Genomic DNA, 72,089 nt, shown 5'->3' on the forward strand with positions numbered 1-72,089 from the left:
TGAAGAGTATGACCATTATAGCACTGCTTGCAATAGCAAAATTTGGGAGCAATCTTCATTGTCCAACAGTAAGTGACAGATTAAATAAATCCTCACAAAGGGATATCAGGCAGCCATTAAAATAACACTGTAAAGTAAATTTATTGACATTTAATTATATGTTAAGTAGAAAACTTTGGCTACAAAACAAGTCCGCAGAATGATCTAGTTTTTATTTTACAAACCTGTCTCCGTATCCCTCTATGTTCCCCATTCCATGCCGCGCCTCAGGCTAATTTTTTCAATAAAAACAATCTGGAAAGATACATGATAGAAAGGGTCTGATAGCACTGATTCATCTTGGTATAAGGAATTCTGAGTATTTCAAAGCTAATTTCTTTGCATTTATGTGTATTTTCTGATTTTTCTGTAAAGAATATTAATTTCTTTTCAATTTAAAGAAGGATGTTACAGAAAAAGAGAAATCAATTTAGGAAAGGAGTCAGTGAGGGATACCCGAGTACATCACTGAGGTCAACATCATGCAAGACTATCACCATAGTTTCCCACAAAATATTCTTTGGTGCCACTGTCAGAATTTAGAGCCAGTTAGATTGAATATTATTCTGACTCAGCATGACATTTCTTTTTGCTCTTAGGCTAATGCTTACAAGCTTGAAACAATGCACTCTATTCAATACATTTCATCAAATATTTATTGAGTGCCTACTATGTGCCAAATACTAAGAATACAAGATTAGCAAGACATAGTTTTGTTGTAATCTAAGTCAACCCCTCATAGTATGTGTACCACTTTGAAAATCTGAGATGATTGTTCTGAGATTCTACAGGGGGAAGAATCATAGAAAACAATGTCCAAAAAAGTTCATACTAAAATAACCTATTTATATTTTCACTGTTTTAACTCTTGCAATATTTTAAACACAATGTAGAATTATGCTGCATCATTATTTAAAAAATACCCACATATTTGTGGCTCTTCACTGTGATACTACCTCTATTCTCTGCTTGAATCAATAACATTTCAACGCTTATTACTGCTTTGAGAAGAAATTATTCCAATCTGTTCAGTCTTTGAGCCAAATCTCTCAGTCTGACTTTGAGATCCTCACTAAAAACTCTAGTCCCCTCATGAGGCAAAACTCTTTCTAGAGTATGTTTCAAAGCAAAGTTATGTAACCAACAATTAAACAATTAACAAACTGAAATAGTTTAAAGTTGGGCTTAGTAACTTTACACATTTACTTATTACATTATATATTACAACTATTGTTTATGAATTAAAATTTTGACCTCAGTTAAATAATTTCAGTTTCTTCATCTTTGTTGTCCCATTAATTATTATTGCTATATCCAGAAGGTTTTATTTATTTATTTCTTTGCCCAATTCTCTTGGCATGGAGTTTATTTGAATCAGAATGTAAAGAAGCCTGGAGATCATCTTGTACCAATATTTTGTTTTGTGGAAGAGAATATTTAAGTCAGACATAAAGTAACTTGTAGGAGTGTAAGTTGTTTTGCATAATGTCTTTTGAAATGTAGATACCTGAAAGCTGGTAGCTATTGTTCTTAGAACTTTGTAATTCAGATTACCAGTCTAGTGTTCTTACCTGCCTTGGATTATTTCTCCTTACTGTTGGGTAAAACCATTCTTTAGACCTGTAAATTGCTCAAGACACTAGGCGTATTTTTTTATCGTACTTGATGGGTCAATTTATTCATTTAACACATATTTATTAAGTACCTACTAAGTGCCAGGTGCTGATCTTGGCATTAATTTAAATGTTAACAGAAAGTATTAAGGAGTAAGTATTGTTTCAAATCCATACAAATGACCATTTTGTGGCTAATCGTGTGTGTGTGTGTGTGTATGGAATAAGTGTGTGTATGTGTGTGTGTGAGAGAGCTAGAGAATGTTTGTTTCCTTCCTGTGTAAAATCTGCCCAATTTTCTATCTTAACTGTCATTATATGTCAAACATATACTACTAAAATTAGCTTATTTCTGAGAAGCATGTCTACATTAAGGTTCCTGGGTTTTATTTTATGGTGAAATGCTAACTTCTGTTTATGAAATAAATTATTTATTTCATAATTTTGAATAGGATGGTACTTTCAAAAACCTGCCTCTGATTAGATTTGGGGCATTAAACATTTCAATATGATAATTTTTTTTTTGGGCCTGTGGCATCATTTTAATTTTATTGTGACATAGAAAAATTTTTATTCATAATAATAAGACTTTGCTTTCAGAATGCTATGAAATAGTACAAGTAATGTTGTGTAAAAGAGTACAGATGGAGCATCCCTAATCCGCAGATCCAAAATCTGAAATGTTCCAAAATTCAAAACTTTTTGAGCACCAACATGACACAACAAGTTGAAAATTCCACACATAAGTATTTTACACAAACTTTGTTTCGTGCATCAAACTATTTACAATGCTTTATAAAATTACCTTAAGGCTATGTGTATAAGGTGTATATGAAACATAAATGAATTTTGTGTTTAGACTTGGGTCTCATCCCCAAGATCTCTCTCTCTCTTTCTCTCTCTCTCTATATATATGACACTCAACATGCACAAGTAATGCCACACTCAGAAAAACTGCTTCCTTCTTTAAATTGTTTGTCTCCATTGTAAAACTGACAGTCAAATTTTAGTAACTCCTGATCATTTTTATGTTTCTTCTGTTCTTTTTACATTCCTCATCCAGCATTTTGGTCCTGTTTGTTGGCTCTCTCTTTTTATAGGTCTGCCCTATCTTCTCTTTTCAGTTGTTATTTGACGTTACTAGTCTTGCTGTCAATGCATCTCAGTCTTTGGATTCCAGATTGCTATTTTATATCCATCTGCTCTGTCCTGATTGTCAGTGAAAAGTGTTGCTCTTCGCTTGGTGGGACATCAAAACTCTGACAATCTTTGGCTCCTGTTTCATTCAGAGATGGGTGGTGTGTGAAAAAGGATACAATTTTCTTGGTTATTCATTTAGGATACCTTACAAATTTTCCAAAGACTGACATTAACCTCCAGTTAGGGGTAAACGACAAAGTGGCACAATGAAGAAGAAGAAGGAGAAGGAGAAGAGAATTTGAGTAGTTAGTATTTTCAGTTCTGGACCTGGACCTAAGGAAAAACACTACCAAGTTAGTATATCAATACACACAAGTATCTCCTGAGCTATTTTTTTGTTTGTTTTTGGAGGGAAAGGGAGCTTGGCAACTGCTTGTAGGTACTGATACTAAAATGTTGCAAATACATGAAGGTTCCTTGGTGCTTGCAAAATAAGCACAACATGTAAAACAAGCATAGAACTACCTAGTTTACTAAAGTCTTAAACCTAACTCATAGGTGTCATAGTATAAAATAGTACTATGGATGCTAAAACCAATGTCTTAGACTAATCAAGTACTAAAGATACACTTGTTGATACTATACTAACCTGTATTTTAAACCTTATTTTTAGGTCACGCGTAGCACTAATAAAACAGTAAATAAGCACCATAAGAGCATGTCAAAATGTAGGAGGAAGGCCACAACTAAACTTCATAGTAAAACCTGCCACCATGTGATTAAACATGCCACCAAAAAGTTTTTAGCTAGTTTTCGATTTATATCCCTACCTATCTTTGGGATAGAGCCAAAGAAATGAGTTCATGGAAAGGTATAAAGGTCATTTTAAGTCCTCGTTTTGGGAGTGTCAATGTTTGTTACAGCAGCATAAGGAAGGCTGAAACAGAAAGTTGTGTCATAAACGGAACAAATACTGTTTAATAATTTTTTTTTTTTGTCTTAAAAACAGCAAAATCCACCATCTTCCTGGAGTCTGCGTTGTCCCCTTCCAGAATACATGTGGAGTTTTTAAACGAACCTACAGTAGAAGCAAGCCTTCTCCAGGAAATCCCAATCTTTTTCCGAACAGGAACAGCAAGGGTTCTCTCTGTTGTGGCTGTTTTTCCCTCTGGGAATTGGTTTGCCTTCTGAGAGCATCCCAGGGAGGGGAGGTGCGCCCCAAATTGGCGAGGCTCTGCCAAATACCAAAGGCTCTTCTTTGGAAGGAGACTCCTCCTTTGGACGTGAGGCGCCCCTACCAGAGCGCCCGCGTACAGAAACGGAAACCACTAGCTGCGCTGAAGTGAGTCAAGTGATGAAATCAAGACTACACGGGAAGGAAGCTCACGAAACCTAACTGGTGACAGAAGCTGCTGAACCCTGCCCGAGGAAACCACATGAGCCAGCAGTTGCTGCCCTCCCGAAGTGGTCCTCGGAGGCAGCGCACCCCTTCATTTTGGCTAACCGAGGAGGAAGGGAGGAAGCGTGTGGGGGAAATCTAGAACTTCTGGTTCCCCAAGGACCCAGCAGACTGCTCTGGCTACAAGGTGATCACTGCCACCAGGTCAGTGCAGGATTCCTCCAATGTAGACGGACCGGGAGCCACAACTTGCGCGGAGCAGCAGCCTCGCCGATCGCGCAGAGAGAAGCCGCGCAACAGCCAGGCTTGGCCCGGACGGCGCCCCCACCCCGCGCGCGCGGTCAACGGTTCTCACCTGGAGCGCTCAGGTAGTGCTGAAGCGGGGCGGGAGGCTGGCGCGCAGGCGCGGGAGCGGGGCCTCGCCCCTGCCGACGTCGCAGACTGGAGCTCACCTGGGAGACTCCAAGAGGAAGCCGAGCCTCGGTTCTGCCTCTCCAGGCAACGCGGGAGGCCCAGCGGGAAGGCAGGAGGCGGCGGCGGAGGAGGAGCCCTACTTAGCCGCAACTGTAGCGACAGCAACCGGAGTCGCAGCGGCAGCCACCTGCACCTGGAGTCCAGCCCACGTCCAGCGCCCGCCCGGCAGCCGCTTCCCGCCGTCCTGCCCTGTCCGCCCGCCAGGTAAGCCAGCGACAGGCGGAGGGAGATGCGGTACCCCTGGGCTGCGTTAAAGCAGGCGGGAGGACAGCTGCGGGGGTTCACATGTTGGGGACAGGGCTACGGTCCAGGTGGCCGGTTGGAGTCGGTCTCGAGAGCAGTGTTTCAGTTGCCCCTGGAGAGACCCCGAAAGGGGCTCTCCGGGCCAAGGGGCAGGTGGCGCCCCGGGGGGAGCCCGGTCACACCCTCTCGCCCACGGTGCCCCGCCAGTCCTTGTGGGGCGGCCCCAGAGGAGCTGGACCGAGATCAAAGACCTGGTGGCCCCGGACTTGCCCTTGGGAGGGTCGCAGCGTGGGGACCCTGAGAGGGAGGGCCCGGCGGGAGGCGGGCGCGCTTCCACTCCGGTTAACAGGTTGCCTGTCTCCTCCAGCCTCTCTGCCCGAGAGGGCATCCCGCGACGGCGAAGGGCATGGCTTTGCCAGGCAACTTTCCCAGCCGGGGACCCCAAACAGTTCGAGGCAGCAAACCGTGGCCGCCGAGCCATTTAAATGGTTTCCGAGTGGTTTGGAAGGGGCTCTGTGGCCGGGACGCAGACACCCCTCTCTCTCTGTTTCGACTCTGCACTTTTCCGGGTGCGCTCTCCAAGCCAGAGTTGGGCCCACTTTCCTGTCCAATGGAGAAGAGTTCTTTTCTTCCGTGGCGGGAGGAAATCCAACTGCCACGCACCAACCACACACCATCTAGAGGACCTGTTGACTTAAGGACCTGTATATCGCGGTTACGGTTTGCCTGTGGCATATGACTCAAAGGTTCAAAAAAAAAAATTGTTTCAGGATCCTGCCACGTCTAAGCTTGGGTGTGCCAGGCCCAAATTCCTTTCCCTGCCTAATTAGGCTTTTCTGAAGCCTGAGAATTGAGGGTGAAACTGGCGCTTACCTTAGACTTTTATTTCCTTCTCTTTCCAACTCATCAAAGAAACTATTTCTGTTTTAAGAATCCCATCGAGTTACCAATATTTCCGATTCTGAAAACGTTATTAAGTTAACATAACTTGCTAGAGAAGTTACAGTACATAATGAAGACATTTACACTCAAATTCTGTAGCTAAAAAATTATTAAAGTGACAGCATTTTAATTAGAAAAATCTCTGCTTGTGGGAAACTCTGTTGCTTCTTTTATTGTATGTATTTTTTCTTTGAGTTTGTGGCTAAAATCCATGAGGTTAAAGTCACACCATGCCATCAGACTTTTTTAAATTTAACTTTTAATATCTGAAGTCTAGCGCATGTTAAACTTTCTGAGCAGTTTGTACCGAGAATCTTTCTTTATGAATTGCTTTAGCCAACATTTTTACAGAGGAGTTTCTAATAATAATAACAATTCCACTAGATTTGTTTTGTTCTATCTCTGCATATTTTAAAAATATATTTTAAGTTGTACGTTTATCTTAAAATGCCTTATGCAACATGTAGTGGGTTTTTTTTTTTTTTCTTCTTCTTTTTAAGATTAGATGGAAATCTAAAAGCCAACCACAGCATAACAGGACGTAATTATTAATTCAACCAGGAATTTTCTACATTTCTTGAGAGACTCTCACCTGACCTCTTAATCTCATCTCCATACAGAGAAATAAATATGCTTAATACTGTTTAAATATCAGATAAGATATAGGAGTTGTTCCCTGAATTTTGAATATTAATCTTCATTACTTACTGGGCAGATGTTATCAGACTGTCTTTCCTCTTAACCTCTAGTGAGAAATGTAACATGTTTTCATTAGCCAGAGTAACGATGTGATTTAATCTATTTGTTAAATAGGAAAAATAATGCTTTCCTAGATTAAGATAACAAAGCCTTAAAAACAATCAGGAATATCTTCCAGCCCTAGCCTTCTCGCGATCCCTTTCTCACTTTGGAGATTCAGTAGTGAAACCATTCATTTGTGAAATATTGAAGCCAAGAGAGGTATTCTAATTTCATTTCACCCAGAGGCGGCATGATCATTCCAGTGGCTTGACTCATGACTCCTGTATCTTACTTTTTACCACCCATATCCTCACTTATCATAAGATGTTTATCTTTTTTCTTTCATATAATTTGTAAGGCCTTTGTAATTACAGAATAGTCTATTGCTCTTTCTTCAGCTCTGATTTACCCTCATTTCTACTTGTCCAAATGATGCCTGACTTCATGGAGACTACCAAGTGAAGGCATCATGCTCCTCTCATTGTGAAATAGCATGCATATTGACGATGTCATGTCAAGTGAGATTTTTATTTCCTTCTTGGTATTTCCAAGCCACAGTTAATTTTTTAAGTCAATGTGGATAACATTATTTAGTCTTTTGATCTTTTTATTATATTGGCTTAAAATATATTTTATGAGGCAGCTACCCAGTGCCTTTCATCCGTTTGCAACACTCCAGATTTTTGGTTTCAAGCACACATCCTTAACACTAAGTTTCTTTAAACTTTTTTTTCTTTTACTGCAATCCTCAATAACTAATTTATTCTCTGCCTCAACTCCGTAAACTCCAATGTGAGTGTATATAAATGAAACAAGTTTATTAATATAAAACAGTGCTTAACCTTACAACTTGGATGTTCTTTATTATTTTATTTTTTAAAATATTGGTCTAAACGCATTAGACCTCTTTATGACCACGAATGTGCTGGAGCCTACAATGTGAAAATAGCACTATTCTGTTGAATTTTTGTTTTTTTAAAGGCTGATTTTTCTACCAGCTTTCTTTTTCTATGTGTCATACATGCACGCGCGCGCACACACACACACACACAGGCATATACCCACTCACATGAAAGAAAATAAATTATTTCTTAAAAACTGTACTGTAATCCTAATTAAACATGTATTGTAGGGCTTGAGGCTCCAGGACCTTGGTGCTAGATTAAACCTTTAAAATCTTAAGAACTGTATGAAGCCTTGTTCATTATACATATTTTGTGTTGAATGGGTTCTCATCATGCTGTAGTGTATTTGGGAACAGGAAAAACTAGAAATATTTTTTTCTGAGGGGATTTTGATGGTAAGAATTAAGTGAAATTTTGAGGGAGAAACATTCTGTCCAGCTCTGTTCTAAACTCTTAAAGTTTTATGACTGAGTTAGAGTCCTGGGTGGAGTCTAAAAAATTTATTAGCGAAAACATAGCCAGTTTATTATTTGGTTTATATTCTGTTAATATTTAATGCTTTTCTCTTTTACTATGAAACAAGTATAAGAGACAAATTATAGGAATTACACTTCCCCTCTCCACCAAAAGACTACATTGAGAGATTAAAATAGATCCCTAAATGATTTGTAGGAATGTAGTCTTGAAAGCTCTGATTGGATAATTAAGCCTTCTGTAGACACTTTCAATTTTAACCTGCTTTTACATTCTTGGTGAGTGAAATATTTCTCCTAAGGAAAATATTATTATATTTAGGATTTTGGAAACGATCAGTGCCTGAATCATCTTCACATGTATTCAGTTCTCTAGTCCATCAAGTGTAAAAATACATTTGAAATGATGGATACTTTATGGATATAAAATCCTATTGAAAAGGAAGGTATTTTCAATTACCTGTTCAATTATGCATCTAGTTAGTATCAAAATAATTCATACTATGTAATTTGGGTAAAATGTAACACAACTCATGTACACTCAGGGGGAGAAATGAATTCAAATCAATTCCAGCAGTGGCAGGAGATGAAAGTACGTTCACTTATTGAAAAGCAAAGACAAGTAGGACTCTGAATTGTAGGTCATTAGAGACTACTGACAATTATATGACATTTCCTTGGGTCATTCTCAGAGTTGGGCTCTTATTTTTGGCACTGAATAGAGAATATTCCCCCAAGTAAACCTTTTCCCTATAATTGTTTCAGTTTCAAACTGTCCAAACTAATTTTCTTTTCTATATGATTGTCTCTGGGATATCCTTAACATTTCTTCATCACCAGAGATTGTGTATGTTCAAACCAGAACCTTCATCTCATCAAAAAGCAAACAAATGAACAAACAACCTGCTCACTTTCTGTATTCTATCTATAGATAGCAGTACATTGTACCATTTCTTGTCTATAATTCCAAAATCAGCCTCTGAAAACAAAGCAAAACAAAATTTAAATCATTTGTTAGCAAAACCTGAACTTAATTGGAGCAAAGCCTGAGTGAACTGTCAGGAGGCTATTGTGATTGTGTATCTAACTTAGTGGGTTATGTCCAGCTGCAGAAATAGTGCTGTTTGATTACATAATACTGCCCCAGGCCCTGCTGGGGTACACTCTTACATTGGGTATGGAAACCATATCACCTTTCTAATATCCAAAAAAAATCTGATTTTTTAATGAGACAAAGTCTCACTATGTTGCCCAGGCTGATCTTGAACTCCTGGGCTCAAGTGATCCATGTCAGCCTTCCAAGTAGCTGAGACTACAGGCTGTCAAATCCTGAATTTTGAAACACATTTTGCTGCAGGGATTTGGGGGAGTGAATCATAGATGTGTACCACCATCCAGGTGCCATACCAAGAATCCAGAGGTAATTTTAAACTCTTTTTCTTAGCCTCTACAACTGCTATGGTCTGAATGTTTGTGTTTTCCAAAATTCATATGTTGAAATCAAATCCAGTGTATTGGTATTAGGAGTAGGGTCTTCGGGAGGTGATTAGGTCATGAGGGCCTTGGCCTCTTGTGTTTTTATAAAAGATAATGTCCTTATAAAAGAGGACTGAGAAAGCTTGTTAGCCTTTTGCCCTTCCTCCATGTGAGGTCACATAGGAGGCCATCTATGAGGGATGTGCCCTCGCCAGAAATTGAATCTGCCAGCAGCTTGATCTTGGACTTCCCAGCTTTCAGGCTGTGAATGGTATATTTGTGTTGTTTAAGTTACCCAGTCTAAGGTATTTTGTTATAGCATGAACTAAGACAACAACCATTAGAACACTGAATCCACTTAACATTTTACACCTTTCTCCAAGCCATAAATTCTTCTTTCACTTCTATTGCTCTAGTTAAGGGTCTTAACATCTCTTAACTAGGGTATCATAGCTTCTTCCTACCTGGTATCTCGGCAGATAGTGTTGTCATCCTTAAGTCCATCATCTGGAGGATGAGGATGATCTTTTTAGAAATGTAAATTCTCCCTGTCACTTAAAATCCTTCAACAATTTTCTGTTGCTTACAGGATATCCCTTAAAATGGTCCCATGGGATCTGACACTTGCTTAACTCTGGATTGATACTCCATAAGCCGACATTTTATTTCCCAGCAATAGACTTCTTGTTTTTGTGTGTGTGTGCTTTTCTTTTGCACTTCTCACTGCAGAGAGTGCCTTTCCTTCTACTTTTACCTCTATCTATAGCTCTTAATGACTCTTAAGACTCAAAAAGGTCTTGCCTCATTTGGGAAACTGTGTCCCCTCACCCACGTCTCCACATATACCTGAGCAGTGTAAGGTGTCCTGTGTATACTTCTATTATTTGCTTGACATGATATAAATATACTTTGCTTTTGCTCTTGTCTGTGACACACACACACACACACACACACCCCTTTTGGATTATTTGCAAAATATGCAAAATTTCCCTTTCCATTAAGCCTTTTGTGGAATAAAAATTTTGGAGTAGAAGTGTCACAGAGAGGGGAGAGGCATCGGCAGGCAGTATAAGTCAATCTGCTTTTTTTTTTTTTTTTTTTTTTTTTTTTTTGAGACGGAGTCTCGCTCTGTCGCCCAGGCTGGAATGCAGTGGCACGATCTCGGCTCACTGCAAGCTCCACCTCCTGGGTTCAGGCCATTCTCCTGCCTCAGCCTCCCAGGTAGCTGGGACTACAGGTGCCCGCCACCACACCTGGCTGATTTTTTTGTATTTTTAGTAGAGACGGGGTTTCACCATGTTAGCCAGGATGGTCTTGATCTCCTGACCCATGAATCGCCTGCCTCGGCCTCCCAAAGTGTTGGGATTATAGGTGTGAGCCGCCGCGCCCAACCCAATCTGCCTTTTTAATGGGAAGTAACCAAAGAAACTGGGGAGTGGCGAACTTGTTTCACTGACTTAATTAGTCTTTAATTTGGTTTGCTGTTACTTCCATCTCATTACTTTGAATTCTATTTTATTTTGGGGACTTTTGGTTCTGTTCCAAGATCTGGGGGTTTTATCGTTTAAAAGTGAAAAGTTAACTTTGTAATTGAAATGTCTTGCAGCTTTTGCTTATACATATTCCACAATTGAGTATATTATTATTGTTGAGGAGCTTAAAAGGAGCAGCCTTTACTTAAAAAATATAATTGAGTTAGACTAGACTGAAACCCTCTCCCAAACAAAGAAAAACAAAAATGAGGCAAAAGATTTCTTGGAATTAGCAGTCCTCCTTTCATCTCTTCCTAGCTAGTCCTATGCCAAGTTCTGTCAGTTTTACTTTCTAAATGTTTCTCAAATCCATCTACTTTTATTCATTCCTATCTCTATCATCATCTCTTGACTGGACTTTTGCCATGGCCTCCCTCTTTGTCTGTCTGAGCTAATTCTGGCTTCTTGCTTGTTAGTTCCTCACCTTGCACCCAGAGTGATCTTTTCAAAACATGTGGTTATGTTATATCCTGCATAAAGCCCTTCATGGCCCTTAAGATAAGGCAAACTCCTTAACATGCCCAAAGGCCTGGCATGATTTGGCTCCCATCAAACACATAGCACACTCATCATTGTTCCAGCTCCACCAATCTTTTTATATTGCTATGTTCCTTTTGCCTATAGGTCTTTGCAAGTGGTCTTCCCTGCCTGGAAGGCTCTTCCTCCCCTTTTGGCCTAACTACTTAACGTGCAGTCTTCAAATTCCAGTTTGAGCTCCCACTTTTTCATCCCTAACTGTAACTTGGAATTTTTCAACAGTCTCACCACATCCTTCCCCCTAACTATGGGTTAGAGTGAAGACTGTAGCCTAAAGAAATAAAGTCCTATTTAGTACCTGAGAGCATTAACTTATAAAAACAAAAGTTTCCCCACAAAGGAGGCAGACATTAATATATGGCCCATTTTTTAAAAATAGATTTTAGTTATTAATGCCTTTATATTTTTATCAAGTAATAACAGTTTATATTTATTCTCATAATAAGTATTGGTCCTTATTTACTATTGAACACTTAGATGGCAGGCATATTTTAAGCAATTTACATGAGTTTACTTATTTAATCTTCAAAGCAACCCTATGAGGTGCATGCTATTTTCCTCCCTATTTTAAAGATAGGAAAATTGAGAGATGAAGTAGTTTGCCTCTATTTACAAGGTTAGTGAAAGATTAGAGCCAAGACTCAAGTCCAAGCAATACAATTCCAAATCCTGCACAGTTCGCCTTCTATTTCCATGAATTCTGTGTCTATAGATTCAAACAACCTTAGATTGAAAATATTCAGGAAAAAAGTAATACAGCAATAAAAAATAATATAAAAAAGCACAGTATAACAACTATTTATGCAATATTTACATTGAATTAGGCATTATAAGTAATCTAGAGATGATTTAATGTAATTGGGATGATGTGCATAGGTTAAATCCAAATACTACATCATTTTATAAAAGCGACTTGAACATCTGCAGATGCTGGTATCCACAGGGGTTATGGAACCAATCTCCTGCAGATACCAGGACATGACTGTACATTTGTCCTACTTACATATAAATAAAATAAAATAGGGTTGTTAAAAGACTTCCAACAACAATAAAAATCCAGTCAACCCTGCCCCTCCTTTCTCATCTCCCCAGTCCTGTTGCCTAAAAGCAACTACTTTCATTTATTTAAATGTTTCTTCCAGCACTTAACCTTTTCAAATAATATACTTATACTGCTGTTTCTTAATGTATCAATATTTGGCAATATCTACTGACTTCCCATTATGGTAGATAAATATTTAGATCTTTCATACACAGCCACCTCTACTCTCCCTCCTTGACCTCCCAATATAATTCTCACATTGTTTTGTTTGCATTTTAGTATTTATTTAGTGTGATTACATAGATATTGTTTACTACTGAGTCAAGCAAGCATATTACGAGTAGGATTCTTTACTTGTAGAATTTTTTTTTTTTAAATCCTAGGAGTAATAATGAACTCATTTAAGAAAACACTTGGCTTAGTGTTTCCATATGTCAATTAGAGTGCAATTTCTGTGTACTCTAACATCTTTTCAGCTTGGTTTTACATGTAGTCTAACATAACATTTATTGGTCCCTTACTGGAGCAATCTGTGCTCTTGTCTCCGTTTGGACTGTTGCTCTCTAGGCCTGTTCCATGGTGGTTGTTTGGAATTTCTTTTTGCTGACATCTCTGATAGAGCCGCTATTCCTTAGGTACTATGACTTTTGTTTTTTATTCACACCCTCATTTGGATGAAACACATATCCACCACTAGCTTCCTGAAAAATGGTGCATGGAATTAAGAAATGTGAGATATTGCATGCCTAAAACTCTTTATTCTACCTTTACACATTTTCCTTTCTGTTTTATTTAATTCTTAAACATGTGTTAGTAGTTGCAGTTGTTTGTGAACTCCAGTTGTTTGAAGTTCGCCATTTTCAAAAGTTAGGAAGGGTATATGATAAATCTTCCTTTCACTGTTGTCCTCTGACACCAGTTTTCTTCTCCAGAGGTAACCAATGCTATTTTTTAAAAATATAAAAACAATACATATGTATTTTCCTTCTTTTTAAAATACAAAGCTTGCTTTTTTTGTTCCCATTTAATTATATTGTGGGGATCATTTCATATCAGGATATAAATTAGCTTTGCTTTTTATTTTGCAAAATATTTAATCATATTACTCCATCATAATTTATCTCTTTCCCTACTGGTAGAGTTCTAGGTTGTTTCAACCCTTTGATATTAGAACAATGCATTAATGTGCAAGTTACAGGTGTGCCATTTCACTAGTGCATTAGCATATCTATGGGATTTCTAGAAGTCATCCTCACATCTGATTTATGCTTTGACAGAGACTAGAGTAGTAAGCAGCCCTGCAAGTTTGATAATTCTAAGTCAAATGAGGTAAGAAGAAAGGGGGAAAAACATCTGATAGTAAATACTTAATGGCAGAGTGGGCTCATTTCTAGAGGACAATTAATAAAGCAGACAGGGTTTCTAATAGAAATTGTTTTCTTTGAGCTTTTTGAACATGACCTTTGTTTTTTCAGATGTGACCCATCATTTTGAACTGGATAAAACTTGTTTCTATTGTGACCTCAGTCTCCTTCTTGTACTCTACCCTCTATCATTGCCTCCATTAGTTTCACTGGCCTCTGGTCTCATATTTTTGAGTTCTAGGTCTACCACTGAAGATAATGCAGAAGAGAAAGCACTCCATTAGCTAGCACCTTTCTTTTTTGGGATGGGATCTTGATGTGTTTCCTAGGCTGGTCTTGAACTCCTGGGCTCAAGCAATCCTCTTGCCTCAGCCTCCCGAGTAGCTGGGATTACAAGCACCTAGCTAGCTAGCACCTTTCAACAAGTCCAGAACACATCTTTTTTTTTGAGACGGAGTCTCGCTTTGTCGCCCTGGCTGGAGTGCAGTGGGGCGATCTCGGCTCACTGCAAGCTCTGCCTCCCGGGTTCACGCCATTCTCCTGCCTCAGCCTCCGAGTAGCTGGGACTACAGGCGCGCACCACGATGCCCGGCTAATTTTTTGTATTTTTAGTAGAGACGGGGTTTCACCGTGTTAGCCAGGATGGTCTCGATCTCCTGACCTCGTGATCCGCCCACCACGGCCTCCCAAAGTGCTGGGATTACAGGCGTGAGCCACCGCGCCCAGCCCAGAACACATCTTTGACACCCATCACAACTTAACAACCTCTGTAGCCTCCACATTGACTCATTTGCTGAGCTCAGCTAACTCTACTTCCAAAATCTGTTTCCAAGCTTCCATGCCCCTTATATTTATCTCTTGCCTGAATTGGTTTTAAGGGTATCCTAAATGCCTTTAGCCTCCTATCAGGTTTTTCTACCTCCCCAAAAACTCTGTGTTCAGCACAACTTCAAGGATAATCATTCTAAATTTCAGTTCTCATTAGGTCATCACCTTACTTAAAACTCATCGGGGCCTCTCCCTTTGCCTAAATAATTAAGTGTAAATCCCGTGGAATTAAGCACCCCACCCTCCCTTATTTGGAGCTTGGCATTCAGTGTGTGTTTAGTAGGCCTCACTGTATACGGTAATTGACTATGCATGATTCTGGGTAAAATTACCCTACTTGAGGCCATCTGTTGATAGAAGAATTAAAGTTTAGGCTGAGACTGGTTTATTTCCAACCCAAATTTTATATTAAAGGAGTTTTTCTTGTACCTTAACCATGAAGAGTGGATAATGTAGGAATTTCAGAAGGTAGTTGGAGAAGTGGAAGGATGTTGTTTGCTTCAAATTAGGCACATATATAGCCTAATCTTAAAGGTAGACACAGATTTTATGTATAATAAAAAATGATGTTATGGAAGACTTGAAAAGAATTCTGTTTTACATCTGGGGAGGTGGCAACTAATGGGGAAGCGGTAAATATGGGGAGACTTATAAATATTGAGATTGAAGTCTTTTAGAATTTCTACAGCAGGGGTTAGCAAACTATAGTTCTTAGATCAAATTTGATGCACTACCTGTTTTTGAAAACAAGTTTAATTGGAATGCAGCTATGCTCATTCATTTACAAACTGTCTTTTTTGTACTACAACGGAATTGAATAGTTGCAGTACAGACAATATGGCCAGCAAAGCAAAAAAAAATGTTTGTTATCTAGTCCTTTACCAAAAGTTTGTCGACACTTTTTCTATAGGGTAATGGAAGCTGAGAGGTGGGGGAGGAGTATCTATCACATCAGCATTGGTAAACCTGTAGAAAGTTGAATGCAAAATGATAACAATTGAGCAAGCAATCTTCTTTATTCCTTCACTCCCTATTCCTTAATATTCTTGGGGCCTCAAAGGAAGAATGAATGGAGAGAAATTGCCTACTGCTTGTATGTGTTTGGACTCCTTCAAAAAAGGAATGTTTGGTTGAATTAATTGAATGCAATCTATCCATCCTCCAAACACATGCCATAAAAAGGCCCAGTAGATACTTCTTTCACTAAAGTATTAAGTAGTACATTAGTGAAGGGATTCCCTTTTTCCATGAAAAAAATCTGTGGCTGCTCTCCTTTGTAGACCATTGAAATTGGCTCTCTGATTTCACTGGAGATGATGAAATTCCATAGCAGCAAAAGCCAAGTGACGGTAAGCCCTTATCCACCAAATATATATACATCCACAAGTATATACATATTATCCACCAAGTATGTACATCTCCCACAATGAAAAGCTGGGACGTAGAGGTATCAGAAAACATTGGCTTGCAGATGTTTTTGAGAGCTGAGATACTGTCTTTGGTATATGCCTAGTGGTAGCTAATGAATGATTTACGTAAGTAGTACTATAGCATCCCTTCATCTATATAATAGGAAAAACTCTAGCTCTGGTAGCAAAAAAGTTAACTTTAGTTGCTACAATCAAGAGTCACAGCATCTTACTCAGTTTTCAGGACTAAGTCAATTCACATTCCCAGAGCTTTTCCCCAAAGGGAACTGTAGCCATTTACTGGAAATTATGCTTTGGGGAAAAGAAAATAATCAGACCTTTCATACTAATTCCTAGGGGGACCCAAAAGTATTGCAGCCAACTGTTCAAAGTGGAGACTTACAGTGCTCAGGTAACACGTGGAGTCTTAGCTCCAGCTGTACTCATAGTGGGTCCAGGGGGTCAGCAGATCTAGCCTGTGCTTATTTCCCCTGTTCTTTAACGAATAATTGGAGTAGACATACTGGGTAACTGGCAGAATCTCCACATTGACTCTCTAAACCAAGCTTGTTTAACCTGTGGCCCATGGGTCACATGTGACCCTGGATGGCTTTGAATGTGGCCCAACACAAATTTGTAAACTTTCTTAAAACGTTATGAGTTTTTTTTTTTTTTGTAATTATTTTTTTCCCCCCTCCAGCTCATCAGCTATTGTGGTAGTGTGTTTTGTGTGTGGCCCAAGACAATCCTTCTTCTAATGTGGCCCAGGGAAACCAAAAGATTAGACACCCCTGCTAACCCATAGAGGGAGGACCATGTGGTAGGAGAGCTAAGTAGAAGACTTTAGAATTTCCCCTTTCTTCAAAGATAGTAAATCAAAAGTAATAACATATCCGTGAGGAAACTGTCAAGATTGATGTCACTATCAAAGATTTAAAATAAGACTTGTGATATCTATCACATCCCCATTTAGCTCACTTATTTTGCCTAGGCAGAAGTTAAATGGATCTTAGGGATTGGCTGTAGACTACCCTCAACTTAATTATTGGGTGACTCCAAAGGTAGTTGCTGACCCAGATGTAATATCCTTATCAAATCACATAGCCCCTGGCATTTGATATGTAGCTATTGACTTAGTTAATATCTTTTTCTGCCAATTTACAAGGACCACCCAAAACAATTTGTTTTTATCTAGCAGGGCCAACAATATGGCTTCACAGTCTTGCCTCAGGGCTAGATTAATTCTTAATCTTAGTCATCGTAACATTTCACAAGCCATCACACTGATCCACTACATTGATGATATTATGCTGATTGTCTCTGATGAGAAGAAAGTAGCAAATACTTTAGCTATCCTTGTAGAGCATATAAGAATTAGAGGGTGACAAATCAGCCCCAGAGAAATTCAGCAAAATTTCTGGGCATTCAGTAGCCACTATGCTCGATAGACTTTTTTTTTTTTTCCTTTTTTGAGAGGGAGTCTCATTCTGTTGCCCAGGTTGGAATGCAGTGGTGGGGTCTGGGGTCACTGCAACCTCTGCCTCCTGGGCTCAAGCAATCCTCTCACCTCAGCCTCTTGAGTAGCTGGGACCATAGGTGAGCACCACACCTGGCTAATTTTTGTGTTTTTTTTGTAGAGATGCGGTTTTGCCATATTACCCAGACTGGTCTTGCACTCCTGGGCTCAAGCAATTCACCTACCTCAGCCTCCCAAAGTGCTGTAATTACAGGCATGAGCCACTGCACCCAGCCTCAATAGTCATTTTTGAATTTAGGGGCCACATTTACAACGTTTGAATATACTACCTCAACCTATTTACAGAGTAATTCATAAGGCTACCAGTTTTTAATGATGATCAAAGTAGAAGAAGGCTCTGCAGCAAGCCTAGCAGTACAGGCTGTGCTACCACTTCAGCTTTATGATCTAGCAAACTCAATGACTCTCTTAGTATCTGTGCCAAAGAGGAATGCTCTATGGAGCCTCTGGAAAGTGCCGATAGCAAAATCACAATGCAGACATCTAGGATTTTGAAATAAATATTTTCTTCAGATAACTGTTTACTTTTTGGTAAACAGCTTCTGACTTGCTACTAGGTAGATATTGAATGTATAATTATGGGTTACCATGTGGACCAAGTTTCCCATCATTAGGTAAAATCTGACCTATCGTGCCATAAGGTTGGCGATGTACAATAGCAATATATCACTGAGTGGAAATAGTACGTGAGACAGAACTAGAGCAGATCTGGATAGTACCAATAAGTTGTATGAACCAGGGACTCAGACTTCTCTGGTAGCAACTCTGATGGCATTGCCTCGTCTCCTTCAACTCATGCCTGTAGCTTCTTGGCGATTCCCTTAGTCCAGTTGTTAGAAGAAAAAAAACAAAACAAAACACCTCAAATCTGATTTTCAGACAAATATGAATCTGAAGAATACACTAGGACTACCCAAGATTAGACTGTATAGCACTACAGCTCTACCCATGAGTAACTATGAATAATACTCAATAAGGAACATTCTTTCTGTAGGCAGAAATTTGAACAGTCAATACGGTTGTCCACTATGTTGGGAATGAGACATGCCTACAAATACAGATCTATATTGATCATCGATAGGTAGTTATTAATGGTGTGTATGGTCAGAGTTGGAAGGACAGGATTGGAAGATTGGTGACAAGGTCATTAGTTTGAGGAAGAGGTATGTGAACAAATCTTTCAAAATGAAAAGACCCTGAAAAAATTTGTATCCCATCTGAGTGCCCACAAAAGCACATCCATTGCAGAGGAGGCTCTTAATAATCAAGTAGACAAAATGACACATTCTGCACATCAGTCAGCCTCTTTCTGCAGCTGTCTCAGTGCTTGTTCAGTGGGCCCATAAACAGGATCTTTGTGGCAAGACTGGAGCTGTGTATGCATGGGCTCAGCAACATGGCTTCCCCTTTCTAAAGTTGACTGGGATAGCACTGCTGCTGCCTTCCTAATCTGCAGAGACCAACATTGAGCCCCTGCGGGGATCAGCCAGCCTCTGGGTGGCAGGTTCATTATACTGGATTTCTTCCTTCATTAAGGGGGCAGAGACTTCTCCTCACTAGAATAGACAAATATTCTAGATACGGATTTGCCCTTCCTTGACATCACCAACATCTGTGGACTCCTAGAATGCTTAAGGGCATGGTGAATACAGAGTAGTAGTTAGTGTAAGAAAGAAGCCATAGATATTCATTATGACCTCGCAGCCAATTAGGTAAGTGAGGATTATTGTAGGTTTGCATTTTTTTTTTTTTAATTTTTTCCATCAGCTTTCCCAGGTTCAATGCACATTTTTTCTTTGCTTCTTGTATCTAGGTTTTTTTTTTTTTTTTTGGTATATATTAACAATTTTATTCTCTCTCATTTTCATTTTAAAAACTGTTAAATAGAAGCCGTTGAAGATCAACTTTACAAAATAGTAAAATATTAGGTAACAGAATATTTAGTGAGACTGTGACACAATTTAAGGAGTAACTTAGAGTCACAGCAGTGGCTACAATGGCTGTTAGGACTCTATGTCTCTCATTTTTGAGGCAATAGAACTTCTTCACTTATAAAGAACAACAGTTAGACTTTGTTAGGTGAAATACAGAATTGCGTTGTTATTGTGCAGGAGTTTAAGTGTGTGGGAGAGGGTGCATGTGGAAGCTGAGTAGTCGAAAGTGTAGACTTTGCTGCTTATCAGTTTATTGTCTCTTAGTTCCAAATTTACTGTATTAGCCTGCTCTGTAATAATGGAGCTGGGCCTTGTAAATATTTGTTTTTTGCTGGCTCGTTCACTGTTAAGCCTTGTCAGTAGAGGGCACTGGAGGGACACTGAAGTGACTGAGGCTTCTCTTTCTGGTTTCTGTGATGCTCACTGGCTAAGCTCCTTTGGAGCATGGTTTTCCTCTACTGCTCACTCCCCAGTATGATTTTCTCCAGTACTAGGTACCTGCAGAACACAGCTTTTTCTAGAGTTGGTGTTCCCCACACCCTCCACTTTCTTTAGAGCTTGATTTGGGCAGCAGTGGTGTACCCTTGAGCCACAGACACCATGGACCTGCTCTGTCACCCAAGTCACTGCTCCCCAAACTCTCACCTCAGATCCACACATGCCAACTGGGGGACCCACAAGAGTGGGTGTCTAGGGAGCCGGCTGCCCACCTTTGTCCCAGGCAGCCAGCCCAGAGCTGTTGTTGCCTGTGTGGCACATGAAAGTGCACTAAACTTCTGCAGGGGACAACCTCTGTGATTCCAGATTCCCTCAGCAGCCGGCACTTTTCCTCAGCACTTAACTAGTTCTGGGGTTCTGTCCCCGGCTGTGAACAGCCTCTTCTGGAACTTCAGGGGCAGATTTCTGATAAGTCCCATGAATGAAGTACTTCTGTGACTTTTCTAGCAGGTAGTCAAAACTAGGGCATCTCCATAGACATCTCTGGATCTCAACCCTGGTGAGAGGAGAGCCTTTCCTTGAACACTTATTTCAGCCTTAGGGGGAGTGGTTGCCTCTTATACTGTATTTACAACTCCTGTATTCTTTAGAATTCTCCTTAACTCCCACTAGGCAATTTCCTGTTACTCCAATCCTCTTTTAATACTCGATTGTATTAAACTCTCTCTGTTCAAATTACTATGTGGTTTCTATCTCCTTACTAATCCAAAAGCCACCAACTATGTTTATAAGGTAAATAGATGGACAAATGTTTAGTTTTGTTTTTTTTCTTGAGACGGAGTCTCGCTGTGTCACCCAGGCTGGAGTGCTGTGGTGCAATCTCAGCTCACTGCAAACTCTGCCTCCTGGGTTCATGCCATTCTCCTGTCTCAGCTTCCCGAGTAGCTGGGACTACAGGCACCAGCCACCATGCCCAGCTAATTTTTTGTATTTTTAGTAGAGATGGGGTTTTACCATGTTAGCCAGGATGGTCTTGATCTCCTGACCTCGTGATCCTCCTGCCTCGGCCTCCAAAAGTGCTGGGATTACAGGTGTGAGCCACTGCACCCGTCTGATGGACAAATGTTTTAAAATGCAGTGCCTCTGCCTTGGGGGGAGGGAATACCACTTACATGAATAATCTCTGGATCCACCTAAATCACTTCTCAAAATTCCTCTACTCCATAGTATGCCATAAGTAATCAATGCATATCTTTCATCCGTAATGTAAAAGTCATTCACAGGTGCAGATGTAGCAGGAAAGAGCATGTGAGACCCTGAGTTTGTGACTCCCTTGACAGGTAATGTAGTATCATAATTACTGGTTTGTGTCAAACTGTTGAGGTAGAGTTGGCTAGCTCACAAATCCAGATTCTATCAGCAACCATTCACATTCGGAGATGACGACAAGGGAGATGTCTGTCTGACTAGGGGTAGCTGAGAAGTTGGATGTCTCACCCTGTCCTTGTCAGTATTGAAACCTGTGCCTCACAGTTGCTGATGGTTAACTCTGTCACTCAGCTTTTTGTCTCACAACCTGCAGATATCTTTGTTCAGAAAGCTGTTCTTAGTTTATAACAATTGCATGTAGTTTAGTTATCCACTGGTGGCATTGCCCAGCCACCCAGAGTAACTCTACTTTGCCTTTAGCTGAGATCTTTGAGGTGTGTCTACTGCTACCCACTCTGAGACAGAATGTGGCTGTCTCCATGCAGTTTGCTTTGCATCAGTGTTTGTCTCTTGTCATACATCCACGTGCCACTTCCTGCTCAGAAGAAATGCTGCCAAGGGTGTAAACATGAACTTAAACATAATCAAAACTAACAAATTACAGCAGCAAAACACCATGAGATTTGATCCACCAATAAATGTAAGCAGAAATGACTTTCTGCCACTCCTCTGTTCCCTAACACTTTAACCAGTAGATGAGGGGCACATAATAAAACTTCTACTCAAGCACTTAAAGGTTTATTATCAGGGCAAGGTCTTTAAATTTTGTTTTTCTTTGATTTGTTTTGAATTCAGTTAGGAAATACAGATGATAGATAGGAAATACAGATGATAGATAATGTGTGGCAAAGATCCAATGAGTTTTATAATAATTCACAATAGTGTACTTTTCTTAATCTATAATCTGTATTAGGATATTGGGTTGTAATTTTGTGTTTTTTTCTGCTTAGTGTGGTTACCCCTAACTCTTTACAGTATGCTTTAATTCAGTAGTAAGCAAGTTTTATATACCAAATTAGACATCATGGCAGTTAAATTCATCAGGAACCAGACTTTAAACCCCTGGAGTTGTAATGGTTTATTGTCACAAACATGGAAAGAAGTGAAAGGAACCACTATCTTATTTCATTAAATGTTACTTTCATGTAAAATTACAATGTTCTGCTTTCCACTACTTCAGAAAATTGCTTCAGTTGGAATTTTTAGGTTAAATGAACAACTAGTATTTCTGCAACCTATGCTTCTCCACCTAGAGGGACAATCATGATGGATATTACCTTGATATTTTCCCTTCTCAATTTGTGTTTAAACAAGATCCCCAGGTAATTCATAGTCACTTTGAAGTTTGAGAAGCTGTAGTCTAGCTAACTGGAAGCCACCACTTTTTAATTAGATTATTTTAAATTTGTAAGATTTCAGATGGAAGCATATTTTTACCCCTGAGAATAATCCATTGATTTTAACACAGTGTCACAACCAGTTAAAATTGTGTATATTGCTTTAGCTTTTCACTTTATGAATATTTTTATTAATGACTTTTTAAAATGTCTACATATATACCAGGATACAGATTAATAACTTTTTAAAACCAGGTCTCAGAATTTCACTCTTAGAAATTCATAAGAATTTAGAATTTAGAAGATCTCTGAATTTTTTTTTTTTTTGTTAGTTTTTAAAAACTGTTTTATGATTTTTGACTTCTCTTCCTCTGTGAATCTGATCTTTGGTAATTAGCAAATAGCCATATTGGACATAGCGTTTAAAGGTTTTAGAAAGTGTACAAGAACAACAAACCCTTTATCTGCTAATCATTTCTAATGTGCAAATATGACATGTTTTATCCTGAGTTTGCTGTTGTGCTGGTTTTTTTCTTATCAATTCTCAAACTTCGGAGTCCAACTGGAAGTTGATTGTAGGAGAGATTTGTTTTGTTTCATGAGCTGTTTTTACATAGGTCTTCCAATTTGGCAGGTAGTACTGACAAGGAACATGGCATTATTCCCAGAAAAAGGAATTAAGAATCCTGGTTTCATTTTACTCATTCATTTATTTTGTGTCTTTTGGCTTATGTCTTTCATTGTTCAGGTATCAATTTTCCCATTTTTATGATTGGAATAAAATATTTATAAAATGATTTTATAGAATCATAATTTGCAATAAAACCTCAGTGCCTCATTTATATCAGCATAAGTCCCTGTGTCCTTTTGGAAAACTGTGGGTCATTCCTGCTTTGGATTTTATTATATATCTCCAAGTCTAAATGACTTCTATTCATTTACATCAAGAGTCTATTTTGAAACACTCATCTTTGACATATTAGAAATTAGTAATGCAACTGCCTTTGGACAGATATAACCCTTATCAGATGCTAGTTTTGATTTGCCCAAATCTTGTGATCTAGACAAGTAGTTCTTAACCCTCGCTGCTTGTTAGAATTATCTGGAGAGCTTAAAGTGACAACAAAAGCAGAGTATATGCCCTGCCCCCACACCAATTAAATCAGAGGTGAAGTCTAAGGCACTTTACTTTTTAAGAGCTTTCCACTAATGTATATCCAGAATTGAAGACAACTGATAGAGATGCTTAGTGTTGAGTGTCATTCAGCATTAATGGAAGCCTGATATTGCACGTTAACAGCAAAGTACAGAAAAGTCATAATGAAAATCCCATCGATGTTGGAATCTTTAAGTGATCAGGGTTGATAAGAGAAGATTCAGAAATAGTCTGAAAAGATCAAAACATCATCTTCCTATTTCTAGGCTCTGCCTCTGTAAAGTTCTCAACTTCTTAATCTTCCATTTTAAGATCTACAACCTTATTTTCAATCTTTATTTCTGAAAAGGTACTTTGAAAAGTTTTAAAATCATTTATTTGTAAAACATTACCCAATGATAGGAAGCTATTTATAGTTTTTATGGTTTTTCCTCAGTTTTTTTTTCTTATCCCTTTTATTTAGGATATCAGTTCTTGACTCTTAAACATTTTATTTTAGATAATTTCAGTTAAAAGCTCAGGATTTTACATTGAACCTGAGTTTGAACACAGTTAGAAAAATGCTGGTCTTAAACTGAACTGGCGTGGCCAAGCCACTTAATCTCTTTGACTCTCCATATCAGTCAGTAAAATTGGAATAACAAGGGCTAGGCGCAGTAGCTCATGTCTGTAATCCCAGCACTTTGGGAGGCTGAGATAGGAGGGTTGGGGAGGTCAAGGTCAGTCTGCCTGGGCAACATAGCAAGATCTTATCTCTACAAAAAAAAAATAATAATAATACTTCACAATATTGCTGAGAGAGTGAGAACTTATGTATTAAATGTCATTTAATACCAGGGACCTAGTTAACATTTAACACAAGTTAAGGATTGTTTTTGTTGTTGTTTCTGATAAAATCTTTGTCCTCTTTCTTCCTTTTTCCAGTGAACAAATTTTTCTGGGTGCGTACTGTGTTACCAACATTGTGGTAAGTGCCAGAAAAACAGCCATGAATAGGATGCTATCCATGTCTTTCATAAGCTTTCCTTGACTCCTCTGTTAGAAGCGTCCCAAACTAAAACCTACTAACTGAGTGGGTCCTTACATAGATGCACATGCACTCACAATGATAGGATTACTGTCCTTCTGATGAAGAATTCCTCTACTTTATGATTTATTCCTAAAAAGAACTCTCTTCCATCGGCATCATTAATTCTATCCTTCTTTTCAATTCCCACCCTACCCACAGATATGATTTCTGACATAAAATGTTTTGGGAAAACTATCACTACTGTGGAAGAATCTAGTTCTGTCATATCCTCCTATTCTGTGCTTTCTCTGAACTCTTTTTCCATGTTCTGTCAAAATATCTCAGGGAAACCAGCTCAATTCTTCTCAAATTCCTAATTTAGCCTACCTCTAGCTACAGAAAAATTGAGTATCACTAGATAGCCCTGGGGAAGGCTATCTATTTTTGCCTTTCTTTTTTTTTTTTTTTGGTGGGGGTGGGGGAGGGCTAGTCCTCTTAGGAACAGAAAGGAGGTGAACACATGTTGATGAATGTCTACTTTTCGTCAAGATACAGTTAGAGGGGATGAGGTTGTAGTTCATCAACTGGGAACCACTTTCCTGTGAGACCCCAACATTTTGCCCATTCTTATCTTCCTGGAACCCCATAGATGAGATTACTACCCTAATATCTGGAAGTGCCCTGAATCCTAAGCCTTAGGATCTTGAAGGCATGACTACAACTACTCTCTCTGCCAAGGTTCTCTTCTCATTTTTCACTAAAGCCCATTAGACCAGGTCTAATGAAGTTCAGTTTTAAAGGTCAACCAACTATTACACATTTAACATCTCTCAAGTGTGAGATAAGATTGTAAAATTACCTCCACTTGACATGGATAATTTATCTGTGTTTTCATTTGTGTTTTTTATTTTTTTGCCCACCCCCCACTCTTCATAGGATTGGAAAAATTGGACTTTTTTTCCAGTCAGTCTCTTTTTTTCTACCCTTAAATGTAGGTATTTCTCTGTCCTATTTGTTTTACATTACATTTACCCCAAGACTGACTCAAGTTTTCATCTCTACTGCAGAGCTTTTTCATAATTTCCTGTCCCATATATCTTTTTGCTCATCCAAACTCACTTTGGAAGTTCCATTAGCATATTACATTTGCTACATCCAAAACAACAAATTATCTCCATAATTCCTACCCTGAATCTATGCTGCTTCTTGTGTTTCTTGCCTTTGTTAATGTTATCACTTTACTCATTTGTATTAGTTTGTTCTCATGCTGCTAATAAAGACTTACCACAGACTGGATAACTTATAAAGAAAAAAAGGTTTAATGGACTCACAATTTAACATGGCTGGGGAGACCTCACAATAATGACAGAAGGTGAAAGAGGAGCAAAGGCACGTCTTACATGATGGCAGGCAAAAGAGCATGTTCAGGGGAAGTCCTATTTATAAAACCACCAGGTCTCGTGAGACTTATCCATGACCATGAAAACAGTATGGGGGAAACCACTCCCATGATTCAATTATCTCCATCTGCCCTGCTCTTGACACATGGGGATTATTACAATTTAAGGTGAGAATTGGGTGGGGACACAGCCAAACCATATCACCGTTCATCTCCCATTCTTCCCTTTCTCTCACCAAGACCGTTGTTTGATTCCACTTCCTGGACTTTCTTGAAATCATTCCACTCCATCCTTTGGCCCCCCTCATCTCATTAATATCCATCACCTTTACTGGGGCTTAAAAACTTGTGATTTTTCTAAAACAGAAATTTGATTATGATCTTTTCTTTTTCTTTTTTGTTTTTTTTGTTTGAGACAGAGTCTCGCTCTGTGACCCAGGCTGGAGTGCAGTGGCTCTATCTCAGCTCACTGCAAGCTCTGCCTCCCGGGTTCACACCATTCTTCTGCCTCAGTCTCCCAAGTAGCTGGGACTACAGGCACCTGCCACCATGCCCGGCTAATTTTTTGTATTTTTAGTAGAGACTGGGTTTCACCATGTTAGTCAGGATGGTCTCGATTTCCTGACCTTGTGATCTACCCGCCTCAGCCTCCCAAAGTGCTGGGATTACAGGCATGAGGATTATGATCTTTTCTTAAAAACAGTTTTCTCTATTCCATCTATTTTGGAAAAAATTGATAATTTCCAAATTCACTGAAAGATGTACAAGACTTTATGAACTGATCTTTAACTGACCTTCGAGCCACATCACTTGTCATTCTCTCCCTATGCCTTCCACTTATGCTGTACTGAAGGACTGATCATGCTTTTTCTTGCTTTTATGGTTTTGCATCTGACATTCCCTCTCTATTTTCCCTCCTGTCTACCTGCCTAAAATGTACTTGTATTTCAAGATTTTGCTCAACAGTGTCATCTCTAAGAAAATTTTTCTAACATTTCTCCTGACCCTCTATGCTGTTTACTTTTTCTTTTTTTTTTCTTTCGTTCTTTTTTTTTTTTTTTTTTTTTTTTTTTTTTGAGATAGTGTATTGTCCTGCTACCCAGGCTGGAGTGCAGTGGCACAATCACAGTCCAGTGCAGCCTTAACCTCTTGAGCTCAAGCCATCCTTCCACCTCAGCCACCTGAGTAGCTGGGACTACAGGCGTGTGCCACCCCATTTGACTAATTTTTGTATTTTTTTGTAGGATGGGGTCTTGCAATGTTGCCCAGGCTGGTCTCAAACTCCTGGTCTCAAGTCATCCTCTGGCCTCAGCTTCCTAAAGTGCTGGGATTATAGGCATGAGCCGCTGTTCCAAGCCTGTGTAGCTTTCTTTGTCTCTTGTCATAACACACATCACACTGCTTTGTGACTGGCCTCTGACTTCTTATATTTCAATTCTGCTTCTTGAAGGTAAGGGCTATCTTTAATTTTGTAACCACAGCCTAGCACAACATTTGACACATAATTAATTACACAACTGTCATGTGGTTCTGTAACTTCTTATATTCTTTTCAAAAGCTTGAGCAGTCATTTCATTTTTTACATGAAATTCTTAAAGCAACCAAAGCTCACAAATATTGGAATCTCACTTTTATGAGCAATATATGCCAGAATTGGGGTTATCTTTCGGAGCAGAAGTGTCCACTCCATACTGAAAAGAATATAGAATTAGAAATAGTATATAGAACTAAGTTCTGCCTATTTTGTTTATTCTGCTTAAAATTTCCTGCCAAAAACCAGAGAATCCATCTTGGAACCTGGTTTTCTTACTTTAAATTTGGTGAGAACTTTGGAAGAGAAGTTAAAGAAGGTGTCAAAAGTTAATTTCCCTTGCTATAAATGATATTTCCTTTAAAATGTATTTAGACCATAGGAGGAACAGGCATTTTCCCTCCCCTTTGTCCCTGCAAATTTCTTGACTGGCTATCACGGCTCATAGTATGTAATTGTTTCCTGAAAAGTCCTATTTTTCTTTTCCTTTGTTCCTGTTGTCCTATATTAGGGTTTAATAAACTTGCTATCCTGTTCTTAGGGTCAATTGCAAGCAATATTTTATCAAACCAAATTCTGCTTTTTTAACTTAATGACCTCTATAGGCTCCCTAGAGACACTGCAAGTAAAGCTAATGAATTCTCTTTTTACTATTAGATCTTATATTTCTGTGAACTATTAAAACTAGCTGTTATAAAACAACAAATTAAATGCCACTGATTTTCTTGTTTTTAGGGGTTCCTTCAGGATTCACAAGTACTATTGGGTCAGAAAATCTGGGAGAATGATAGTTTACTTATTGATGAAACTGCTATATTATCGTCTTTGGTTAAGCTGGAGTAGACCTTAGTTTGAAAGTAAACTACATAAAATGAAGGCCACTATTTTAGGTGGATGCCTGGTAGTACCTATCAGTATACCCTTGCTTCCTTATGGAGCTCTCTTTTTTGTAATTCGTTTAATGAGGTCCTTTGATTCCTTGGTTATCAAGTGAAGATATTCTTTTTTGACTCAAAATATATTTATAAAATTAATTTTATAAATAGTGGATATTAGAGTTTAAAAAGAATGTATTTTTGAATGGAGATGAATATCAATATTTTGCAACCTCAATAAATTGTAGTAAATCGTAACAATTATTTTCTTCCGAAAGTGTAATTGTCTTGAGGACGAGATATCTTTGTATTCTCGTTAACCATAAGAGTACATTGGTAGCTTATGTTCGGTTGTTGGTTAAATGAATGAATTGAGCCATGCCTGTAGGACTGAATAGCTGCTAATGCCATCTATCATTTCTGTTTATAGGTACTACCATTTAAAGATACCTTCTCAGCAAATCTATGATAAAAAATATAAGTAACAGAAGAAATAACTGTTATCTGTCAAGCAACAAGCTTTTAATGTCAGAATGGCTCACCTAAAGCGACTAGTAAAATTACACATTAAAAGACATTACCATAAAAAGTTCTGGAAGCTTGGTGCAGTAGTTTTTTTCTTTATTATAGTTTTGGTTTTAATGCAAAGAGAAGTAAGTGTTCAATATTCCAAAGAGGAATCAAGGATGGAAAGAAACATAAAAAACAAAAACAAGATGTTAGATTTAATGCTAGAAGCTGTAAACAATATTAAGGATGCAATGCCAAAAATGCAAATAGGAGCACCTGTCAGGCAAAACATTGATGTTGGTGAGAGACCTTGTTTGCAAGGATATTATACAGCAGCAGAATTGAAGCCTGTTCTTGACCGTCCACCTCAGGATTCAAATGCACCTGGTGCTTCTGGTAAAGCATTCAAGACAACCAATTTAAGTGTTGAAGAGCAAAAGGAAAAGGAACGTGGGGAAGCTAAACACTGTTTTAATGCTTTCGCAAGTGACAGGATTTCTTTGCACCGAGATCTTGGACCAGACACTCGACCTCCTGAGTATGTTGAAGAATATTTATTGTTTATTCTTTATCATCAGGCTTTGCAGGGGACAGAAGGGTGAGCTAAGGAAGTTGCCTGTTCTTTAGCTACTCTAAGGCAGAAAATCAGCAAATACTGTTTGTTTAACCTGTTGTATTTATTTTTTGCTTATAATGATTGAGGCTACATATCCCTATTTATGCTTGGTGAGGCAGTACAGATATGAAAATTATTAGCTTGGAAATTAGAAAACTGATTTCTATATCTGACTGCTTTCCACAAGGAAATCCTTTATTCCTAAATACCGTAGCTTTCTCGTCTATTTAGGGGGAATTATTGGACAATTTTTATGGGAAATGCAGAAGGTAGAAGAATTGTTTCCATTTCTCTGTGTATTTCTTTAGAATAAAAATGTTTAAAAAAAATGCCAAGATTTTGGAACCGTTGGATAATATTTTATAGATTTGTAAACCAATTCACAGTCTTTGTGATTACTTTGACTCAAAGTCTTTAAGTACCTAATTATATTTCAGAATGCCCTATTTTTTGTGAACAATCCCGAGTAGCTGGAATTACAGGCACTTGCCACCGCAGCTGGCTAACTTTTTGTATTTTTAGTAGAAACGGGGTTTCACCATGTTGCCCAGGGTGGTCTTGAGCTCCTGACCTCAGGTGATCCGCCTCCCTTGGCCTCCCAAAGTGCTGGGAGTACAGGCGTGAGCCACTGCGCCCGGCCCACCCTCAGCAGATTATTCCTCCTTCTTCTTCTTCTTCTTCTTCCTCCTCCTCCTCCTCCTCCTCCTCCTCCTCCTCCTCCTCCTCCTCCTCCTCCTCCTCCTCCTCCTCCTCCTCTTCTTCTTCTTCTTCTTCTTCTTCTTCTTCTTCTTCTTCTTCTTCTTCTTCTTCTTCTTCTTCTTCTTCTTTTCTTCTTCTTTTTCTTCTTTCTTCTTTCTTCTTTCTTCTTCTTCTTTTTTATTATACTTTAAGTTCTAGGGTACATGTGCATAACGTGCAGGTTTGTTACATATGTATACTTATGCCATGTTGGTGTGCTGCACCCATCAACTCGTCAGCACCCATCAATTCATCATTTATATCTTGTATAACTCCCCAATGCAAGCCCTCGCTCCTCCCCCCTCCCCATGATAGGCCCCAGTGCGTGATGTTCCCCTTCCCGAGTCCAAGTGATCTCATTGTTCAGTTCCCACCTATGAGTGAGAACATGCGGTGTTTGGTTTTCTGTTCTTGTGATAGTTTGCTAAGAATGATGGTTTCCAGCTGCATCCATGTCCCTACAAAGGACGCAAACTCATCCTTTTTTATGGCTGCATAGTATTCCATGGTGTATATGTGCCACATTTTTTTAATCCAGTCTGTCACAGATGGACATTTGGGTTGATTCCAAGTCTTTGCTATTGTGAAGACTCCATCTCAAAATAATAATAGCAATAATAATAATCTTCTTCTTATTATTAGTATTGCTATTATTATTTTGAGATGGAGTCTTTCTCTGTCACTGAGGCTGGAGTGCAGTGGTGTGATCTCGGCTCACTGCAACCTCTGCCTCCCGGGTTCAAGCGATTCTCCAGCGTCAGCTCCCGAGTAGCTAGGACTACAGGCATGCGGCACCACATCTGGCTAATTTTTGTATTTTTAATAGAGATGGGGTTTCACCATGTTGGCCAGGCTGGAGTGCAATGGCACAGATCTCCGCTCACTGCAACCTCCGCCTCCCAGTTTCAAGCGATTATCCAGCATCAGGCTCCCGAGTAGCTGGGACCACAGGCACACAGCACCCTGTCCGGCTAATTTTTGTAATTTTAAGAGAGACGGGGTTTCACCATGTTGGCCAGGCTGGTCTCAAACTCCTGACCTCAAGTGATCCTCCCACCTCAGCCTCCCAAAGTGCTGGGATTACAGGCGTGAGTCACTGCACCCAGCCCCTCAGTAGATTTTTAAGTGTACAAGATAGGCCAGGTTCGGTGGCTCACACCTGTAATCCCAGCACTTTGGGAGGTCAAGGAGGGCAGATCATCTGAGGTCAGGAGTTCGAAACCAGCCTGGCCAATATGGTGAAACTCCATCTCTTTTAAAAATACAAAAATTAGCTGGACAGGGTGCTGTGTGCCTGTGGTCCCAGCTACTTGAGAGCCTGACGCTGGAGAATCGCTTGAACCTGGGAGGCGGAGGTTGCAGTGAGCAGAGATCTGTGCCATTGCATTCCAGCCTGGGCGACAAGAATGAAACTCCATCTCCAAAAAAAAAAAAAAAAAAGAGTACAAGATAAGCAAACTGGAAGCAAACAATGCCTATGTATTTTGCTTTGCTTTCTGGATATTAGAGAATTACATTTGGCAGTGAACTTGAAGATAACTTTTGGTCTATTGTTTCACTGAGGTTTTTCTAGATTTAGGATTATCAATACCGGATCCAACTATATGAGTCCCTTAACATTGAAACTGTGTAACTTAGATTTCTGTTGAGCTATTCTAGTCTGATTGATTTTTATTCTTTTGACATGACAATCAGTGACAGCTCAAAATGAACTTTTTTCTCCCAATATAGCATTAAGAAGCTGCAATAATTTTTCAATAGTGTTAATCACTAAGTAAGTGAAAAACAAGTAAGCACATTAACAACATTTTTCGGTTGGAGTTGAAGATTTAATTATTTCTTACTTTGGACAGGGTTTGTACAGGTGGTAAAGATTTGTTTTTTGACTTCATGATCCACCCGCCTTGGCCTCCCGAAGTGCTGGGATTAAAGGCATGAGCCACCGCGCCTGGCCTGGCCAACATGGTGAAACCTCATCTCTACTAAAAATACATAAATTAGCTGAGCGTGGTGATGTGCGCCTGTAGTCCCAGCTACTTGGGAGGCTGAGGCAGGAGAATCGCTTGAACCCGGGAGGCGGAGGTTGCAGTGAGCCAAGATTGCACCATTGCACTCCAGCCTTGTGACAGAGCAAGACTCTGTCTCAAAAAAAAAAGAAAAAGTTTTGTTTTGTACTTCGAATGTAGCCAGTATCAGCAAATAACACGTTTTCTGAAGAACTGCTAATGTTTTCCATGATCATTAGAAATATAGATCTAGTTTCTTCCAAAGCCAGATGGTCATGTGACTGATAATTTAGGCATGTTTCTATGTGCCAGGTTTTTCAAATGGTTTGACTGGAATGATACAGTCGCTTTGGCAAGTTATTTTAATTGCACTATTTTAAATGTGTAAAATAATTTTCAAAGCATACATTTGACATGTTAATTGTTTCAAAATGAATGGAGTTTATGAAATTATATTGTGAAATTTTATTACTTATATTAATGATATAACATGACATCTTTACTTGATATTGGTAATTGTCAGTTAAGCAAATAAATCCTAGTTTAAACTGATGGAAACTTTTGCAAGATTAAAGTGATAACATTTTACTAGTATGAATTTTTGTGAAATTTTACACTTTAAATCTTCAAAACCATTTTATAATTATTGATTAATACTATATTAGTTAACCACATAGCAAATAAAGGTAGGAAAAAAATCTTAAACTAGAATTTCACTTTCTCCTCAAAATGCTTATAACAAATCAAGAGTTTCCTCTTTTTTTTTTTCCTTTAAAATTAAAATACCATAGTATAGAATTTTTCGTAATTTTTCCTTCTAGTTTATGTTGGTTATACTTTTATGAGTTCAAAATATAAGCTTATATTTAGTTATTTATTTCTGTGTAATTGTGGTTCAAGTATGTATATGAATAGTTTGAGCTTTTTTAAATTGGTAGTTTATCAAAAATTCAATTTAGAGTAAATAATTTGTTTTTATTTATGAATGATGAAGGTGCTTATTTTTTCTGCCCGTGCACCTGTATCATGCTCTGAAATCATGAAGAAACTGAAGAGCAATGCCACTTTCACTCAGAACCCATCCTCTCCTTTTTCTAATCTGTTGTTGACATCTTCTCTTGATATTTTGCTCCAATCCAGCTCCTTTTTTTATCACCACAAATATTCCATTCGAAAGACTTGCTGTTAGAAAAGGGTATCAGAGACATTCCTGTTGAGGTATGACTATGAAAGTAATTAATGGGATAATTTGTGTATCTTTTTTCAGGGTGGTTTTCTCAGGCCCCTAATATCACACTGGAAGCTACAGTTTCCCCATTGGCCCTGGCAGAGCAACTGAAGGGTGTTGGGCTCTTATCTCCATGAGTAAATTTAAATAATATTAAGAAGAACATAGGTTTTACAGTAAAGCTATTTTTTCCCTTTTGATTCTGTATGCAGATTAAGTAAATTGATTCAATACGCCTAGGAAATAAGAAACCTACATTACATACTTAGGTAAATATGTAATTAAAGATGATCTTTATAAAAATGATTTAATAGGCTGGGCACAGTGGCTCACGCCTGTAATCCCAGCACTTTGGGAGGCCGAGTAGGGCAAATCACAAGGTCAGGAGATTGAGACCATCCTGGCTAACATGATAAAACCCTGTCTCTACTAAAAATACAAAAAATGAACTGGGCGTGGTAGTCCTACTTGTGGGTGCCTGTAGTCCCAGCTACTTGGGAGGCTGAGGCAGGAGAACTGCATGAACCTGGGAGGTGAAGCTTGCAGTGAGCCGAGATCACACCACTGCACTCCAGCCTGGGCAACAAAGCAAGACTCCATCAAAAAAAAAAAAGAAAGAAAGAAAGAAAAAGAAAAATTTAATAAGGTGGTACAATTTTTAAAGTTGCAAATATGAAAAATGGATGATTTCTGCATGAAATAAGAAAAATTTGGTTTTTATTTGAGCAATTATAAGGATTTGTCATTTTTACATGCTGTCTCATTGTAGGTTATTTTCATTATTTAAGATGTTGTTTGTATTTAAAATTATATTATTGAGAATGCTATAATAACATGTTGTAATTCTTGATGTGTTGCCATCTCTGTTGGTGGACATCATCTCTGGGTGAGTGATTTGCTTGTAAAAAATTTGTTTTAATTTATTTACATTTTATATAGCATTGAGATTATATTACATAGAAGAAAACTATCATTTTTCAGTGATAAGTATTCAATAATGATAATGTTAGCAGTGGTATAGCTGTGAAATAAAATAATAAAATTTATAATTGTTTTCTACTTCTTTGACTTCTTCTAGATGTATTGAACAAAAATTTAAGCGCTGCCCTCCCCTGCCCACCACCAGCGTCATAATAGTTTTTCATAATGAAGCGTGGTCCACGTTGCTTAGAACTGTCCACAGTGTGCTCTATTCTTCACCTGCAATACTGCTGAAGGAAATCATTTTGGTGGATGATGCTAGTGTAGATGGTAAGAAAACACGTGCAAATTAGATTGTTTCCCAAATCCATATGGTGGTATCCAAAGTCTACTTGATTATATGGTGCTCTCTCTATGTCATCTCAGAGCTTGAATATAATAGTTTGGATAGTGGGTATGCTGAATGAAATTAGAATCCAAGGATGGACATATTCAAATATTTTCAAATGCAGAAATGTATGAAACACCATTATTCATAACTGTGTAGTCCTCAATGTGAGACTGTTATTGTAAGACATAGAGGTTAAGAGCACAGACTTGAGCCTTTGAGTCAGGCTGCCTTGATTTGAATCCCAGCTGTTTTCCTAACCAACTATATGACTTGGGCAAGTTACTAAACCTCTCTGCCATGATTTATCAGTAAAATGGGAATAATGCCATATTTCATCAAATGTATTATATGTCGTTAATTTATAAATTACTAGAGAAAACCCACAGCTAATTACACTTAACATGCCATTGATTATAAGAAATTGATTATAAGAAGAATCCAATTGTGTAGCTTAAAATTGAGGAAATACAAAACTGGTACATAACTTCTAGAGTTGTTTTAAAGTCTAAATGCATTAATATAAATAACATATCAATAAATAATATAAATGAATAGTTAAAAATCACTAAAGAGTCACCGTGTTCTACTTTATTTCATTGTTCTTAAATATTCCAATATTACTTACCAGGTTAGCCAAATTCTTTAGTATATTTACACTTAAAATTGGAAGTCAAATACTAAATTACACATTTTAAATGAAATCACAAGTCTAATTTAACAAATACTCTAACTTGTAAATTTTCAAACATCATAAGTATTTTAAATACTGTATCAAACAGATACATATTATTTCAATGATTACAAAATTTATTCCTTAATAAATCCAAGTTTGGAGTCAGATTCCTGAAGGGCAGATGTCTCATTTTATCCTTCCAGCAATGTCTTGTGATGATAAGTCCTATTATCCTCATCTTAAATAAACTGAGACACAGAAAAGGTAAAATTCCTTGCCCAAGGTCACACAGCTAAAAGTAATTGTGCTATAAAGTGAAATCAGGGGATCTGATTTCATGTAGCTTTCTGTTCTCAACCTCCCAAATAAAGGGTGTGCATGGGAGCTAAATTTAGTGTGCAGATATAAATTTACAGAAAGTTCATGTGTTGTGGGTAAGTTAAAATTTTTATTTTTACAAATTCCAACAGTGAGAGGGTATATTGAAGGAATCTGTAGTAACTCCATTTAAAATAATTCTAATCAAGAATGTTGAAATTTTTACAAGTCTCTTAAAACAGAAAATGTTTATGATTATATATTTAAGATGAGTTACAATTCTGCTTGTCTTTCTGAGAATTATATCTGTGGTAGTTAGAAGGTGTTAAAAGCTTAATCTGAGAATTATTTTGAGGTAGTTAGAAGGTGTTAAAAAGTTAATCTATCACTCTGAGATAACAGTGTTTAGATAGATTTATTTTTCCACAAGGGTTGTTCCTGCACTTACCTCTCTTATGAATGTTTAAGCTTTAAATAAGCAGCCCTCTTAACTGAGCTACTGGAGAATTGAAAAAAAGGTTATATTATCACAGATAAAGTCAAAGTCATCTGCATTTGCTTCTAAAATCTGGCAGAAGAAAACTTTTACCCCAGGATATTTATTGATTTTCTTAACATTCCCAAATCTTTTTGAGGCTATGTTTTGGGCCCACGAAGGCTGCTTGAAGAACTGCATTTTGTACTCAATAAGAAATCAAAAATGTAATTGTGAAAAGCAGGCTTAAGAAGTTGTTTCAGAATACGAACAGCTGGGCGCAGTGGCTCAACCTGTAATCTGAGCATTTTGGGAGGCTGAGGCCTGCAGATAGCTTGAGTTCAGGAGTTCTAGACCAGCCTGGGCAACATGATGAAACCCCATCTCAAAAAAAAAAAAAAAAAAAAAAAGAAAAGAAGAATTAGCTGGGCTTGTTGGCACATGCCTGTGGTCCCAGCTACTTGGGAAGCTGAGGAGAACTGCTAGCGGCCCAGAGGCAGAGGTTGCAGTGAGTTGTGCCACTGCACTCCACCCTGGGCGACAGAGCAAGACCTTGTCTCAAAACGAAACCAAACAAACAAAAAACAACACTGGATTGACATTTGTTAATAACTCTTTTAAAACCTATGATCTCAATTTTTACTTATTACAAACCTTATCCAATTTGGGATATTGAATATCTTAAAGTATATACCCAATACTAAAATTTGCCTGGTTCATATTTTACTAAATAAAACTCCATCAGGAGACTCCAAAGCTTTCACAATTTTTTCTGCTGACTCTGTGTAGGAATCGTCCCAAAATGCTATAGCCGTGGACTTTCTGACTTGTCTCAACATTTTGATCTTAAATTATTTTGATCCTTAGTTAAATATTGGAGGTCTTTTGATATTTGATATTTTTCTTTAAGATTTCCAGATTTAAATACTAATATCAAAGCATTGAATATCTTTTTGACCAAATTCCATATTTTTCACTCTTATAGTCAGTCTTCTCAGACCTCTAAATGAGTCTTCTGAACAGCTAGGGTTGACTCCATTTGAAGGTTCTCACTTCCCTCCCAACATATTATATTTATTGATAGGAAGTGTACAGAATAAGTATGTGTTACAGTGTTATGTGTTACAGTAGTGATCATTTGCATAGCTAGCCTTTTTCCCCAGTAAGGAGTTAAAATTTTCATTTTACTGGAAGGACACATGCAACTGTTAAGATTATGAATTTGGAAGGATCATTACTCTGTGGTTTCATTAGCTTTCATAAGCTATATATGAAAATAAACTTAGAAAGAATTAATCCTGATTTGTTTTTCCTTACAGAGTACTTACATGATAAACTAGATGAATATGTAAAACAATTTTCTATAGTAAAAATAGTCAGACAAAGAGAAAGAAAAGGTCTGATCACTGCTCGGTTGCTAGGAGCAACAGTCGCAACAGCTGAAACGCTCACATTTTTAGATGCTCACTGTAAGTATATATGTATGGTTGTAACATTTTCCCTCCCTCTCTCTCTAATTTGAAAGGTAAGGAAGCCTCTTCTTTTCTAAATGCCTAATTGCATTTTCTTTAACAGCGTTTTCAACTGGTGATTATAGCAATGACAGCCCAAGCAGATAACAGCTCAGTGGAGAAAATTCCTTTCACTTATGCAGAATTCTTACCTCCTTTGTGTTTAAGTTTCCTCAACTTTAATGTTCTCCAGTTACTAGCTGTTGCAGCCAGTTATCCTTGCCTCATTTATTTTTTCATGTTTCTTTTCTGTTTTAAAAAAATAAAAGGTTTTTTTTTCTTTGTTGTTGTTTTGTTTTTCTTGATTCCCACACTTTGAGTGAAAGCTTATTTACTGTTTAAATGTGGCGGGGCACAGTGGCTCATGCCTGTAATCCCAGCACTTTGGGAGGCCACAATGGGTGAATCACTTGAGGTCAGGAGTTCAAGATGAGCCTCGCCAGTAAGGTAAAACTCCATCTCTACTAAAAATACAAAAATTAGCCAGGCATGGTGACGTGTGCCTATAATTCCAGCTCTTAGGGAGACTGAGGAATGGGAATCACTTGAACCTGGGAGGCAGAGGTTGCATTGAGCTGAGATTGTGCCACTGCTCTCTAGCCTGGGCGGCAGAGTGACACTCCATTTCAAAATGAATGAATGAATGAATGTAATCCACCCTATCATTAAACTTTGTCCTAGTACTGCTGCTTTTTTATATTTTAGTTTTTTTCTTTTTTAATTTGCAGACTCCTTGGCATAAAAAGGAGTCTGCGAATTTTCAAAAAAACCCACAAAACCAAAATATGTTTATATATATAGTTTTTATGCCAGGTTAGGGGTGCCCCATCCCATCTTCTTTGGTATCCGTTACATAAACATTGTCAATTTTTGTTTGACTTTGTTGCTGTTGGTTTTTCTTTGTCCTTTAATTTTTTTCAGAGTCAAAATTTTTAAAGTATTTAGAAAGCATTTTTAGAGTCAATGTGTCATATGCATGCTAGTTATTACTAAAATGTCATTTAGTCCCTTGAGCTTTGAGTTTAGTGGACTATACTCTATGAATGTCTAGCTTTGAATTGGCCAGTGCTTAGGTTATGTTTCACCCAATTACTGGTTTTGAGCACACACTGATCATTACAGAAGGGCTTTTGCATGTGCTTGGGTTGCTTAGAGCCATCACATTCAGTTCTCTTTTAATACCAGACATTTAGAAAATGAAGAGAAGACTAAAGGTAATCCCAGAGAGGTGTTTTAAAAAGGAAAATACCATCCTCTGGTGTTTCTTCTCCTTGTTCAAAATTACAATAAGATCATACTGGACATTCTTACCCACTACCCACTGGGTGAATGTGTCTGATGGTCCTCCTGGACCGTGACTGCCAAATACTGCTTTGTGTGGAGCCCAGAATAGGACAGCACATTCATTGGCTGAACTTACTGTGTGTTATATAAAACAGCCTGGCCTGTGAGCAGGGCCTAGACCTATCACAGCATGAAATTCCTTGGCCCTCCCTTTATATTAGGTCTGGGGCAGCTTTGAATGATCCTTCTTCTCTAGTTGCTAAAATCGGAATTTATACTGACTCCTTATTTTCTCCTAAGACCCAGTCAGATAAATGAAAATTTCAATTACCGTACTTTACTCAGGGAGACACAAGTTTAAATAAATCAGAACACGTTTAGGGCCAGGTGATGTGGAACAGCAAAAAGCTACCTTTGATTCATAGGTCATTTTAACACATCATCTAAACTTTAAATACGCTAATGTTACTTTGCATCTTTTATAGAAGAAAGAAGGTCATCATCTGTAGGGAAGTTTTTCTAACTGTACTGAATCTTGTTTCACCTTTTTCATCCTACCTTGATCTCATCACAAGAAACCTTTAAGAAATCTCACCTTCTGGGAATCAATTGTACAATGTGGTGATTGTAATTCATAATAATGTAGTGTCTACTCAAAAATTGCTAAGAGTAGATCTTAAATGTTCTTAACCACCCACTCCATAAGCCGATAAGGTGATGGATATGTTAATTAGCTTGATTGTAATAATCATTTTACAATGTATACATATATAAACACTATGATACACACTGTAAATATGTAGAATTTTTATTTGTCTGTTATATCTCAATAAATCCGAGGGAGAAAGAAGTCTCCATTATATACATGTTCAAAACACAAATTGACTCTGTTATTCACATTTCTCTGTAAACCTTCACCTAAATAACTAAATAAAAAACTTCATTGTTTTTATTGAATTAGTTAAAATTCTGTTCCCTCCAGGTGAGTGTTTCTATGGTTGGTTAGAACCTCTGTTGGCCAGAATAGCTGAGAACTACACAGCTGTCGTGAGTCCAGATATTGCATCCATAGATCTGAACACGTTTGAATTCAGCAAACCTTCTCCTTATGGAAGTAACCATAACCGTGGAAATTTTGACTGGAGTCTTTCGTTTGGCTGGGAGTCACTTCCTGATCATGAGAAGCAAAGAAGGAAAGATGAAACCTACCCAATTAAGTAAGATGATTGCTCTCAGAGTTTTATATTTACACCCTGTACCATACATTGAATACGTACACACTGTTTGCTTTATAGCAATTGCCTCTGAGGTAATTGATAAAGAACACACATATTCTATATAAAGAGAATCTAAAAGTCATTCATTTGTGTACTCACACATGATGTTGCTGAGTAAGAGGTAGCAGTAAGTGAGCTCTTATGTCCTCCTCATCAATCATTACTTAAAAATCTTAAAGCATGATTAGGAGAAGTGTGTGCTCCAATGGGAGCAGACACGAGGTACTCCCCTCCACCCCAAAAATCTTGACTTTGAAGATAGCATTTCTAGTTTTTATTAATCTGAATAAAAGCTTTGAAAATGTGATATGGCTTTAATTTTTTTAATTTGATTCAGTTCTTAAAATATGCTTTTTTATCTTGTTTAGTTTTTATACCAAAATTTGACAATGGATTATTTTTCAGAACACCCACTTTTGCAGGAGGACTTTTTTCCATATCAAAAGAATATTTTGAGTATCTTGGAAGTTACGATGAAGAAATGGAAATCTGGGGAGGTGAAAATATAGAAATGTCTTTCAGAGTAAGTTTATGGAAATTAAATATTGCAGATATATTAAACAATGAAATACATTGTGTTCTAATTGGCTGGTACAGATGATTACAGATGTGCACACTCTACTTTTTGTGCTTTCTAAAACTTAATTGCTGGAAATTTTGGAATAAGAATATTTTCTTTTAATATGTAACTTAATATATTTGTTCATTGTTGCCAATGTAACAAGAGGAATCAGTTAAACTCCTGTGTCCAGGCAATAACACCAATTAATGCACTTGTAGCTACTGAATTCCAGCCAAGATAAATATAATTAAATCTAGTGCTTCAGGAAATGAGTTGATCATCAAGGGAGTTAGAATGGAAAAACATTTATGAATAATTTTAAAGGACATTGGACTTAACTGTTTGGATTGAATGAGCTGGATTTTTTCTATACATAAGTTAATATGAAAAAAGGCTTTGGGTAGACTCCGTATGTACCTTATGTATTTGATTTCATGAGTTTCATTTTCTCCAGTAACTTTATCATTCATTTTTCATCTCTTAGGCTGGAATGTAGTGGAAAAAGAACTGAACTAGGAGTTAGAAGATTTAAGTTTTGGCTCTGGCTCCATCACATACTGGCAGTGATTATCTCAGCCAAGTTTGAACTGCTTATGGCGGGGTCTTGTTTATTTATTTCAGTATTTCCAACCCCTAGCACATGTTGGGTCACAAGCACAGTTTGTTAAATTGAATGTATCACTGAGTCTTCTCATTTGTTCAAGAAAGAAAGGAGAGAAAGAGATTGTAATCACTTGCTCTACTACTAGCACATAGTATTAAATATGACTTATTTTCTGATTCTTTGCTTGGTAACTATGGCAGAGTCAATTATTAAGATATTTAAGTGAAAAGGCATTGATTTCATGATTTGCCATTTTATTTAACATTAATGCAAATAAGGGTTTTTTTGACATTTTATCTCTAAATTGGCATGAATTTTTAAATAATCATCCACTACTTTGCAAGTTCAATAGAATAGTCATTGGTGGTAATAGCCATCTGGAATTGTTTTCTTGGTTACAAAATTGAATATACAAGAGGTAAATAGGGTCTGAGTCCACTTCTACCCAAGCTTAGAAGAGAAACTCTAGTTTAAGTGAAGTGACTATGTCAGTAGTTCAGACGAAGTCAAATGCGTAAGAGCCTTTAGTTTTCTGTGCATGTTAGAGAGCTTAGATAATTATTTGCAAAAACAAAAGCCTGCAATTCATTTTTATGAAAAATCTGAAATCACCATTTTGTTAACTTACTGAAAATGCACTTCTGTTATCTTTAGTGTCTATGCCATTTAATGAAATAATTCCTTACATTTAAGAACTTAAGTTGAAATGGCAGGGGACAGAGACTATTTGTAATATTGTAATCTCTTCTTTAATTTTGTTTTTCATAATATCTTAAAGGTGAACTTAAAAGCAACAATTTGATTTTTCTAAAATACTGTAAATTTAAACAAATATCATTAATTATCAGGTATGGCAATGTGGTGGGCAGTTGGAGATTATGCCTTGCTCTGTTGTTGGACATGTTTTTCGCAGCAAAAGCCCTCATAGCTTTCCAAAAGGCACTCAGGTGATTGCTAGAAACCAAGTTCGCCTTGCAGAAGTCTGGATGGATGAATACAAGGAAATATTTTATAGGAGAAATACAGATGCAGCAAAAATTGTTAAACAAGTAAGTTAAAGCTAGGTAGTTAAATTGCAATAAAACCTATAACAAGTTCACGTGTCCTTTTGCTTCAATTCATCTCAAGTACAAAACATCAAAAAATTTGAAAGTAGATTTTTAATTTTAACTCTTAAAGTACATGACTTAGGAATCCGAGTTTCCTTTTTTAAGAAAAAAGCTAAATAAACTGCTTTTTAAAAATCAGGAATTCTACCTGATGTTTTTAATATGAAAGATACTTCTTTCTTTTCTTTTTTTTTTTTTTTTTTTTTTTTTTTTTTTACTCAAAGAAAATTAAGTAGAACTGTTTTTACTGGTTTTAGGAGATATAACACCTAAATAAAAACACCTAAATAAAGGTTCTAAGTGACTTTTTGCACTGGAGATACAGTGTCTTAATGTGGCATGAGAATAAACCAGGAGTGTCAAGCCTTTTTTTTTTTTTTTTTTTCAAGCTCTAGTTTCACTACTTACTGGAGATGTTACTTTGGCAAAGCCTTTGAGAATGTAAAATAGGGAAGGCACTTCATAGAGTGGCTGCAAGGTGACTGGACATGGAGTGCATGCTTAACATGTTGCTTTTCTCTCCTTCCGTGTTTTAAGAGATGAAATATACATCCTGCCTCTCTCCCAGAGTGGCTGCGAAATAAGGAAGTGATAAGTGCTAACAAATATATGGTACTCTTGTTATTAACCTGCCATAAATAGATTCTGTTCTGCAGAATCATGAAACCTAATATATTAGAAGTGAGTTCCAATACTCTTACTAATATTAGATAAGGTAAATTAACTAGATAGTTTAAGACCATGCTTCAGTGAATAGTACTCATCTCTTTATAGGAAATAGTGCTAATTTGCAGGGCGAGGGAAGGTGGAGTATTTATTGGGAGTCAAGGGTATCAATATTTTGACTGTTGTGGTAAAGAATGATTTGGTTACCTCTTTCGCCTTTTCTTTGGTCTCCAGTATCTCCCTGTTAGGATGCAAATTCAGAGCACTATTGAGTTAGATTGCTATCTTTTTACCCAAGTCCGTGAAGATAAATTGGGCAGATTGTGTACTGCACAATAGCACTTGGCTAAGCAGGCAAGTGGGCACTAAATGAAGCTTATGCTCTGCTTGTCCCCCACAAAGGGGCACATGAGTCAGCAAATACCTGTTTGTTACCACAGGACACATAGATCTACATGGTAAATGTAATAAGCTAGCCAGAAGTCCTAAAGACTCATACTTTTTGCTGAAATGCCTGGGTTCAGGACATCAAAGTTGGCATAAGAAAATATTTTCTTTAGTTGAACTGATAAGATTGAGTATTTACTTTTGCATACATTTAGATATTACATGTACTTTTTCTCTAATATTTTGCCTGTAGGTCAGATACCTTGAGGTTTAATAATAGTTTTTTTTTTTTTTAATTATTTTCTTAGTCCCTTAAAATAAAGGAAAATAAAATTCATTTAACTTGAAAATTGCCTTTTTATACTAAAGGTTCAGTTGGGGATATTGTTAAGAACAAGCAATATCCTGAAACTAGAAAAATTACCCCAGTGAGTTATTTCTTGCTGGTGGTTTTCTGTGATCTCGATGGAGAAGAGATAGAAGTTGCATTGTGTATTGGCACAGTTTATCTTTACCTGATTTCTCACACCTCACTTTGCAGATCACTTTTAGGTATAAAGTTGGGACCAATTTTGGATGCGCCTACCACCATTACTTTGCTCACAACATTTTACTAGAAATCTTTGTCTTGTAGGGAATGTTTGTGGCACAAATGAAGAATAAAATAGCATCATTTTAGTATTTTAATCAGCACTGAAGTGGTCTTGACTGTCTTTTAAAGCCAGAAATGAACAGGCAGGCATATTTTTTACTTGAATGAATGATGAAGGCTGTTGAATTGCCTCTTGAATTTTTAGCATGGATTTTTTTAAATACCTAAATAGAAATACAAATAGTAGCATTTTAAGTACTTTATCAGTGTTGTTTTAATTAAGCATTCCCTTCATTTCTCATCTTTCTACAGAAAGCATTTGGTGATCTTTCAAAAAGATTTGAAATAAAACACCGCCTTCAGTGTAAAAATTTTACATGGTATCTGAACAATATTTATCCAGAGGTGTATGTGCCAGACCTTAATCCTGTTATATCTGGATATGTGAGTATTTTCCTGTTCCTTTTGTACTTAATATACTCCTTGCCACCAACCTTTATGTGGTTCTAAGAAAATTGCTGAAATACTTTCTGGTTTATTGCTTTTGAGATTTTACATTATAATCATTAACATTACTTTCTAAATTATTTTAAAAATATATAAACCACATGGATTAAAAAACTTTTCATAACTTGAAAATTTTCCTTTAGATTAAAAGCGTTGGTCAGCCTCTATGTCTGGATGTTGGAGAAAACAATCAAGGAGGCAAACCATTAATTATGTATACATGTCATGGACTTGGGGGAAACCAGGTGAGCACTCACTGCATTAAAAATCCTTCACTTGTAAAGCATTTACAAGCACAAGTGAGATGTTGCCTATATTTCAGAAGTCCCAAAGCAGCTTTATACTTGGGTAAGCTGGTGTGTGAAATGTTTTTGGACTGAGTTTGGCAATTGATATTGATGAATATTTTTTTGGTTTTTACTCTGGCTCTGAAAACAATTTGAGTAGCTTAACCATTCTAAGGAGAAGAAGAAAAAAAAAGGAGGCTGGGCAGAGTGGCTTACGCCTATAATCCCAGCAGTTTGGGAGGCCGAGGTGGGTGGATCACTTGAGGCCAGGAGTTCGAGACCAGTCTGGAGAATATGGTGAAACCTCATCTCTACTAAAAGTACAAAAATTAGCTGGGTGTGGTGGTGCATGCTTGTGTTCCCAGCTACTCAGGAGGCTGAGGCTGGAGAATTGCTTGAACCACGGAGGTGGAGGTTGCAGTGAGCTGAGATCACGCAATTGCACTCCAGCCTGGGTGACAGAGTGAGACTCTGTCTCAAAAACAAACAAACCCAAAAAGAAAGGAAAAAAAAGGAGAATGAGAAAATAATGGAATAATACCATTTGAATTTTTTTTTTTAAAAGAAACTTCTATGTAGCTCTTTGATGCTTTGACTTTTGCATGACTATTGGCATTGTAATTTTGCAGGTTTACACATAAAGGCCACATATAACTGGATTGAATCACAAATTACTTCAAGTGTTAATAACAAAATAGAGCATTATAAATTAATTTTGTGGGCCACAATATTATTTCAAAATGTTCCTCCTTCTCCAACAAAAGAGGACGATTCTCCTTGATTAGTGACATCCCTGCTTTACCACCTTTTGACGATTTTACTGATTAAGATTCAAATGTCAAATATTACTATTTACGTGCCTATGGGTAGAGAACATGTTATATACAAAGTTTCTGGTTTTTTAAGCTTCCTTTCCTTACCTTTTGCAAATTAACTCCTGGAAAGATTAGACTATTTCTCTCGTTTGTTCATTCAACAAATTAATTGAGTGAGCCCTGCATTCCATATACTCTGAGGAGTTCAAGCTATTTAGACTCTAACTCCTTTAGGAAATCGGTAAACCAGCAGTTCCTGAGGATAAAGCATTCAGAGTGTTCTCAGGGTATAGAAAAGTGCGTCTGAATGAGAGTGGGTGCCACATATTTTCCTGAGAAAGATGACATTTGAAAACATTAAAAAAAAAAAAAGTAGGTAGGAGCTAGTGAGGTGGCTGTTGGGAATGGCAACAGAATAAGAAGAGTGTGAAGGAAAGTGAACTGGAGAAGAGCCTGGAGTATCTCTTATGGGCATTGCAGTTATTTCGATGTAGAGTCCAAGATGTGTGTGGAGGAGTTTTGCAATAATTAATATCCATGATGTCCTATTTTAATAGGACAAAACTTTGAGATGTCAGTTTTAGGAAAAAAGAACCAGTTAATCTCCTGGTCCATCCTCTTCTGTATTTGTTCCTACCCATTAGGCTCAGCTTAATCTAGTTCTAATCCTTATTTACCTAAACCAATCTTTCTACTGAGGGCAGATGATACAGATGCCCAGAAACCAGAGCTGGTGAACTGGATCTATTGCTGGATGGTTAAGGTGTAATTCTGAAATAGGATGGAGATATATATGGACACATATAGACATACATACATCAATACCTATATCTATATACATGTATCTGTACATATATGTGTATGTGCATAAATCTATATGCATCTTGTTAAGAATGTTCTTACCCTTCATATATTAGAAGAAAAATAGTTACATAAATAATTGCATCTATGGAAATAACACTGATCTATGCTTGTAAAAATTAAGATCTTGAGCAAAAGGAAATATCTCTGCATTTGTAAAAACATCTTATCACTAAATGTAAATCCTTATAAATTTCTCTTAGGCTTCTTCTAGCATTACATTTATTTTATCTTAAAAGCTGAAGATATATTGTACACATTGCCTTTTTCCATTTTTCTGTTATTGTCATAAAGATAATAACAGCTTTACGATAGCTGTATCAAAAATATGTTTACATTTTAAATAGAATATAGCTATCTTTTGGAAATTGGGGGATGGGAAAAATTCACATATTCTTTCAATAAATATTTGTTTAGAACCTATAAAGTAGCTTGTACTGACTGTTACAGTAGTGAAAAGACAAAGCTCCTGATCTTGTGGAGCTTATGTTCCACAGGAACAAAGAAAAAATATGTCGTTTTGGGCATGAAGTAAAATATAGCAGGTAAGAGAATAGAGTGTTTTGGGGTGGGGTGGTTATTTTAAGAGGTGAAGGAAGACCTTTTTGGAAAGGCGACCTTAGAGTAGAGGCCTGAATACTTTGAGAGAGTGTTCCAGGAAAAGATGCTCATCTTGGAGGAAGGATTTCCAAGGGTGGAGGCCCAGAGGAGATACATGGAGAAAGCAGACAGCCAGTGTGCCTAGAACAGAGTGGTCTAGCAAAGAGGAGTAGGAAATGAGGTCAGGGACATTGATAAGGACCTGATCATGTAGGGCTTAACAGGCCCCATTAAGAAACTTGGACTTAATTCTGAGTTTGACAGAAATGGTTGAAGAGTTTTAAACAGGAGAATAAATATTATCTGGTGTACATATTAAATAGAAAAATTTGGCTTTTGCTACCCTAACACAGCTATTGATTTTATTTTGGTTCATTTCCTTGACATTTTATTTTTAATCAAGCATTTCACTTAAACTGTTTTTAAAATTTCAGTTCCCTGAGTGCTAAAATTTCGTGATATTATATAACTTGATCATTTTTCATGTTTCCTTTTACTTTTGATCAGATAATATCTTTATAGCATAAAACTTCATTGTAACAGTATTCATGTATGCCAAATAAAAATAAATATTTTGGTTATGTGACTAGGTTGGCCAATATTACTAGAGCAATGTAGTTTGAGTCATTATAACTTGATTATGTTTACTGCTTTGCCTCTTCCACTTTCTCTACTCATTCTAAGTAATGGGCCTCTCCAACATTCTTAGCTATTCATTTATGTGCTCTTTTTTGTTACTAAAGTACTTTCAATATTTTCCATTTTTATCATTTTTATTTTAATGACTTTTTAATAATGGGTAAAATACTTGACAGCCTTTGTTACCATCTTTGAGATCTTAAGGCTTCTCTTTCTTAGCCAAGTATAGCTAGAATGCTATTTTCATCATCTAAACCCATTTTCTTCCAGTGTTTCCATCTGAAGAACTACTAGTTATAAAAATGACTGATGTTTTGCTTGTGGGAGGAGATAAATTAAGCATGAGACTAAGAGTAGGGAAACTCAAGATATGTGGCTCTGTGAATTCAGCAAATGTTTGTAGAGTGTCTGCTCTAATATACGTAAGGAGTTTAACACAGTGCCTGCCTAGCATGTAATAAGGACTTAACAAATATTAGTGCTCCTACTAATTATTTCATTATTGAAAATCAATTATGTTAACTTATTTTGTCTTTATAATGTCAATATTATGAAATATTGGATTTGTAATGGGTTTTATGACTCGATAAATTACCTGACTTCAGTCTATGGGGAAGCCCGCTCTATATACCACACACAATTCTAATACAGTGCTAGAGAAGTTATGTCTGATGTACTATGAGAACCTTGAAAAGAGTGTAATTTTGTGCAGCAGGGCAAATTCAGGCAAAGCCAAAGAAGGAAGGTAATTTTTGAGTTGGCTCTTGAAGGATTAAAAAGGAGTTAGCCAGGCAGAAAAGGGTCAAAAATATATTCCAGGCAGAGGACAGACTGTAAAGCAAAGTCTTAGAATTATAGATACACATGTTCTGATTGGTAAAATTGTGTGAAAGAAGCATAATATATAACTGGGGCAATGGTTGATGCAAGATCAAAAATGAAAGATTTCATGTACCAATTAAGGAGTGTGGACTTTATCTCAGCAACAGTAGTGATTCACTTAAACAAGGGCAGTCAGGGATCAAACCAATGCTATAAAAGACTATCTGGCAGCAGATTGGATTGCTGGATGATAGGAACAGAAACTGGAGGTAGCTGTAGGTGTTTCAGTAAAATTCTGAGAGTCTGAGTAACAGAAGTGAGTACACAGAAGTAAGAATGGCTGGGATGTTAACATCTGAGAGAAATAGTATAGCTAAGGGACGAATTACTTGGATATGTGGAGAAAGAGAAGAGTCAATAGTAACAATAGCTAAAATGTATGAAAACTCACCATGTGCCAGTCATTGTTCTAAGTGTATTATACGTATTAACCCACTTATCTTCATAACCCTATGGGGTAGGAACTATTAAATTACCCATTTTCAAGTGAGAAAACTGAGGCATGGTGAACACCCTGAACTAGTTTAGTGAAAACACCTTTAATTGAGATGAAGGAGAGCAATGGAACACTTGTGGGAGAGAGGCAATTAAGGTGCTTGTTAGCTCTTCATTCCCTTTTCTGAGGAATGCCTGGGGTAGTCTCCATTCTCCTTGATAACTTCCAACTTGTGGTATGGGAGGAAGACAGTACCTTCTTAATGAAGTAACCAACTGTTGATGAAGGAAGGCTATTGTATCGTCTATCATAAAAACTCAGCATATGTTTCTGATAACTGTTTTTATTGTATTATTTTGTTGAAATAGAAATGACTTCATTATTTAATGAGGTGCTGATTTATTTATTTATTTTTCAACTGAGCACATGGGCTGCTTTTGTCAATAACAGTGTATTCCTTCCATAGTACTTTGAATACTCTGCTCAACATGAAATCCGGCACAACATCCAGAAGGAATTATGTCTTCATGCTGCCCAAGGTCTCGTTCAGCTGAAGGCATGTACCTACAAAGGTCACAAGACAGTTGTCACTGGAGAGCAGATATGGGAGATCCAGAAGGTACCTCAGTGCAATTAATTCATCTCTTTAACTGTTTTTCTTAGCATTCTTGCTTATCTGGGAAAATGAGTGGAATATGGTACATTAATATTATCTATCAGAATTTCTCTCTCTTTATTAACTTTGTTATTATGTGTTTCTACCCACGTGATAAGAGAATATATCTATGAATTAAGTACTCTTAGTAACAAAAAATTAAGTTGCTTGATTGAACCATGATATACGCAGAACAACACTTCTGTGAATTATTATTAGTTGCTTGCTTTTTACTATTTAGGGTTTCTTATAATGCTTTTGGCAACAGTCATATTTTTTTTTCTGGCAGAGAGAAGAAAAATTATTATATCTTCTCGCTTGAAGAGATTAACTTTTTTCTACCCTGTTTTAGCACTTTTTCATGAACCTGGAATTGAGAGAATACATAACAGGTCTATTCTGTTTTTAAACATGTTTAAGGCTTAGCTGTATCGTAGCAATTCTTACCTAAACATTGTTTTGTGCAATACTAGAAAACCTTAACTCTAGCTTTTATGATTTATGATGTTTTTAAGAGTTTGTCACTTACGGATATATCAAGGGAATACTTCTTGTTTGAAAATGTGATTCAAACCTTGTTCTGTCTGCCTCTCTTCATTATGTAATACCTTATTAATTGAGCAGTAGTAGCTTAAAAAGGTGACATTTACACTAGAAGCCAAAAAGAGTTTATCAGACATGGCTCACCTTAGAAAGATTTACTATTAGGTTTGCTTCAATGAAGCCATAAAATCTTTTTCATATTTATCACTTAACTATGAGTCTTGAAATTTAATGTCTGTTGTTTCCTTTTATTCTAGGATCAACTTCTATACAATCCATTCTTAAAAATGTGCCTTTCAGCAAATGGAGAGCATCCAAGTTTAGTGTCATGCAACCCATCAGATCCACTCCAAAAATGGATATTTAGCCAAAATGATTAAGTGTTCCTTAAAATTAAGTTGAAAAAGGAGACATTCTTTCTCATAAAACTGTGACTAGGCATACACTGTAGGTTTTGAAAATTATGCAAAAGCAGCTAAATGTAACTTATTCCAAGTGCATTTTTCTTATTTATATCTTAAAATATCTATGTAGCACTACTACAGAAATTCTGCAAGTTTCTGTTTCAAAGCACAGTAACTAGTAATACCAAAGACTATTTCAAAATGTCCAGATGTAGGGGAAGAGATGTTTACAGTATGATGAAAATAATTTTCGAAGTAAAGTGATGTTTGTGTGTTTTGTACACTTAGGGATATATATAGCTACATTCACACACTCACAATTTAAAATATTTCCCCTAGTTTTTTGGGGGATAGGAAGAAAGATTTGTTACTGTATTTTTTTAACTATATAGAAATAGATCAATGAAGGTCAGCATTGGCCTCTGTGTACAAACCAAGAGCTTTTACAGATCCAGAATTTATTATTTTAAAATGCAGGTGAATTTTTTTTGCCTTTGGTTTACTTGTCTGTTAAATGTTTCTTTAAACATGAAACTGAATAAGGAGAGGAGTATTTTTAACACTTAAATTTCTTGGCAATTTTAAAAACATTTTTTAGTCTGCAACCCACTCCACTTGAAGCACTTAAGTCTTCCTTAAATGACTTTTCTTAAGTAACGATACTGTGTGTTTTCCCAAAGCACTTTTAAAAACACTTTTGTAAATTACTATCTGTTGAAAAGGTGCCCTTTTCCTTTCTGCTAGCGTTTTTTTTTCTTACCAAAATTCACTAATCTTGAATGTTTGTGATATTAAATTTCAAATGCAGAATACTTGACTCATTTAAAGCTAAATTTTGTTACTGATTTAATTATAATTGTAATGGATTTTTGACTTTGTAATGGATTCTTTTCATCAAAAAGCCTTATTTTTTATCTATATGGAAAACACAATAAAAAATCCTCAACACTATTGTAATTATTTGATTAAGTGTTTTTCCTCTTTTGGGTAAAATCTATAATTGATAATAGGTTGGAGAAAATGAATTTTGTATGCTGAACTTCTAAGCACCTATCGTTTGTAAAGCCATCAGATATTTCCTGAGGCACAAAAAATGAGGAATAGCAAAATTTCTGTGTTCAATATTTAGAAAATTTTGTGTTAATTTCTGATACTTTTCCTTGAGCATCTGATAGATGACTTTTTTTTAAAAAAATTGATGCTTGCTTAGGAGATTTAATACTTTTTTTTTTTGGTTTTGGTCATTTTATATTTAGATCTACTGTATTCTTGTTCCAGAAGTAAAGTATGGTTGGTTTCATATTTTAGATCTGGCAGAGCCTCAGCTGTACAAAAAAGAGCATATGTTGGTTATTGACCCCATCTTCTCATTGTTTGTTTGTAGGTTTGAATTTGTATTAAAAAGCCTGCATTCTGAGCTGAACATGGTGGCTCAGCCTCTAATCCCAGCACTTTGGTAGAAAAGGTGGGAGGACCATTTCAGCTCAGGAGTTCCAGACCAGCCTGGGCAACACAGCAAAATCTCATCTCTACAAAACATAAAAATTAAAAAAATGAAATTAAAATTAAAATTAGATAGGTGTGATGGCACATATCTGTAATTCCAGCTATACATAATGGTGAGGCAGAAGCATTGCTTGAGCTTGGGAGATTGAGGCTACAGTGAGCTATGATTATACCACTGCATTTCAGTTTGTGTGACTGAGCAAGACTCTTTCAAAAAAAAACAACAAAGCCTACATTCTCCAACTGATTATTTCAACCAATGTGTATTATGTGCCTAATTTTCTACCAGAAGTTGTATTAGTCCATTTTCACACAGCTGTTAAAGACATACCTGAGACTGGGTAATTTATAAAGAAAAATGGGTTCGATGGACTCACAGGTCCGTGTGGCTGGGGAGGCTTCACAGTCATGGTGGAAGGTGAAAGGCATGTCTTACAAGTTGGGAGACAAGACAGAATGAGAACCAAGTGAAAGGGATTTCCCCTTATAAAACCATCAGGTCTCGTGAGACTTACTCACTATCACAAGAACAATGTGGGGGAAACCACCCCCATTATTCAATTATCTACTACTGGACCCCTCTCACAACATGTGGGAATTATGGGAGCTACAATTCAAGATGACATTTGGGTGGGAACACAGCCAAACCATATCAGAAGTGCTGGTAGACAGAATAAGACTTGTTACTGCTTTTGAGCTATGTCTCATGGGTCAGAAAGAAAGGCAAATAATTTTAAAGTAGATAGTACCAGAAGGCATGAATATCCATGAGCATATATTTCTCTTAGAGCTTATATCCCTGAACACAAAATTATTTATCAAATATATTTTATAAATGAACTTAAGAATATTTTTTAAAAAACCAAAGTGAGTGCCCTGCATGTATCACTCATATGTTGTCATATCATGATCCAACTGAAATCTACTTAGATTAGGTTGATATTATTATGAGAAAGTCCTTCTTACCTGATTTGGCAGCCTCAGGCTATTGCTCAAGTTTCATACAAATCATGTCATTAAGGACTGGACCTTTAGGGTAGACAGTGCCTTTTAAAAGTCTGAGTTTTGGAACAATGATAACAGGGAGTTATTTATGGAGCCTGGCTGCCATCCACCTGAGACTTAACTGCACTCAAGTGTGAAATTGTGGAATTCTTGCTCAATTTGAAACTGCCATGGCAAATGGTCTGGTTGCTACAGAAGACCTGGCATGCTGCCTTCATTTCAGAGGACCAAGTCCTAAGAACTCTAGGTTGGTAAGCTGCACTGCCAAATCCACTAGGGTTAACCTGATGGGCGTCCACTGAAATCTGAGAGGGGATCACACAGTTAACTATAGGAGAAAATAAGCAACACACTAAAATTGCCCATTACTATAACCAATGATGATGGATTTTTTTAAGCCCCTATATTACCAGAGACTAGTCTTGGACAATTTAGTTAAGTGCTTTATATACCATCAAAATATAAGTGCGAAAAGAACAAGGTTGACTTTATAAGAAAGGCTAGAAAAAAGTCAAATCATTTTTAAAATGCTGTTATGTGTAGATGAGAATTTTAAAAGATAGGGAAAACAAAAATCTAGGAAGATGCTGTACTCAGATTGCTTCACAATTCACTTTAAAGACAGCAGAAATGAATATCTTTAGACAATGCATTTTTAGTACGTTTTGTGCAGGAAAGATGTTTGCAGAACTCTCAGAAACCAGTTCATACTCCAGTAAAAGGCCTTGACTCTACAATAGAATATCTGTGAGGGAATTAATATACATACAAATGTAGCGGTGTGTGTGTGTATGTGTGTGTGTGTAGTGTGTATATTTGAAATTAAAATATTTGACATCTTTTTTATGAATTTATATTTTAATTACCTTTTCCAAATTATCAGCCTACCCAATCTTCCCTTTTGTAATCCTACAGTCCTACCTTCTCCATATCACCAGCCCTGCTGCTAAAGAGATTCCTCCTGCACACATAGTCCCTCTTCCTCTCCAGGCTTCCACAATATCTAGGAAATTTTTTTGTGTCTGTTTTAGGGATTTTATTAGGCACAAGGCACTAATAATATACAAAATAGTCCACATCTGAAGGCAGAGAAAGTTAGAGTTTAGTAATGTGCTCATCAGTGTGGTCTCATAATGATGTTTTAAAAAGAAATAGTCCCATGATGAATTCAGCATATTCACCTTCTGGTGAGTCCACTGACAAGAGCTAGAGGAGAAAACACGCAGCCCATATTTTAGAGGTAAATAAAGTAATGCTTCTTAAACCTTATTGTACACACAATAGTAAGATTCTGACTGATTAAGAATCAATCAGATTGAATAAGATTCTGACTGATTAAGAATCAATCAGGTTGAATAAGATTCTGATTGATTAAGCCTGGGGTAGAGCTTGTAATTTTGTATTTCTGACAAACTTTCAGGTGATACCAAAGCAGCTGGCCCTGGTACCACACTTTGAATAGAAAGGCTACCCAGTGAACTAATGCCCAGGGTTCTCTGAGACTACCATGATGACTTTGACCATGCTTGACATCCATAATTACTTCGAGTACCACCAGAAGTCAATGCCTCTCTATCAACCATTATCATAATTATTCTTCCCTGGTAGCTCCTACATCCTTTGTATATCTCTAAGTTGATAAATCCCCCACCTTCTGATTACCTTCTACTCTGCAAACTTCTTTGATTAGAAAACTCTTTTATATCAGCAGTTTTGTCTCTGAAAATTCTATTTATTTTCTTGCCCTGACTGAAACTGGACATTAATTAAGGATACATCTTCCAATTCTAGCGAGGGTTATTGTTTTTTGCTTTTGTTTTCTGTCTATTCCTCTTGTACTTCAAGGCTAGGATTTGGGATAGGTGTGTCCTTCAAAAATGCCTCAGCTTATTTGAAGCCATGTCATGTGGATATATTATGCCCTGCCCCTTCGTGGTACTGTCAACCATGAATCTTTTTATGAATGAATAATTTATCTTAATTCATTCCCTGCATTAATTGGATACTTTAGTTCCTGTTGGTCTTTCTTTCTTTGTAACTCTACTTGTATCACTCTGTGGGTGACTTCACCCACAGAGTGACTTCATTATCGGTGCAGATAACTCCAGCATTCTGAGCTCTCAGTATTTGATCCACATTTCCTTCCCTCAACCATACATTCGCTAGTCATCACTAGAAACCATATCTTCTCTAACATCTTGATCACCTTAACCTCTCTGACTACCACCTCCTTTCCTAGCTCATTTATGCTGGTTCTTGCTCTCTAGAAATTTTTTTATATCTCTTCAGGACTTCTAAACGATTGATTTTGCTACTTGTTCACCATCATTCTCCTCTAGTCTATACTTTTATTCTTATCCAGAATGGTTTTAATATTTCATCATTGTAACAATTCTTTTTCACTGTCAATTCGTGTGTCTGTTTTCCATCGTGCTTACCTAGAAAACCCCAAACCCTGGATAAACCAAAATATTTGCAACCACTACTTCTGCATCCAAACAATTGTCATGCCGGGCACATTCACCATCTTTCTGGGGATATCCTGTTTCCTCTCTCTCTTTCATATGTTAGGTCTCCTGTTTTGTGTATACTATAACTTCGTCTTTCTTGGTTAACTTCCTCATTTTGGAGGAGTATATTACACAGTAATGTTCTGGGGAACGGTTTAGGATGCATACAGTTTTTGAGACCTTTATATCCAAAATACCTGTATTCTACCCTCACAATTAGAAGGTTAGCTGAGTATAGATTTCTTGGATGGAATTTCTTTTTTCAGTATTTTAAAAGATTTTTTGTTTGTTTCTTTTTTTTCTAAATTTCAGTATTGAAAACTCCAGTCTATTTTTGATTCTTGATTCTTTGTTAGTGATTTTATATTTTCACTCTGAATACTTACAGATATCCCATTTGCCCCAATGTGTTAAATTTCACTATAAGTCTTATATTACAGTATGCTTTACTGTGCTCTTTAAATACTCATGTATGTAAATTATGAAAATCTTTTCCAAATATTTATTAATTTTATCCTTTGTAGTCTCAATTTCTTTCTGGGAATCTTATTATATCAGATCCTTAACATATTGATTCTCTAGTCTGTATAGGAGGGAAGCTTTTCTGACCTATATTTCATATCTTTGCATACTCCAGGATGTATTCTTAATGTACTCCTTTAAGCCTTCTATTGAGCTTTTCTGTCATTTGTAATTTCCAAGAGCACATTCTTGTTCTCTGAATTTTTCTTGTATACCACTATTATTTTGTGAATGTGACTTTTTTTCTTTTGTCTTTCTGAGATTATCAATAAAAATATTAATGGTAGTTCTTTTCTTAAAGGTTTCATCTACTTGCATAGTCTATTTCCTCCAAGCTGCTTTTTCCCCCCTATTTACTCTTCGCATTTCATAACAGATGCTTTCCTCTAATGTCTGGTGATTTATAATTGTTTATATTGAACAGAGGATTGAATACATACTAAAAAGCTCTTTAGTCTGAGGAGGGCTTATTGACTATAGTCTTTCCTGTAGGCTGACCCAACTGCAGCCATTGTGCTGGAAAACAAAATGACAAGTTAGATCCCCAGAGAAGAATCTTCCAATCACCCTGGAAGGTGTAAACCCGAGTATCACTGGGCAAAGAGGATTGGGGATACATTTTCAGCATAAGATTCTTGTCCTCAACTGTGCTGGTAGCCCCTGTTCTACAAATACTCTATTTTATCCTCTCCAGTGAGTGAATGTCTAAGCTTCTGTTTGGGTGTGGGAGAGGAATGAGGAGTCTAACTGATTTGTAAATGGAGTGTCAACTCCTCCTCCTCCCCAACTCAATCTTTCTCACTTTTGGAGGCTCCTGGTTCCACTAGTTCTTGATTCTTTCTGTGGTTCTGTAGTATGAAATGCATTACTACCCTGCTTTCTCCAATGATAGCTTTGGACTAACTACTAATTAATTTGCTTTCCAGGCTTCAAAATGATGTTGTCATTAAACTTCTCCTACTCTTCTCCCCATGGATATATTTTTTTTCCTATATCTTTACTGTCATTTTAATGGGATTTTGGAAGAGAGCAGAAGAAAATGAGATAGAATCTGATATTCTTGACAAGAAATCCCCATTAATTCTTCCATGACTTCCAATATATCTTCCGCCACAAACAACTTGCAAGTTGCTACGTTCAATACCCCTTTTCCTGCTGTCATTTACTTAATCTCTGCAACATTTGAAACAATTGATTGTGCTAACACTTCTGAAATTTCTGAGACTCTTTCCCCTCTGGGATTCTATGGCACCGCAAGCTTCTATCTTCACCTCTGCTTCAAACCATCATTCAATCTCACATGGACTAAAATGACTAATTGCTCTATTGGACTAATTGGACTAATTGCTCTATTTTTGGGTCATTCCCCTAGTTGATTTTTTCACAGCAACTTAACTTCTTAAATAAAAAACAACATTGCTCCTCTGCTTTGTAACCTTCCAATGGCTCTCAAATTGTTCTTGGAGTAAAATTCTTGCTTCTGGTTATAGCCTGCAAGGACCTATATGACCAACTCCTTGCCGATTTCTCCTGCCTCATCTAGGACCACCTTATCTGTGCTGAGTGTGCTTCAGACAGAGTAGTTGCCTCCTGGATTTGTCTCATGTATCAAACTAATTCTTGCATTAGAGCCTACGTTTTCTTTGTCTGGATGTCCCTAGTAACAGTATCTTTTACATGTTTCTGTTCTCTGCTCAAATAAAACACTGAGAAGAGACCATCGTCTTCTATAAAGTAACCCAATCACTACTGAATCACTGTGTTTATTTCCTTGTTACATTTACCACTACCTGAAATTTTATGTGTGAACTTATCTTTTGTCTCCGTAAATGTCATCTTCACAAAAGCAAGATAAGAAATAATGAAATCCATATCATGTTCAAATTTAGGTAACTTAAGTATATCCTCGAAATAAAACAACACTATATTTCCAGGATGTTTACAATAAACACAGAATTGGTACCAGTGAGGATGGACCATGAGCATAGGAATGGAGGATGCAGAGAAAAATATGGGCAAAAATAAAAAAGGACAAAAAAGACAGACTTTTCTTAGACTGATGAAGAGCAACAACAAAAATTCTTGATAGGAAAAGTTTTCTGAGAGGATGCATTATTTCTTCAAAAGATATGTTACAGAAAACAGGTTTATTTACAATATCCTATAATACAAGAATAATGGAACCAAGAAATAGAGTTACTAGTTCACATAGCACACAATATATCTATGAAACTCATTACTCAAAAGAGTTTATGTAAGTGGAAATTTTGAATAGACTCAACAAAATTGATGACTAACAAATTCACAATAAGAAAAAATAGAATGTATAACAAGTCCCCATATTTTCAGAGTCACATAGAAGAGAGCATCTTCCTAAACATATCCCTTTGATACTACATCAGTCATAGCATGTTCCCTTGAATGTTAGTTATTAGAGTATTTGCTTTTATTTAATATTATCATAATTTTATGATATTCCTTTAGAATCTCAGCCACTCATTGTGTAAAGTATTATGGGAGAAGTCTATTTTTTTTTTTCCAGTGGATCTTTTGAAAATGTATCTCCTTTAAAACATGATGTTAACTGTGAAAAATACTTCTCTTTGAAAGCACAGGTGGAATTCATGGTGTCAAAAAAGTTATATTTAAGTGTGTATTTTTAAAAAGAAGACCAAAAGCTTCTACTTGTTTGTAAAATCCTTGTTAACTAGGTGGAGCATTATTTCTGTTATTCTGTGTTAGAGTGCATTTATTATTTTATTTTTCCATCAGAGTTAGTATTGCCAGCAATAGAAATTAACTCTGGATGATTTAAGTGGAAAAGAAGTTTGTTGAAAGGATATTGAGTAGTTCGCAGAGTCATTTGGAACACTAGAGAAAAGGCTTAAAAAATGGGCAGGCAGGATAAAACAAAGCGCATAGCTTTGAAGCTAAAATTATGCTGCAGAACTTGACTGGTGAGGATATTCTTTCTGCTGCCAGCAAACGCTAGATGAATGGTTTGTACCTCTCATTTCCCTGGCATTGGCATTGTTTGCTGCTGACATTGGCTACTGGATGACCCCCCTGCTATAGCTGTGACTAGATCCTCGAAGTAACTGCTACCATTATTGCTGCCAGAATGAATTCTCCACTGAGTGCTTCTTTTCTCACTAGTTCCCAAGTCAATATCCAAACTGAATTCAGAGTAACTGAGCCTATTCATGTGCCCTGCCCTCAAGGCACTGGAGGCTATGAAAGCAAGTATCTATCTGGCTTTGTAGCTTCTGCAGTTGAAGGTGGAAATTTCACAGACACAGAAAGGGAGTTCAGATGACAGGTGGCTAAGAAAAAAAAAAAAAGACAAACAACTTCAGTACAAACCTTATGATTTGAAAACCATAGCATACTTTTCCTCACTATTTTTTCCTTTAAGCTGTAAACATTTAAATGATTATACACATACATAAATGCCATTCACTTTCTCATATTGTAGGCACTTTCTTGCTTTTGTTGACTTTCAAATAGGTCAAAGATATTACTATATTTTTTATTTTGTACTCTGCACAGTTAGATGGTATATTCATAATTTGTTTTCTCAGAACAGCAATTTTTATTGTTTTTTAATTCTTTTTGCAAAATAATGTATGTATAATAAAATGCACAGAATTTGAAAGTTCAGTTTAATGAGTTTTGACTTGTAGATATCCTTGTAACTGCCACCCAAAACAAGATCTAGAATATTTCCTTCACACCACAAAGTGTGTTAGGTAGTATATTAATATTTTGTTTTCTCCGAGCAGCAATTATTATTGCTTTTTTAAAATTAATTCTTATTGCAAAATAATTTATATATAATAAAATACACAGAATTTGTTCAGTTTAATGAGTTTTGACTTACAGACATCCTTATAACTGCCACCCAAAACAAGATCTAGAATATTTCCTTCAAACCAGAAAGTGCTTTGCATCTCCCTCTACTCAAACTTTCAACCCTGAAAGCAACCATCCTGATTTTTATCAGCATGCATTAGCACCAATTATTCGTTTGTTTCACCTAAATGGAATAATACATTACATATTTTTGTACCTGCTTTTGGTTGTTCATTATAATGTTTTTTGATATGAATCTGTGAGGTTTTTGTCTATTTGTAGACTTTCTTTTCAATTGCTGAGTATTATTCCATATATAGATATACCAGTTTCTTTATCCATTCTTTCACTGACAGACATTTGAGTTATTTCAAATTTTTGAATATTTTGAATAAGGGGACTATGATCATTCATATACAAGTCTTTTTATCTTTAAAAAAAGTGAAAACGTGGTGGGGCGTGGGGGCTCACGCCTGTAATTCCAACACTTTGGGAGGCCGAGGCGGGCGAATCACAAGGACGAGGTCAGGAGATCGAGGCCATCCTGGCTAGCACGGTGAAAACCCGTCTCTACTAAAAATACAAAAAATTAGCCAGGCATGTTGGTGGCTGCCTGTAGTCCCAGCTACTCCGAGGCTGAGACAAGAGAATGGTCTGAACCCAGAGATGAGACCTCGCCACTGCACTCCAGCCTGGGCGACAGAGAGAGACTCAGTCTCAAAAAAAAGAAAAGAGGGGGGACATTAAAAGGTTTTACTTTTTCACTGGAGAAAAAGTTCTACAGTGAAACATCTTTAACATTTTCCAGTGAAAAATGTTTTCACTTTTTTTAAAGGTAGACACCTAGGAATGGATTCATGGATACCATGTATGTTTAACTTTAAAAGGTATTGCCATAGGTTTTTTAAAATGGTTTTGATATTCCACATTTCCACCAGCAATATTCCCAGTGGTTTCACATCCTTGCCAAAACTTGGTATTTTCAGTCTTTTTTATTTTAAACATTCTAGTATGTATCTTGTGGTGGTTTTAATTGTTATTTCCCTAATAAGCACCTTTTTATGTTCATATTAAACAGTCATTTTTTTGGTAAAATGTTTATATATTATATGCATATTGATTGAGTAGATTTCTTCATTATTGATTTGCAGGTCATTGTATATTCTAAATACAAGTCCTTTGTTAGATATTTGTATTGTAAGTATTTGTATTGTAAAATATTTGTGTTGTAAATATTGTCTTCAAGTCTGAAGCTTGATTTTATTTCTTTTTTTTTTTTTTTTTTTTTTTTTTGAGACGGAGTCTTGCTCTGTCGCCCAGGCTGGAGTGCAGTGGCCGGATCTCAGCTCACTGCAAGCTCCGCCTCCCGGGTTCACGCTATTCTCCTGCCTCAGCCTCCGGAGTAGCTGGGACTACAGGCGCCCGCCACCTCGCCCGGCTAGTTTTTTTTTTTGTTTTTTGTTTTTTTTTTTTTGTATTTTTTAGTAGAGACGGGGTTTCACCGTGTTAGCCAGGATGGTCTCGATCTCCTGACCTCGTGATCCGCCCATCTCGGCCTCCCAAAGTGCTGGGATTACAGGCTTGAGCCACCGCGCCCGGCTTGATTTTATTTCTTATAATATTTTTTAATGTGCAGAAGTTCTTATTTTTGATGCTGTGTTATTTATCAAGTTTTGTTTTATGTTTGGTGCTTTTTATGCTCTAAAGAAATCTTTGCCTATCCCAAACGTATGAAGATCTATTTCAATGTTTTTTCTAGATGCTTTATTTTTCTAACTTTTATTTTAGGTCAATAATTAATCTTGAAATATATTTTGTATATAGAGTGATGCAGGAGGTTGATTTGTTAATTTAATTTTCCATTGTTCAAACACCATTTGGGAACTTGCTTTCTCAAAGGAATTGTTATGGTTTGGCTGTGTCCCTACCCAAATCTCATCTTGAATTAGAGTTCCCATAATCTCCACATGTCCTGGAGATAATTGAATCATGGGGGCGGTTTCCTCCATCCTATTCTCGTGATAGTGAGTGAGTTCTCATGAGATCTGATGGTTTTACAAGGGACTTTTCCCCCTTTTGCTCTGCACTTCTCCTACCTGTCATCATGTGAAGAAGAATGCATTTGCTTCCCCTCCTGCCACGCAATTAAACTACTTTCCTTTATAAATTACCCACTCTCAGGCAGTTCTTTATAGCAATGTGAGAATGGACTAATATAGGAATTGTGTCGGTACCACTGTTAAAAATCAATGGATGCTATACTTGTGTGTGTCAATTTCCGAACCGACTCTTCTATTTTATTGGTCTAGATGTCTTTGCTTATGGGAACATGCAGTCTAGTCTTGATTACTGTAGTTTTATAGATTGTGTATTGTCCTACTTTCTTATTCTGTTTTCAACATTATTTTGACTGTTCTAGATTATTTGCATTTTTCCTGTAAATTTTGGAATCTACTTGTTAATTTACCTTTCCCCCACAATGTTTATGCCTTGTAGTTCTTTTCCTTACCTTATTACATTTATTGGAACTTGTAACACAATGTTGAATAGAAGTGATAGTGAACATCCTTGCATTTTTCTTAAGAGGAGAATATTCACTGTTTTACCCTTAAGTGTGGTCTTTGCTATAGATTTTGCACTTATCAAATTCAGGAAATTTCCTTCTATTCCTAGTTTGAGAGTTTTTATCGTGCATAAGTGTAGAATTTTGTCAAATATGTTTTCTGTTCTATTGAGTTCATGATAGGATCTTATCCTTTATCCTACTCATGTTGTGCTTTTCATGTGTGAAACCAACCTTGCATACTTTGGATAACCTACACTTGGTCATAAACAAGTATTCCTTTTATAACATAGGATTAAAAAAAGAATAATCTACTTGTCTGTCTGTAGAGATATTCCTATGCTTGACATTTTGTATAAATAGAGTCATGTAATATATGGTTTTCTGTGACTGGCTTATTTAATTTAGGCACAGTGTTTTTAAGATTCATGCATATTGCAGCAAGTATCAGCATTTTTTCTTATGACCAAATAATATTTCATTATATGGATAAGCCACATTTGTTTATTCATTAATCACCTGATGGACATTTGACACTTTTTGACTTTTATGAATAATTCTACTGTGTATACACAAAAACATTAGTTCATAAGTTTTTGCTTGAATGCCTGTTTTTGTTTTGTTTTGTTGTTTTTTGAGACCGCATCTGGCTGTGTTGCCCAGGCTAGAGTGCAGTGGCATAGTCTCGGCTCACTGCAGCCTTGCCATTCTCCCTCCTTAGCCTCCTGAGTAGCTGGGACTACAGGCACATGCCACCACGCCCAGCTCATTTTTGTATTTTGTTTAGAGATGGAGTCTCACTTTGTCATCCATGCTGGTCTCTAAAACCTGAGCTCAAGCAGTCCACCTGCCTTGGCCTCCCAAAGTGCTGGAATTACAGGCATGAGCCACCACACCTAGCTGAAAACATGCTTTTAATTCTGTTGAGTACATATCTAGGAGTGGAATTGCTGGGTCGTATGGTCTCTCTATATTTAATCACTTTAGGAATTACCTATTGTTTTCCAAAATGGCTGCACCATTGTACAGCTCCACCAGCAATGTATGAGGGTTCTGATTTCTCCTCATCCTTACCAACATTTTATATTATCTAACTTTTTGATTCTAGCCATCCTTGTGTGTTTGAATTGGTATCTCATTTGGTTTTATATTTGCATTTCTCTGATGAATAATTGTGTTAAACATCTTTCATGTGCTTATTGGTCATTTGTATATTTTCCTTGAAGAAATGTTTATTGTGATTATTTGCCTATTTTTAATTTGGATTGTCTTTTTTATTAGTAAGTTGTGTTATTTATATATTCTGGAAAGTCCCACATAAGAGATATGATTTGCAAATATTTTCTTCCATTCTGTGAAATCGTCATTTCACTTTCTTGGTGGTTTCCTTTGAAGGACAGGGTTTTAATTTTTATTAAGTTCAAATTATCAATTTTTTTCCTTTGTTGTTCATACTTTTCATGCCATAGGTAAGAATCCTTTGCCAAATCTGAGGTCATGAAGATTTATGTCTATGTTTTCTTCAATGAATTTTTATAGTTTTCAGTTTTACATTTAGGTCTTTGATGCATTTTAAGTTTATTTTTGTATATGGTTTGAAGTAAAGGCTCAGCCTCATTATTTTGCATGTGGATATCCAATAGTCTCAGCCCCATTTGTTGAAAAGACTATTCTTCTCCCATTGAATGGTTGTGGCACTCTTGTCAAAATCAGTTGACCATAGAAACATGGTCTCTCAATTCAATTCCATTTATCTATATTCTGTCCTTCTGTTAGCACCACACTATTTTGATTGCCATTGTTTTGGAGTAAATTTTGAAATTGAGAGGTGTGATTTTTTTCTACTTTGCTTTCTGTGTTTTCAAGATTGTTTTAGCTCTTATATATCCTTTGCAATTTTATATGAACTTTAGCATCAGCTTGTCAATTTCCACAATGATATCTGGGATTCTGATAGAGATTGCCATTTTAACAATATTAAGTCTTCTGATCCATGAACATGGGATGTTTTTCCATTTATTGTAATACCTAATTTCTTTCAATAATGTTTATAGTTTGCAGACTATAAATTTTGCACTTCTTTTGTTAAATTTATTCCTGTGTTTCTTTTTGCTGCAATTATAAATTTTCTTAGTTTTGTTTTTGAGTTTTTTTTTAAATTCATTGCAAGTGTATAGAAATACGATTGATTTTTATATACTGATCTTGTAGTCTGAAACCTTGCTGAATTTCTAGTTTTAATAGTTTGCTAGTGGATTCCTTAGGGCTTCCTATATATGAGATCATGCTATCTGTGTGTAGAAATAGTTTTACTTCTTTCTTTCTAATCTGGATACCTTTTATTTCTGTTCTCACTTAGTTGCCCTGACTACAACCTGCATTACAAATACTTTTTATATTTTGATTGATTTAATTTGTAAGATTTTGTGTGGTACTTTTGTGTCTGTATTTGTGAAAGATATTAGTTGGGAATTTTCTTATAATGTGCCAGGTTTTATTATCAAAGTTATGCTGGACATAGAACCATTTGGAAAGTTGTTTCCTCAACCTTTATTTTCTGAAAGATAATGTGTAATATAAATATTATTTCTTGGCTGATGTAGGGGTTCATGCCTAAAATCCCAACACTTTGAGCGGCTGGGGCAGGAGGATCACTTGAGGCCAGGAGTTCAAGACCAGCCTCAGCAATATAGTGGGACTCCATCTCTTAAAAAAAAAAAAAAACCACAAAAATTAGCCAGGCATGGTGGTGCATCCCTAAAGGTGGAAACTTGAGTAATTGGTTTTAAACCCTTTTTCTTGTTCAAAGCTGTAAATTCTCCTATAATACTTCAGCTACAGCACACCACAAATTATGATATATGGTGTTTTCATTATCACTCTGTTCAAATTATTTTTCAGTTTATCTTTTCAACTCATGAACTCTTTACAAGTATATTGCTTAATTTCCAAATTTGATGATATTCTAAATATCTTATTGTTGGGGTTTTTTTTTCCAACTTTTAGTTTAGATTCAGTGAGTACATGTGCAGGTTTGTTACATGAGTAAATTGTATGTCATGGGGGTAACACTTTTCTGTTTGTCTTTTTTGTTATTGATCTCATACTGAGCATTGTGTATGAAAAACAGTAGAGACTGACAATGTTTATCTACAGAAAAGGGCATGCTCCTCTATTAAGCTGCTGGAGTTGGGTCAATCTAATCTGTTCTTAAGCAACATTTGAATTTTTTTATAACTTTAATAAGATTCAGCTCACTATTGTATAAAGACATTCTGAGGGCAGAATTAGGGTCTTCAGCAGAGCTTGAGGATTGTACATCAGTGAGATTTCAGATCTCCTTGTACTTTATGGCACAAACACCTGTTTTTCAAATCATGGAAGAGGTCTTTCTGTTTTGTAACTAGACTGTCCAGCTCTTTAGGTCACTTGGGAGTTATATTTTCTCTGTAGTATGGCCCCCACTTTTCTGCAACTACTTTCAATGGGCAGCAGGTGAAGTTCTAGTGCATATCAGAGGGACTTCTCTCAGCTTGCCTGCCCTACCCCTAGACTGATACCTGAGATGGCTTCAGGATATGTCAGTCAACTCTACTGCCCCAACTTCCAAACTTTGGTAGATTGCTGCAAAGCACTTGGAGAAACACCTTCCCTCTTGTGGTAACAAATATATTTTTCAGCTGCCTTACGTGTACCTAGCCTTTATTAGGCCATCCAGCAGCAATTTTTCAAAGATATGTAGTACCGATTTTGTTTCAATACATACTTTTATTGAGAATCATAAATTCTTCACTTCCTATTCTTGCCAATTATTTTCCTCTCCCTGTGTCTTTGTGGAGAAGGCGAGACTCCAGTTTAAATGAAAGAATAGATGTTCTCTGCCATATTAAAAAAGCACAAATTAATATTTTTATGTTTTTAAGCTGCATGCTAAGCACATTTTCTACTCCTTTCTAAAAATCACATTAGTTTTAAAGTACTATGACTCTGGGATCTTTGAGTACTTGGAGATGCTGAGTATGAAGAATGTTTACATTTTTATTTTATAATCTATTTTTATAACAGATTCTTTACTTGGACACATTTTTATCTATTTCCATTGGAATAATCCACTGAAAATGTTTCAGAAATTATTTTTTCTGGTGCTTATTTCTTAAACTGTATTTTTATATGGGCTTTTATATTGAAACTGCTTTTGGTTAATAACTTACAGAGTTGAATACATCATTTGCCCACTGAAAGCCTACAATGACTTTCTCGTTTTTGAGACAAGGTTTTTCTCTGTCACCCAAACTGAAGTGTGAGGAGGCAACCATGGCTCACTGCAGCCTCAACCTCCCACCTCAGCCTCCCAAGTAGCTGGGACCACAGGTGTGCATCATCACATCTGGCTAATTTAAAAATTTTTTTTTTCTTTTTTTTTTAGAGGTGAGGTCTCACTATATTGCTTAGGCTGGTCTCAAATTCCTGGTTTCAAGCGATCCTCTTGCGTTTGCCCACAAGGTGCTGGGATTACAGGCGCTAGCAACCATGCCAAGCTACAGTGGCTTTCTATTCTTTGGTCAGATAATGTCCAAAAGCTCCAGTGTCATAATTTGGCCTCTAGTTTTTTTTTTTAAGGAATTTCTTCCCCTCACTATATTCCTTCTCGTCACTTACATCTAATGTACTGACCTCATTATTCCCTGAAATGCCATTCACTTTTACACTACCATATTTTGCCCATTGTTTATTACTTTCCTTAATGTTTGAAATCTATGGTCTTCTAGGCCCATTTAAATTACCTCTTGTATAAAACTATTTTTCTAGGCATTGTTTATATTTTTAATTGCCCACTAAGATAAAGGAGTAACTATTACATTTTTAAAATTCTTGGATTCTCAATATTTAGTTTACAGTGATTAGCATCTCTTATAGGCTTGAATAAATATTTGTGGCATGAAAGTTCACACACACACACACACATGCAGGCACACTTCATTATTTTTTTTTCCTGAATCATTTTGGGATCATAGGAGTTGTAGTCAGCATGTCCCATGATTCCTAACACCCCATAGTACATTTCATACAAAAAACACTCTCCCATGTAATAGAGATACCACTATCTAAAATCAAGTAATAAACATTGATACAATACTGGCATCCAATTATTCCAAAGATCTCATCCAAATATTCCTGTTCCCATAATGTTTCTTTCTCCTTCTTGTTCTAGAACTCAAAACAGGATCATGCATTGCATTTGGTTGTCATATATTTTAGTCTCCTTCAACATGGAGTGACTTGACAGTCTTTTCCTTGACTTTCATGTAGTTTTCAGTTTTAGAGTATAAGCCATGTCAGTCAACCTGGAGCCATCTAATATTTCCCCATGTTCACAATCAGGCCATACATTCTTATCAGGAATAGCACTGAAATGATACTGTACTTCCAGTAGTATATCAGGAATCCTTCAATGTTAATTCATCTGAACCCTGGAGATGTTAACATTGACAGCCTGTTCAAGTTGGTGTCTGACAGGTTCCTGGATCATAGGTCCACCATTTTCCCCTTTGCGAGTGAAAGTTTTTTGGGGAGATACTCAAGACTATGCAAATATATAATTCTTCATCAAATTTCTGCCCACTGGCTTTGGTATCCACTGATGACTCCTACCTGATTCAACTTCCTCTCTGACACATGTCTTCTTCTACATTAGTTCGTTGGCATTATACTGCAAGAATTTTTTCCTTTAATTCATTTATTTATTCATTATGGTCTGATGGATTCCTACATTATTCAATGGGTTATAATCTGGTTACTATCATCATTTATTCTGATACTTCATTTGTCTCAGATTTGGCCATGAGAGCTTCTTCAAGCTAAGTTCTGTGGGTTTATTTTGCATGTTTCCATCATTCTTAGAACATTTCCATACTTTCGGGCTAATTTTGTACTTTCCCTGTACCAACCTTGGAATCAACCATTTCTCTCTGCAGTCTGGTTCCTTTTAGTAGAGGCATTTATAAATCCGGATCTGGGTGCTTAGTATACTCATTACTACCAGGCTGATAGAGCTGTGTTTATATATCATCTCTCTCTCTCTCTCTCTCTCTATATATATATATCCATCTAATTATAAAAGTGTGTGTGTGTATATATATATATATATATATATATATATGTTTCATCTGTACCTTTCTCCCTCCCTCCTCTTTCTCAATGACAGCCTAATACCTTAGCCTTCTGCATTTTCATATATATATATATATATATATATATATATATATATATATATATATTTTTTTTTTTTTTTTCTGAGACAGAGTCTTGCTCTGTCATCTAGGCTGGAGTGCAGTGGTGAGATCTCAGCTCACTGTAGCCTCTGCCTCCAGGGTTTAAGCAATTTCCTGCCTCAGCCTCCTGAGTAGGTGGGATTACAGGCATGTGCCACCACAATAGGCTAATTTTTGTATTTTTAGTAGAGATGGCATTTCGCCATATTGGCCAGGCTGGTCTCGAACTCCTGACCTGAAGTGATTCACCCGCCTTGCCCTCCCGAAGTGCTGGGATTATAGGCATGAGCCAAAGCACTGGCTCATTTGCATTTTTATAAATCCCTTCTTTGACAGTGAGAAACCTGGCTGTCATTATCTTCAATATTTGCTTGTTTCCTTAATCCCCCTGCATGTAACCAATCTACTGACTATGTCATCAGCTTTTTTTTTGGCTCCTGACCTCATGACTAACTCCTCAGCCATTTTCTCCTTGTTCTTCTAACTTCCTCAGCCCCCAGTCACCTCCAAGCAAAGGGAAAAGAAAAGAAGAAAGAAAGGGCCAAGAGGAAACACCCTCCTTTTTTAAAGAAAAAGAAATTGTATTTTTGGTCAAATTTTATCTGCATCGCTGTAGTTGAGCATAGAAGAGATGTACTGAATACGTCTTAAAATGGCACTAAATATAAGGGACATTTTGATTGCTTTGTAAAGATTATGTATATAAAAATCGGGAAAACATTTGCAACATGTGAATCAGTTTCCCGATTCCACTACACAAATTACCACACAATAGGTGGCTTAAAGCAACACAAATCTGTTTATCGTACAGTTCTGCAGATCAGAAGGCTGAAATGAGTCTCATTTGACAAAAATCAAGATGCTGTCAGGGCTGTGTTCTTCTGCAAGCTCGAAGAGCGAATCTGTTTCTTTGCTGTTTCCAGCTTCTAGAGCCCCCCAGCATTTCTTGGTTTGTGGCTCCATTCCTCCATCTTTAAGCCAGCAGTGCAGCACCTTCAAGCCTCTCTCTGACTGTGATCCCTCCTCCACCTCTCTCCTACTTCTAAAAACCTTATAATTCCATTTAGTCCACTGGATAATCCAAGGTAATCTCCCTATTTTATGTCAGTTGATCAGCAACCTCAATTCCATCTATAACTTCATTCCCTTTTGTCATGTAACTTAAGATATTCAGAGGCTTTATGAGGACTAAGATGTGGACATTTGGGGGAAGTCTTATTCTGCCTACCACAAGTGAGACAGACAAAAGTTTGAAATCTTTAATTATATAACCTCATAAATACATAAGTATAATAATACCCTAACAGAAAAAAAAAGATTGATAAACAATTAATAAAAGAAAAAGTAGAAAATGGGTAAAAACTTTAAAAATGTTTAATCACGCTAGTAGTTAAAGAAATGCAAGTTAGAGAAAATATGAAACACAAATTTTCACTTATCAAATTGGCAGAGATTTTTTTTCTTCTTCATTATGTTCAGTGTTGGCAAAGAATGAGAGAAAATGACACTCATTCATTGCTGGCAGGAATGGAAACTGGCATTACTTTTCTGGGTGGCAGTTTAGCAATATATATTAATGGCCTTAAAATTGTACAAACCATTTTGCTCAGCAATCCTATTTCTAGAAATTTATCCTAGAATTAAAAAAGAGGATATTTGCAACATTTTAACAGAAGAATATTTGTCAGGGGTTTGTTCAGTGGAAGATTGGAAAAAATACAAACCCTTATTGGAATGAGACTGCTTTAATGTATTTTCATATATTATGAAATAATATATTCATATGGAAATTTTTACATATAAAACATGTATGGTATAAAAATAATAAAAAATATTTGTGTGTTTGGAATCATGGCTAAACCCTTAACAAATTCAATTCTCTCATTTACAAAACACCCAGTCTTCTGAAAAAAAATTTTTTTTATTTATTTTGCATTGTGATTGTAGTACATGCTTAGAGATTCATATGCGGACATTAAACATTATGGCTTTAGAAGTGTAATTATTGAAATGGGTAGATAACCAGGATATGTTGAATAAAACAAATCAGGTAAAAGACCAGAATATTCAGAATTATTTTATTTAAAAATACATGAATTCAGGGAGGATGTGCAGCATTATAACCTGGTTAATTCTGGATGGTGAGGTAATGTCCGATATTTTAATGTCTTTTTTTTTTTCTTTTTACTAACTTTAATTTTATAGCTTACTTGAAAACAGCATAGGGGCTTATCTTGAAAGTTATAGTTAGAAAAGTTTAATTAAAAGTTACTAGCTTTTTCTGTTAATATTTTGTAGACCTGCTGTTCACCTCCTAATTATGAAAGTAAAAACAATTTCCAGTTGTGTTATAAAAAGTAGAAGAGAATTAAATCATATTTTTAATTTATGTAGCACCATGCACATGTGTTTGTTTCTAGGCACAAAGTAAAGTGAAAAGTACTACTTTTTGTAACACCATTATTTCACATGTATCCATGTGGAAAGGTCTCCTCACCTGCGCAAATGACACAGTAACCGAAATGTTATGAGATGCCACATGCCTGAAGCTAGAAAAATGCAAGGAGCACTCACAGAACTTCTTTAACGGAAGAAACACTCCAAATTCTTTATTTCCAATAAATTTGGAATAACAAGAACACATATTCTGCCTTACGATTTTTAAATATTGGTATTTAATGTTAATGAGGGTTGTCCACATTTATAAAATAAAACAAATA

At 36.7% G+C, this 72,089-nt stretch overlaps 1 protein-coding gene across 2 annotated transcripts; it reads left to right on the top strand.

The window, feature by feature from the left end:
• The first annotated feature begins 4,070 nt into the window (after nucleotides 1-4,070).
• Nucleotides 4,071-52,096, top strand: GALNT3 (polypeptide N-acetylgalactosaminyltransferase 3). 2 transcript variants are annotated; one of them, XM_030916623.1, is made up of 13 exons: nucleotides 4,751-4,869; nucleotides 16,029-16,097; nucleotides 24,753-24,795; nucleotides 29,073-29,690; nucleotides 34,819-34,991; nucleotides 37,838-37,987; nucleotides 40,296-40,530; nucleotides 40,996-41,113; nucleotides 42,605-42,805; nucleotides 44,823-44,954; nucleotides 45,161-45,262; nucleotides 50,004-50,156; nucleotides 50,993-52,096. In XM_030916623.1, exons 4-13 carry the CDS (start codon nucleotides 29,176-29,178, stop codon nucleotides 51,113-51,115), a joined length of 1,902 nt encoding a protein of 633 aa, XP_030772483.1. In that variant the 5' UTR covers nucleotides 4,751-4,869; nucleotides 16,029-16,097; nucleotides 24,753-24,795; nucleotides 29,073-29,175; the 3' UTR covers nucleotides 51,116-52,096. The 2 variants fall into 2 exon arrangements, with proteins under 2 accessions (XP_010363605.1, XP_030772483.1); XM_010365303.2 differs by lacking the exons at nucleotides 16,029-16,097; nucleotides 24,753-24,795 and having other exon boundaries at nucleotides 4,071-4,869.
• The last annotated feature ends 19,993 nt before the right edge of the window (nucleotides 52,097-72,089 follow it).

Source organism: Rhinopithecus roxellana, chromosome 14 (assembly GCF_007565055.1).
Source record: "Rhinopithecus roxellana isolate Shanxi Qingling chromosome 14, ASM756505v1, whole genome shotgun sequence".
NCBI classification, from domain to species: Eukaryota; Metazoa; Chordata; class Mammalia; order Primates; family Cercopithecidae; genus Rhinopithecus; species Rhinopithecus roxellana.

Excerpts from the sequence above, each read along its gene's own strand:
- GALNT3 (XM_010365303.2), top strand. The coding sequence starts at position 29,176 with ATGGCTCACCTAAAGCGACTAGTAAAATTACACATTAAAAGACATTAC. Across the intron at positions 37,988-40,295 it reads CACATTTTTAGATGCTCACT|GTGAGTGTTTCTATGGTTGG; the intron begins GTAAGTATATAT and ends TGTTCCCTCCAG. Across the intron at positions 45,263-50,003 it reads ATGGACTTGGGGGAAACCAG|TACTTTGAATACTCTGCTCA; the intron begins GTGAGCACTCAC and ends TTCCTTCCATAG.